This window comes from Muntiacus reevesi, chromosome 20 (genome assembly GCF_963930625.1).
Source record: "Muntiacus reevesi chromosome 20, mMunRee1.1, whole genome shotgun sequence".
Classification (NCBI taxonomy): Eukaryota; Metazoa; Chordata; class Mammalia; order Artiodactyla; family Cervidae; genus Muntiacus; species Muntiacus reevesi.
The window spans coordinates 36,657,122-36,729,210 of NC_089268.1; the positions used below are offsets into that span (position 1 = coordinate 36,657,122).

General features: G+C 38.5%; 1 protein-coding gene and 2 non-coding genes across 3 annotated transcripts; 1 reads left to right on the forward strand and 2 right to left on the reverse strand.

Moving 5' to 3' along the window:
- Positions 1–39,168: 39,168 nt before the first annotated feature.
- Positions 39,169–53,458, forward strand: LOC136151241 (placental prolactin-related protein 4-like). Its single transcript, XM_065912184.1, has 5 exons — positions 39,169–39,343; positions 48,409–48,599; positions 50,608–50,719; positions 52,462–52,634; positions 53,333–53,458. The coding sequence occupies exons 1-5, from the start codon at positions 39,169–39,171 to the stop codon at positions 53,456–53,458; spliced, it is 777 nt and encodes a 258-aa protein (XP_065768256.1).
- On the reverse strand, positions 44,659–44,768 carry LOC136151998 (U6 spliceosomal RNA). The gene has a single exon (XR_010660159.1). It is a non-coding gene; the product is annotated as a U6 spliceosomal RNA (small nuclear RNA).
- Positions 53,459–60,746: 7,288 nt separating the features above from the next.
- Positions 60,747–60,818, reverse strand: TRNAC-ACA (transfer RNA cysteine (anticodon ACA)). Its single transcript has one exon. It is a non-coding gene; the product is annotated as a tRNA-Cys (tRNA).
- Positions 60,819–72,089: the final 11,271 nt, after the last annotated feature.

Genomic DNA, 72,089 nt, shown 5'->3' on the forward strand with positions numbered 1-72,089 from the left:
CCCATCCTATTTCCTTTGCAATGTCTATCCACCTCTTCTGCGCTCGTCATTTCCTTTTACCACTAGACTAGTTCATAGACATCAAGAAAGCAAGTATTTTAATTAGAGAGGCTCAGCTGCTGGGAGTTTAATGCCTAATGCTCGTAGTAGTGAACTAGGGGGCAAAACCCTCCATTGTGAATCCCACTGATTCTAAAGACAACACTGTGTCATTTTCTGCCTGGACACAAGTCAACAAAATAGACTGCTCTGATAGCTGCATGGGGGCTGATGTTGGGATGGATTGAGGAAAGTGTGTTTAGGAATGTCATGACTTCTTCATTGCTGCTTTGTTCTAATATCATAAAACAAGCTACCAATCAAAAATGAACACATTAGTGACTGATTGTATTCATTAACATGAAAGAAACATTGGGTGAAAATAATGAAGACACAAGTGGAATCCGTCTTTCCTGGGTCAGGTACTCCAGGCACACACTGAGTTTCAACAAAATAGATTTCTCTCCCCGCACAAGCAAAGCATTCAAATATAAAAGAACTCACTGAGTAAATGGCAGAATTTCAGAGGGATAAATAAAATTCTTCATGTTAAATTAGAACCCATCAGAAGGATCAGTTATTAAATATGCCAGATTTTTTAATAATTCACGAAGTATAAACAATAGCCTACATTCTATAACTTTGCAACTTTTACCACCTTCAAAAATAATTGCATACACAAATGAACAACCAGGAATTTTTGAGGCCAGCTACTCTGAGCAAAAATCACATATTACCAAACGCACTGAATTATCCTGATTTTAATGAGATTATTTCCTATGGTTGCTTAGCATGAAGTCCTTAAGAGCTTGATACTTGTGTGATAGTGTGCTCCTGGAATGACCCTTTGCATCATCTAGTCAGGGACCTGCGGAGTATGAAATATCTCAGATGCTATCCTATCAAGGGCCAGGGAGAATGTGAAAAAACTGAAAAAACTTGAAGCAGTCATAAAGAGGGCAGTCTGCAAGGTGAGCACCCTGCTGAGGGCTTCCTTGCTTTTCTCCTGAATGAAAGAGGTGAACTCTGTAATGAGGAATGAGCTTTGAAATATCTCACTTTGTCAGAACAAAATTACGGCCTCCTGTATCCTAGACTGCTATTACATGAAGCAAGAGCCTAGTCATTCACACTGATAGATTTTACTGTAAGTGGATCAGAATTCTGCTGCAATTTTTGACATGTGCAGCCTTCCCTGCATTGCACACAATTCCACCAAAAGCTCTTCTCTTCCTGGGCACAGGTGGTTGAAACATTTTCAAGGGTGAGAGAACTACAGAATAGAATTTCCAAGATGAGTGCTTTCTTCAAAGTATATCCCAGTACATTCACTAGTAAAATTCTGCTCATATCCTTTCAGTTCTCCTGAAAACAAAGGATGAGAGTTCAAAGAAAGAAAAGAGAAAGTCAAAACCAAAATGGAGTTATGTTTATAGTTTTTAGATTCCTAACAGATTTCTTTTAGACTGACTCCAAAATCTATATCTAGAGAGCTTTATATTCATGTATGTTCCTCAAATCTTAATTTGATAATTAGAAGGAACAAAGAAGAGCAAATACTAATAAAACTCATAAGAAGTCATTATCTTTTGGGTGTTTAGGTTCATCCTGAAGTCAAGACAAACAAGATCTACCCTGACTTTTGGGGGTCAGGACCCCCAGGCCTGCAGACGGACAATGAAGATATACATCATTCTGCATTCTTATAATCTGTTCCACTGCCTGCGCAGGGATTCACATAAAATTGACATTTATACCAAGTTCCTGGTGTGCCGAGTCTACAACAAAAAGTGCTAAGCCCACATCCATCCCACCCGTTTCTGAGATGGCTCTAGTGATCCATCCCACTGCAAGCTTCATTGAGCTTTATCGCTTTTTAATGCATGCCTGGGTGTAATGGGTCTCATCTTAATAAAAACAAACAGACTTTGTAGCGATGTCAAAATCTAAGAACAATTTGTTAATGTTTCTTATCTCCTTTTAATATAAATTCAAAAGAAACCCCATTCCTACCGTTGAGAGAAAGAAGTTCTTATTAAAATTTGCCACAAGTAGCAGAAGCTGGCATTACAAAGAAGACCATTAACAGCTTACATTAGAATCACAGTCAGTTATTCTGGGTCAAGTTATTAGAATCAAAGAATTAGATAATTATTTTTCATGCTAGTTACACTACCAAGAAGACTGAATTCTCAGGATTCTTTATGAAAGCCAGTCACAAACTATCAGCCAACTATCACAGTGTTATACCAGACAGTATAAATGCTTTCCAACTAGTATACCCAAATAGCATGAAGTTTACTGAACTGTCTAAAGATTGTTAGGATGCTGTCTTAGTCCTTCTGGGCTGCTATAACAAAATATCACAGACTTATAAACAATGGAAATGGATTTCCACAGCGTGGTCAGGCAGGGTCCTTTCTGGTCACACGTTTCTCATTTTATCTTCACATGGGGGGAAGGCTAGGAAGCTCTGTGTGTCTCTTATATATGAAAGCAGTCATCTCATTCAGGTAGCTCCATCATTATAAGTCTATCACCCCCCAAACGCCCCATCTACAGATACCATAACCACAGGAATCAGGATTGCATCATGTGAAATTTCTTGGGGATACAAAGGTTGAGACCAGAGCAGATACAAAGGTGAACTGGCTCCATCCTCCTCCAGTGACTGGCTTCAGCCACGTTCCACTTCATCCTCATCTCCTGCATCATCTTGCAACCATTCCATACGTTCTACCTCTCTGGGTTTAACAAGGCCAGCTCAGTAAGGTATCAACCCCATCTCGTATTCAGCCTAATGTTTTCCTCTCCCCTACTGAGCCCCAGGGAACCTAGCAGGGAAGGCAGATATGTCAATTTCTGCAAGGTTCTTTCCACCTCCCTCTCTGCATCTTCATTCCTCTGGCCATGCTGGAAGCAGCATAGAGGGTGAAAAGACGAAAATGTTCTGACATCACTGACTTACATGGTGCTATTGTAACCTTTTCATGACTAAGAGGGACTTATCTGGAATTCCCCCTGATTGACAAGTGTCTCTCATGTGGGGTACCCTTGAGTTTCCCAGGGATATTCACAAGTTGGGGAGAGTTGACTTCACAGTTCTTTTTAAACCAGGGAATATGTTCTAGCTCCCACAGCTCCCCACCTGCAGTATCCTCCCCAGCCTCTCTGTTTCCCTCACTCTGCAAGCAGCCTACTGGAGAAAATTAATTAAATTAAAATTATTTAGCCTGAAGTCAGTTGCCTACTAGCTGACCCACAGGAAACCCATGTATCATAAACACTACAAACAATTGAATGGCAAAAATATGGGGGTGCATCTGACCCCATCCTGGGTTCTCTGGACAATTCTCCGACTGGCCACCTAGACACAGAGTAGATCAGAAAGTTGGATCCATAAACATTTATCTGAGGAGTGAGATACCATTCTCACCTGTCAGATCTTCTTTACAATAATTATTTGGCTTTGCAAACCACCTCTTCTAGGGCCCTAAATTACAAAACCCTCCAAACAGACTTAGTCTCTATTGTGACTGGAGAGAAGTGACTGGATTAAGGTTGTTCAGCTTGATCAAGTGCCTGCAAACAACCTGGGATGAGGGCAAGCTCTTCCCTGGCTCTCCTGAGAAAGCAGTGATATTGCTGGGTGGTTTTACAGCATCTTCAGGGCTTCAGCAGGAATTCCTAGAAAACAGACAATGGGAAATAAAAAGGTAGAAGAGAAAGGAGGTTGAAAAGGAAGGAAAGAACACAAAAGTGGAAGGAAACAAAAATATAAGAGGGAAAGTGAATTAAAGACTTGGGTTCTGAAGAATAAAATGTTATTAGAACACTGTATCTGGTGAAGACCCAAATATAACCTGAGAGCAAATACCATCTCATATTCTCCTTATACTTCCAATTTCTCTTCTCTCTCTTCCTGAAATTGTCCTTTGTATTAGTATTCTTTTGTTGCTATTAATTGAGTTGACATAGTTCTAGAGATGAACAAAACTTGGCACCTCTTCAGCTCAGAATCCAGGGTAATTTTCTTCTGTCATGCAAAGAAACCTTTCACACTCACAGAGGAACACTGTCCAGCAAAACAAACCTCTTCCTTCATAGCCAGGGTTATTTTTGCCTGAGTCCTGCTCCTGCCCCTCGCTGTGATGACCCAAACCTTTCAGAACATGACAGAATACTCTATCCCAAACCAATCTAACAATCTCCCCTTTGGCTCCCGCATGCATGCAAATTGTCAGCTTTCTCCTATTTTCACCTTCTTTTTTTAAAAGGCAGAAGACCATGGAAAACCTGTATGCACTTTCTTTCCAAATCATTTACTGTTGAAAACATGTAATTCTACTGTGTTACCTGCTTAACTTTCTTTCCTTCAATGTCTAGATATTTCCAGCAGAGAGGATGGTATTTATTAGAGAGGAAATTAGGCAAAAAGAGGGACAATGCAATTGTAGGAAACATACACTCACTATTAGCCCACACTCATCTTCATGTATTTGTCTGTTATACAGTTTATTCCAAACACAAACTTAAAGCTTTAGGTCAAGGACAGAGGTAGTAATATTGAAAGACCTCTTTGTGCTTGACCATAACATACAAACAGAACACTAGAGATTTCTGAAAATATTGAGCTGAGTCACAGGTGTTCTGTAGATTCAGCAAGGAGTAGCTGAAAAGAAGACATTCATGGAACTTTTAACAATCACTCCCTTGCCATCCAGAGTGCATTTATTTTATCCTCTTCCTTAGATTTTCATGTAAGATTACATTTGAAGAAATGGCTCTGCTACAGTAAGAATAGTAACAGTGGTTACCAAATGGAAACAAATGAAAAACCCTTGAAGTTCCCTGACCTCATAGATTAGTAAATCATGTTTCAGAGAAACAATAACATATACTGAGGTTTAAATAAATCTCTATTTTCCAGAAGTTAGTTCTCAATTTTTGGAAAAAAAAGAGGATGACTTAAACACACAAATTACTATATAATAAGGGAGAGCAAAGTAAGGATAAGAGGTGAAGCCGAAGAAGGTGCTATAGTGCATTGAAGCACAGTTAAGAGCCATCTGGATTTAAGAACAAGGATTTTTTGGAGTTACACAACTGCATTGGCTTGCTGATGGAGTTTTGAAAGGCTGATAGGATATTAATATGCAAAAGGAGGAAGACAGCATATCTGTCAATTCATTTAGGATCATCTTATGATGTATGTATAGCCTACATCCTGGACCAAGGGAACTGATATATTAATACAAATAGCATTATAAAATATCAGTGAATATTCAAGTTTGACTAAAACACAAGAAGTGTTCATTTTTCTAATAAACATGTAATACCTCTCATGATTATACTCCCATAATATGCTATATACATTATTATAGGGTTAGAATAGAGAAAATCTTGCACAGATTACTCATGCATTATATCAGGGAGGCTAATTTATGCTAATTTGGAGAGTTTGCATTTATTCTAAAGGCAACAGGGAACCAGGAAATTTTAGTGCAAAAAAGCAGTGTGTCCAGAATTAGGTAAGAGAAATCTTTACTTGGATTTAGGGGTTGTGGGTGTTGGGGCTGGAAGAGAAAAAGAAGCAGCCCAGAAAGAACTGAGAATATTATGACACTAAAAGAAAATCAAAGAGGGCTCTGCCAAGCTAAAAGAAGCAAAGGATGTGAAAGATACAGGAAAAGAATTAGGCCTTGACCACACAGAGGGAATGAGGCAGACATAAGAGTCAAAAAGGCGTCCAAGAACATGGGGCTAGATGAGTAAATGAATGACTAGAAAGTCAGAGAGAAGGGAGGAGATGATTAAAGTTTTGTCCAAAAGCATCTGAACTTTATTTTCCTGTATTTCATTCACTTTGTACCAGAAATCATCAAAAAGTGTCAAGTCACTGCAGCAAATCACAGAAATAAGTCCACTCAAGCCTCTGCTAGACTCTATCGAATACCAGAACCAAAGCACACCTACCCAGCGACGACAAGCAGTAAGTCACTGGTCTCTTTCAGCACTTAAATGAGACGTACGTTGTAAAGCATAGAGGATGAATGGAAATAAAATGGAAACAACCCATTCCTTTACAGAGCCAGCCCGACCGCCAAACCTAAACAAAACATAAGTAATGCTCTCCTTAAACATGTGTCCACTTCCCCCAAGAGTTCCTCATTCCTTTTGCTCGAATCCACCCTTGTTTACTATCCCTGCACTGTCTTCCTCTCGGCAGAAGGTCAGCTAATCACTAATCAAATAAGTAATTAAAAAGTGTTCAGTCCTAAGATAATTTTCATTTTGATGGACTCTTGAAACTGTAAAGCTTTCTAATCCCCTTTAAGTAAAACTCTAATGTTGAAAGGACTCCTCTCGAGCCTCTTTCCAAAATGCCCAGTAGGCAGCAGATGCAGCTCTAGCTACTTAGACATCTTCTGCCGTAATTATAACTTCCTGTAGTGAAGACAGGAAAGCCAAATGAGGCAGTGAAAGATGTTGAGGAAGAAATGCATGGACAAGTGGGGAAAAAAATGTATGTTTCAAACACAGATCTCTGCCTGCACACCATATCAAGTGTGATGGCAGCCAGGTAGAACTAGTCGGGAGTGGATTTTCAAGAAGCTCTATATGAACTGGCACTGAGAAGTCTTCTTCAGCTTTATAGTTTAAACATGATTCTTTGGTTCTAAGATTCAGAGCCACTTGTCCCATTTAACTACACTAAGTCAAAAAAGGAAAATGTTTATTACCTATTTGAACGTTGCTAAGAATCTTAACAGTTCTCATCAGAAGAAAAAAAGATTGTAACTGTATAGTGACAGATGGCAACCAGACTTACTGTGATGATCATTTTACAATGTATACATATATCTAATAATTATGGTGTACACCTGAAACTAATATAATGTTATATATGTATAATGGACATATTATAATTATGTTATATACATATAATTTATACATAAAGCGAAAGTAAAGTTACTCAGTCGTGTCCAACTCTTTGCGACCCCGTGGACTGTAGCCTACCAGGCTCCTCCGTCCATGGGATTCTCTAGGCAAGAATACTGGAGTGGGTTGCCATTTCCTTCTCCAGGGGATCTTCCCGACCCAGGGATCGAACCTGGGTCTCCCGCATTGCAGGCAGACGCTTTAACCTCTGAGCCACCAGGGAAGCCTAGGTTACATATAAACAAATATATACACACACATATACATGGAAAGGTTTTTTTGAAGGAATATACTAATATTTTGAATAAAGAAAGCAAATCAACTAAAAGTTATTGGTTTTATTTTCAAAGTTACTTCTCCTTAGCATATTGGATCTAAATGCATCTTCATGCTTATCTTTACCTCCAAATGTACTTTATGTTTATGCTGATATAAACATGGAAAAACATCCTGACCTTGTAATATTAAGTTCAGAACAGTTTAGTTATAACAGCTAATAAAAACCACTAAATTATGAAACCTATAGGTCAACCCAGTACTTTGCTATTACTGGTCATTAAACAAATATTTACTTAATTCCTCCTTGACTCAGGAACTCTTGTCCTTGGTTACATCAGTAAACAAAGCAGGCAGACACTTGTCCTCATGGAAGTTATATTCTAGGTGGGGGAAGATTCCACAATAAACATAAATCAAATTATATGGTATGTTAACATTACATGGTATGTTAACAGGTGATCTGTACTATGGGAAAAGAAATGGCAAAGCAGAGGAAGGGGTTTAGGAAGTAAAGGTGAAGAAAGGGAGGTGATTTAAAGATCACCTAACTTGTTAGGGCCTTCTGAGAGTGGCAAACGTGATTTCTTGCATTCCAGATCCAAGGTTTATCCTGTTCAGTCAGATTTCTTGCTCTTCTGCCAAACTTCAAAAATGTTTCCATCTCTGAGGCTCTATGCAAACTCATACAAACACGAATATTCTGAACATTCTGCCTCTCTTCGGTTGAACTGATTTCACAAATGATTTGGGACAAATTCCTTCAAATTAAGTAACATTTAATGTAGCAAATTTTGATAATTTTCTGTTTCCTGAAGAAATAATCTCTACATTATTTTCATTTTACAACACACTATCAGTGCCCCAAATTATAATATGTAGAAACATTATATATGCATTGCTATTCTAATATATTATGACATTTAAAAATATACATAAAATATAAGTTAAATGACAGTGAGCTAAAAATAAATAGAAATGCTACCATTTCCTTCCTAAAGGGATAAGGGCACTCATTTTTAAGGCCACTGGAATAATGGATTCTGAATGTACAGACATAGTTATACCACAGTAGCTTATCATAATAAAGTAATTTATTTTACATATCATTTACTTCAAAGCTCTCAGAATACCACAAGGGGCCAGGAATGAAATTATCTGTGAATATTTCTCTTCACATTAGAGTTTGTTGCTCACTTGTGTCCAATTCTTTGTGACTCCATGGACTGTAGCTTGCCAGGCTCCTCTGTCCATGGATTTCTCCAGGCAAGAATACTAGAGTGGGTAGCTATTTTATTCTCCAGAAAATCTTCCTGACTCGGGGATTGAGTCCAGGTGTCCTGCATGGCAGGAAGATTCTTTACCATCTGAGCTACCAAGAAAGTCCATCTCTCTTCATATGCATGTATAAAATTTTGTAAGCTCAAGTAATCATCATGGGTCATTTTATTATTCCATCAATTCATCTATTGCTAAATAATACAAATAGATTTCTTTTTCTCACAGGTTTAAGTCTCAAGACATAACTTGAACAATTGGTCTAGAAGGACAAATAAAATGTAGTATGGGTATATATACCCATTTGTAAGGAAAATTAATGAAAAAATACAGAAGACTTAGAGTTTGCTGAAACAGAAAGTGTACTCAGAATTGAATATATGTATCACCTAGAGTAAATACTTTCTGAGCTTCCCGTGACTTCCAAAGAAAAGGGCGACATGACTTTCATCTCCAGCCTACTGTGGACTCTTTTCCACTTTCCTCCACAACTTCCCTCACTGAAATCTCTTCCCTAGTTTATAAAACAGACCTTGCATTTCTGGTTCAGACAAGATAGACTTGATCTCTCTGTGCCCACTCCTCTGTTTGTTCTGGAAATAACAAGAGGCCACTAAATGAGACCTTCGATAGTAAGAGGAAGGAAAGTTATAACCAAGCTAGATCACATATTAAAAAGCAGAGACATTACTTTGCCAGCAAAGGTCCATCTAGTCAAGGCTATGGTTTTTCCAGTGGTCATGTATGGATGTGAAAGCTGGACTGCGAAGAAAGCTGAGTGCCAAAAAATTGATGCTTTTGAACTGTGGTGTTGAAGACTCTTGAGAGTCCCTTGGACTGCAAGGAGATCCAACCAGCCCATCCTAAAGGAGATCAGTCCTGGGTGTTCATGGAAGGACTGATGCTGAAGCTGAAACTCCAGTACTTTGGTCACCTCATGCGAAGAGTTGACTCATTTGAAAAGACCCTGATGCTGGGAGGGGTTGAGGGCAGGAGGAGAAGGGGACGACAGAGGATGAGATGGCTGGATGGCATCACCGACTCGATGGACATGAGTTTGAGTAAACTCCGGGAGTTGGTGATGGACAGGGAGGCCTGGCATGCTGCGATTCATGAGGTCGCAAAGAGTCGGACACAACTGGGCAACTGAACTGAACTGAACTGAAGAAGAGGGTAAAGTAGTTTATTAGGGCCTAAAGACTGGAAGAGCAACACAGCAGCACCCAACGAAAGAAAGCAACCCAGGCCCTGCATTCTTGACCTCTAACCTAGCATCAGAAGGTAGCCTGAGAAGGGCCCTTCCTCCCCAGGAATGAATGTGAAGGAACACCAGATGAGTTGCGCCAAATCATCAGAAAGATGGATAGGGAGTAGTGTCCTGGGGGAGCCTTCCATGCAAGGCTGCCGTGCAGCACAGCAAGACACACAATACAAATGACTGGGTTTTGGAAGCCTTTTTGTCTGCATTGCCTGTGAGTCCCCTCCAGAGAGCACCTGTAATGTGACCCCATCACAAACAGCAGGCCAGCCTTGGAAGCACTTGTGGTCCCCTGGAGCAGGGAAGATTCAGTTAGAACATGTACGTGGCCAGGGAAGCCTCTGTGAGATTCAAACTCCCTTTTGCACTGGGAATACAAGAGGGGGTGGGTAGAACCAGCAGGAGGGACTCAACCACACAGGCAGAGCGCCTGGAAAATCTTTGTTTCCAAGAGCCTGAAACTTCCTGCCTCTGTCCAGAAACATTGAGCAACTGGGAGGCACTAGGAGGGGAGATCCTGCTCCAAGTCTTGCCCAAGAAGCCCCCTTTCCCCCTAAAGAACCTGAACTGCCTTCTTTCATCTAGAGACACCCAATGGCCTAGACTGGGGAAACACTTTTTGCTTACTCAGACACAGCCAAGCAGCATTAGATTGGCTAAACAGATCAAAATAACATGGCAAAGGCTTTAAAATTAAACTGTTAATAGAAACAGAGCCCACAAACTAAGCCTGGAAAGCCACAATAAACCTAAACAGGATGACTTTCTGGTAAAACAAGATTTAAATAGGACCCCAGAGTCTTCTAACATAGGACAGAATATCAAATCAAAAACTGAAAATGACTTGTCATATCAAGAATCAAGAAACTGAAAACTGAACTGAGAAAAGACAACCAACCAATGTCAATGCTGAAATTAATCAGATGTAATTATCTGATAAAAGCCTTAAAGCAGTTATCATAAATACACACATGATAAATAACAAATTCTCTTCAAATAACTGAGAAGAAAATCTTATCCAAGAAACAGAAGTTATAAAAAAGAATCAAATGAAAATTACATACACAAAAGTTACAATAAAACAATAATTTGCAGAATGGGGATGACAAAAGGTAAGAATCACTGAATTTCAGGATAGATTAATAGAATTCATATAATCTGAATAATAAGTAGAATACAGATTGAAAAAGAAAAAAAGACAAGAACAGAACCCTAGTGACCTGTCAGTTCAGTTCAGTCACTCAGTCGTGTCTGACTCTTTGCAAGCCCATGGACTGCAGCATGCCAGGCCTCCCTGTCCATCACCGGCTCCAGGAGTGCTCAAACTCATGTGCATTGAGTTGGTGATGCCATCCAACCATTTCATCCTCTGTCGTCCCCTTCTCCTCCCGCCTTCAATCTTTCCCAGCATCAGGGTCTTTTCCAATGAGTCAGTTCTTTGCATGATGTGGCCAAAGTATTGGAGTTTCAGCTTCAGCATCAGTCCTTCCAATAAATATATAGGACTGATTTCCTTTAGGATGGACTGGTTGGATCTCCTTGCAGTCCAAGGGACTCTCAAGAGTCTTCTCCAACATCACAGTTCAAAAGCTTCAATTCTTCGGGGCTCAGTTTTCATTATAGTCTAACTCTCATATCCATACATGACTACTGGAAAAACTACAGCCTTGACTAGACTGACCTTTGTTGACAAAGTAACATCTCTGCGTTTTACTATGCTGTTTAGGTTGGTCATAACTTTTCTTCCAAGGAGTAAGCATCTTTAATTAGTGACCTGTCAGATAACAATAAAAAATCCAACACTCATCTCATCACATTCCCAGAAAAAGAAAATTTGAAAGAAAACAGGTCTCAAGATTACACAAAGAAATAATGGCTGAAAACTTTCTTAATGTGGAAGAGATACAAACATGCAGATTTAAAAAGCACAGCAACTCAAAATAGGATAAACCCAAAGGAACCCACACCAAGTCACATCCTAATTATATTTCAGAAAATGAAAGACAAAGAAAAAATCTTGAAAGAAGCCAGGGAAAAATGATGTGTTACCTGTAGGGAAACATCAACTCTTATATCAGTGAATTTCTCTTATGAACTCTGGATGCCTTTTTAAGTCCTGAAAGAAAATAACTATTACAAGTTCTTTACATGGCTAAATTATCCATTAGGAATAAAGGAGAGATAAAAGCATTTTCAAATAATGAAAAAAATCAAAAAGAATTTGTCACTAGCATATCTACCCTTAAAAGTGGCTAAAGAAAGTCTTCACAGAGAAAGGGAAAAGCAAAAGAAAGGCTCTCAGAACACTGGGAGAAGAGAACAATGGAAAGAACTGAGTATATACAATAGATTGTCCTTTTCCTCATAACATTTGTTAATCATACATAATGACTGCAACAAAAATTATATCATTTGTAACTCATAGGAATGATATTTAAAAGTAAGGAAGGCCCTAAATGGAAAGAAGTCTCCACTCCTCATCAAGAAATGTAAAATACTGATACCAACAGGCTGTGATAAATCATAGATATGATTGAAAGATCAACAAACAAATAGACACATAAAATAGAGAGACACTCAAAAGCACAGAAATAAATTAAAATCTTAAAAAGGGTTCAAGTAACACAAAAATTGAATAAAATAGAAACAGAGAAACAAGAACCAGAAGAACAAACAAAACCAAATAATAAAATGTCAGACTTAGGCAATAACATATCATTAATCACCTAACATATAAATGGTCTAAATACACTGATCAAAAGACAGAGTTGGCGGAGTGAATAAAAGAACATGAGGCACTACATACTGTTTCAAAGAAACTCACTAATGACATGGATATGCTGAAAATAAAAGGATAAAAAGGATAGATTAATATCAGATAAAGTAGACTTCAAAGCAAAGACAATTCCTGGAGACAAAGAGGAACACAAGGGAATTATATAAGGATAAAAGAATCAACCCAACAGGCACACATAATAATCCTATGTATGCATCAAACAACACAGTCTTAAAATAAATGAAGCTAATATGGCTAGAACTCAAAGGAGAAATAAGTAAATCTGTCATTATAGTTCAGAACATCAACACTCCTCTCAGAAACTAAGAGAACTAGAGAACTACCAAACAGAAAATCAGCAAGGATACTGAAGATCTGAAGGTCACAAGGAAACAGGACCTAAATGACACATACACATATATATAAACATGAACACACACACATATATATAATGCTCTCACCAACATTGGCAAAATACATGTTTTTATCCAAGAAACATTCACCAAGATAGACCATATTCTTAGCCACAAAACAAAGCTCAACAGATTTGAAAGTGTTGAAATAAAACAATGTATTCTAAGTATGATAGGAGAAAAAAATCAATAACATAAGGACAATAAGAAAATCTCTAAACGTGTAAATTAAACAACAGATTTCTAAAAATCCACTGGTCAAAAAGGAAACATCAATAGAATTCAGGAATACACAGAGCTTAATGAAAACAAAAACACAACATATCAACATATATGAAATGTAGCTAAAGCAGCACTGAGAAATTTTTTAGCACTACATGTCCATAAGAAATCATGGTTTGAAATCAATAATAAAATTTCATACCTCAAGAAACTAAAAAAAGAAGAGTTAAATAAACCCAACACAATCAGAAAGAAGGAAATAACAAAAAGTAAAAATTAATGAAACTGAAAATAGGAAAACAACAAAAAAGTCAATAAAACAAAAAGCTGCTTCTTTGAAAAAACGAAATTCATAAAATTCTAGCACAACTGACTAAAAGAAAGACTACACAAACAACTAATATTAGGAATGAAGTAGGGGATATCGTACAGATCTTAGAGTTATTAAGAATTTTAGCAAGAGAATATTATAAATAATTTTGTATTCATGGGGGTGACAACTTAAAAGACATGAACAGTTTCTCAAAATTCATAAATTATCACAAACCACCCAAGTAGATCATCTGAATAGTCCTATAACCTTTAATGACATGGAAACTGTAATATAAAACTTTTCAAAAAAAGAAATCTTTAATCCAAGATGGTTTTACTGGAGAATTCTAACAAGCATTTTAAAAATTAAGACCAAGTTTATATAATCTGTTCAAGAAAACAAAAAGGAGGAAACCCTCCTAAAATAATTCCATGGGGCCAGTATTGCCCTACACCAAAACAAGACAAACGCAACACAAAAAAAGAAAATTACCGAGTAGTAACTCATAAATTTGGACTTAAAAGTCCTCACTCTCACACATATAAATTAGCCAAATGAATCCAACAGTGTAAAGAAACATATCTTGATAGCTTCTGGTCCCTTCCTAAGTCAGGTGACACTATCTATTTTTTCAAAGGGTTTAAGTAAATCAGCAATACAGTCAGTTGGGGTCCCAGTAACAGCATTATGTTAATAGCACGATAGTGGCAAATGCCCAAATCTAGGTCAGAACAGAAACTGACTTTTCCCCTTAAAGTTAATAATGCCAAGAGTCATTCTAAATGTCTATGAAGAACAACTACAACTACATTTACAGGATAAAGAAAACATTTATACCATGTAGAAATGATGGGTGTGTTGGATATTCCTTATATGCCCTTCTAGAACCACCCTTGATCCTTTTCTTTCATGTTATGAACTTTTGGAGATTGACCAGACCCGACTGCATTCCTCTGGCTTTCCTGGGCTCTGACTTCTCTTTGAGTTTGGCCAATGGGAGTCACTAGCAAGAGACTGGAGAGTCAGTGGAGAAAGAGATTAGTTATTTGATTCTTTCCTCTGACTCCTTTTCGGTTGGGAGATGACCAAGTTTCTTCACCAAAGCCCAGAGCTCTGGTCAGAGGCTCTTGCCTTCAACTGCAGCTATAAACAAGTCTCTCTAGAGATTGCAAGGTCCACTCTCTTCCTTTGTCCTGTGGGCATAAATGTGTTCATCACTCCCTGTCTCCAAGAGTTTTGCTTTTCCTTTTCAGTTATCCTTAACTCTGATACAACTTCCAATAACCGCTTAAGTTCACTAAGCTCTCTCTTTATTTTCCTTACCTGTATAAATCATCTTATTTTCACACAATGATACAACTGGTTATGGAGCTGCTAGATAAAGATGGTTCCTCAAGGACCTATCACTAAAGTGTTTACAACAGGAAGGGGATATCTTTTTTCCTGAATTCAAAACCATAAACACGAGAATATGTCTCAGATCACATAAAAATAAATGCTAAAAAATCAATGAGAAAGGAAAGAATTTAGTAAAAGAGTACAAACTTTAACCTCCAAGATGAATAAGGTCTGAGGATCTAGTGTATAACATAGTGACTATGGTTTGTGATGTATTATTGACGTTTGTTAAGACAGTAAAGGGCTCTCCAGGTTGTGCTATGGGTAAAGAACCCGTTTGCCAGTGCAGGAGACATAAGAGACATGAGTTCAGTCCTTGAGTTTGGAAGATACCCTGGAGGAGGGAATGGCAATCCACTCTAGTATTCTTGCCTGGAGAACTTCCATGGACAGAGGTGACTGGCAGGCTACAGTCCATGGGGTCATAAAGAGTCAGACAACACTGAAGTGACTTAGCAGGCATGCAAGAGAGTAAAACCTTAATGTTCTCACCAAGAAAGATCTCAAAAAGGTAAATATGTGAGGTGATATTAATAGATGTGTAATTAACCTGATGGGGGAATTCTTTAACAATATACACATGTTTAAATCATCATGTATACTTTAAATATCTTGCAGGTTTGTTAATTATATTTCAATAAAACTGAAAAAAGAAAAAATCAATGATTTCAATACTTTCTTTATAATTTTTTTTTTTTTTTTTTTTAGCTACATCAGTCATTACTCTTGGCAGGTAAAAGAGGCTTTTATTCCAGATAATTACCCAGTGGGATTAACTGGATATTCAGAAAAGGAAAACACCTTGGAAATCAACTAGACAATCCACCCATTTTAGAGATATATAAATAATTTCAAGAATGATTAAGTCACTTTTCTAAACTCATAAAACTCAATGGCAAAAGCAGAAACCAAGTTGCCTAAGTTTAACTGAATCTCTACCGAATTCCCAGGCAAATGGAAATATCTCCTATGCTCTGAAAAATTTCATTCTTATCTCTTTCATAGCACTGACCATATTCCACCTTGTATTCGTTGTCTAGTTATCGTAAGTTTTATCAAGTAGACTAAATTCCTTGAAGGTTCAATCTTCATGTGTCTTCTCACTCCATATTCTCACATATGGCTAAAGCTCTTTATAAATGCCCTTTCCTCTACTTGGAAGATCCTCTGTCTTTGACCTGATTACTTCCCCGATATCTTTCAGATTTCAGTAAAAACCACTTCCACAAAGCAGCCTTTCCTTTCCTGACTCCGACACAGCTCAGGTCTCCTTGTTATGGGAACATATGGCATTCTGTGTTTCTCCCCTCAACATTTGTCCCAATTGTGGTGCAACATTTAACTTTGAAATGTATCTCAGGTCTGCTTTTCTATTAAAATTTAAGTCCTGAGTTACAACATCCACATGCGTTCTCTTCACTGCTGTCCATTCTTTGCATTCAGCAGACCTTCATTAGATACTTGTTGAATGAATCCATTTTATTCCTTCGGAGTAAAATTTCCATGAATTTTTAGATGCTGCCTCCCACATCTTACAGTGAACTAAAATCATGAGGTTTTTTTCCCACCCAATCATTATATCTGATTATTTGGACATAATTGCAGAACTGTGGATGCACTTGTTTTTTTAATTGTCACCTTATTAGATGGAAACCATTGGATTTGCAGTCTCTTATTCCACATACCTAGTGGCTCTGACGGCAAAGGATCTGCCTGCATGAAGGAGACCTAGGATCAATGCCTGGGACAGGAAGATTCCCTGGAAAAGGGAATGGCTTCTCACTCCGGTATTCTTGCCTGGAGAATCCCATGGACAGAGGAACCTGGCAGGCTACAGTACATGGGGTCGCAAAGAGTCGGCCATGACTGAGCAACTAACATTTTCACTTTCACATTCCACATACACTAGCCTTCCCACTTTCATATCCTAAGATAATGTGATAATCAAGTCACTGTCAAAAAGGCTGAATAGGACAGAATAGAGACAGTGTTCTGAACCTGCCACTTAAGTCTACTTTTTACCATAGGATACTTATACTTCACCACAGGAGTTTAATTTCTTAGCTGTACTCTCAGATCATGACTGATAAAAATACTTTAAGGAGAGTCTACAAATCAAATATTCCTACACTGCACACAAACACCTAACCTCTCTTCCATGGTCCAAAAGAAATTCACCTCCTTGATGAATTGTTACCTACTTTTCCTAGATGAAAGTACCATCCCTCCTTATGGCTTCCTAACTTCATTCTCACCATTTTTATCTCACTGACCACATTCTGGCTTATGTTACAGTTAATGATCTGAACACCACCTATTTCCACTACTTTAGTTCAGTTCCCTTAGGGTTACAAAGGCCACACCAGCTGCACTGAAGTTACTATTTACTGAGTATCTCAACCATGCCAGAAACTGACATTTTTCACAGACCAGCTTATTTAGTTCTTTTTGAAGTAAGTATTATAACTAAAAGCATTTCAGAGATGAGGAATCTGAATCTCAAATAAGTCATAATTCTGTATATTCCTCTGTACCATGAGTATTTGAATGGAGCATGTATCAAATGAATGATTGCCAAACTGATGTTAGGGACAATTTATGTGGGAATTTCACCTTCCAAGGGATGATGGTCCCACACTGAGATTTATATTTTGGATTAGATGACAACTGGACAAAATCTTAACTGCTATTGCAGATAAAAGTTCCCTTTTTTGTCAATTTTCCCTTTCAAAAAGAGAATGTATTCTATATAACTTCAGGCAAATAAGAAAAGGACAATACAAGCAACTCCTGCAGCTCAATTCCAGAAAACTAAATGACCCAATCAAAAAATGGGCCAAAGATCTAAACAGACATTTCCCCAAAGAATACCTGCAGATAGATGGCTAACCAACACATGAAAAGATGCTCAACATCACTCATTATCAGAGAAATGCAAATTAAAACCACAATGAGGTACCATTACACACCAGTCAGGATGGCTGCTATCCAAAAGTCTACAAGCAATAAATGCTGGAGAGGGTGTGGAGAAAAGGGAACCCTCTTACACTGTTGGTGGGAATGCAAACTAGTACAGCCACTATGGAGAAGAGTGTGGAGATTTCTTTAAAAACTGGAAATAGAACTGCCAGATGACCCAGCAATCCCACTGCTGGGCATACACACCGAGGAAACCAGATCTGAAAGAGACACGTGCACCCCAATGTTCATCGCAGCACTGTTTATAATAGCCAGGACATGGAAGCAACCTAGATGCCCATCAGCAGACAAATGAATAAGGAAGCTGTGGTACATATACACAACGGAATATTACTCGGCCATTAAAAAGAATTCATTTGAATCAGTTCTAATGAGATGGATGAAGCTGGAGCCCATTATACAGAGTGAAGTAAGCCAGAAAGATAAAGACCAATACAGTATACTAACGCATATATATGGAATTTAAAAAGATGGTAACGATAACCCTATATGCAAGACAGAAAAAGAGACACAGATGTACAGAACAGACTTTGGGACTCTGTGGGAGAAGGCGAGGGTAGGATGATCTGAGAGAACAGCACTGAAACAACTACACTATCGAGCGTGAAACAGATCACCAGCCCAGGTTGGATGCATGAGACAAGTGCTCAGGGCTGGTGCACTGGGAAGACCCAGAGGGATGGGGTGGGGAGGGAGGCGGGAGGGGGATTGGGATGGGGAACACATGTAAATCCATGGCTGATTCATGTCAATGTATGGCAAAAACCACTACAATATGGTAAAGTAATTAGCCTCCAACTAATAAAAAATAAATGAAGAAAAAAAGGACACATACGTTATTTGGGGGAAAAAACACTATTGCAGGAAACAAAACTATGCAAATCCTCCCTCTTCTGTATACACCAAGACCCATTTTTAAACTAGTAAACTTCTTCAGGTTGACATGTTGACATTTTCAACCGATTTCTCTCACTAGAGTGAATTAATTGCAACTCATGCTTTTCAGTGGAAGACCAAAGAGATAAAAATAGTATTCCATAACAGTCAAGTTATTATTTCTATCAAGGAATTTTCCTAAAGCTAAGCAAGAGAAATACACTGTGAGATAGAGCACATTATAAGGAGTATAAGAGTTCTTAACAGGGAAGCTGCACAAGAAATAATTCTCTTTTCGAGAGAGGCACAAATAAATCTTTGGCTTGGGATCATGTTTTATACAGAGATTTGCATAATCTTTGGAAATGTAAAGGATTTTCGAATCGAATTTCCTGTGTAGTTGAGAAAACTTAGGCCTAGAGAAGTAAAAATAAGTTTTTAAAATCAGGAGCAGTTATGTTAGGACTTAGATGAGAGCCCAGTGGCAGGCCTTAGTGTCTAGTTGCTCCATCTCTGTGGACTAGGCTGTAGATTTGGGTACCAGTTAATGGTACAGTCTTGAGGCTGAGTTGCTTTTATTTTGGGAAACCTCAATCTTTGTTCTTAAGGCCCACAACTGATTGCATAAAGCCCACCCACCTTATAGAAGGTGATTTGTTTTATTCACAATCTTTTGGTTCAAATATCAATTACATCTAAGAAAATGCCTTCCCAGGGGAGCATGTCACAAGACTACAAAAGGAAATTTACAGTTCTATGGAGTATGTTATCATGTGCCACTTTATCTGGAATTGAATATCTGTTCTACCTGTTCCACTTTCACGCCTATGGAAGAGAAAACAAGCTTGACAAACTTTTTTTCCCCCATTTAATCTTGTCTTATGTCTTAGTCCATTTTGGCTGCTATTACAACATACCAAAGGCTGGGGGGTTATAAGCAATGTCATTTATCACAGTTCTGGAGGCTAGAAGTCCAAGATCAGGGTGCCAGCAGGGTTAAGTGAGAGCCTCTTCCAGGACACAGACATTTCTTCTACCCCTGGATAGAAGGGATGAGTGAGTATTTCAGGCCTCTTCCAAAAGAACACTAATCTCATTCATGGGGGCTCTGCCCATATGTGGGGTCTACCCTCATAACCTAATCATTTTCCAATGATTCCACCTCCTAAAACCATCACCTTGGGCATCAGGTTTTCAACATAAGTATTTTCAGAGAACAAAAGAACTTAACCCATTGCACCCAATAAGGAAACTAATTCATTTAAGGTAACCCAAAGCCTCATCCATACTGAATACTAACTAATTACAACCTAAATAATAACTGTTAGTCTAGTCGTGACTTTTCTTGTCTCCCGCCCAATAATTGTGGATCTTCTGTTTCAAATGGTGGTAGTAAGCAATAGAGTTGTCACATATGTGGTAGCATGAAAATCCCTCATTTCTATATCCATGGGAAAGTATGCTGAGAAAACCTGTCTACAGTGGCTGTCATAAAACAAACAATAAATGAATAACTTCATTGCTCCAGTTATCCATCCGTTTCCTGATCAATTCATACAACTGCTTTGTTCTGTCTCTTCATTGTCAGATTTCCACAAAGTGTATATTTGCTTCAAAAACAAAGTTGTCTATTACAGGGAGCACTCATCTGACTATCCCTATGAGTAAAATCATTTGGTCCACCGAACAAATTAATACTAAAAATGCCAATGCAGTAGAAACACAGTGGGAGTTTGTACCAGGCAATTGGAACTCACAACTTAGAATTTTCACCTTTCCCCCACCCCCCAAAAAAATACAGAGAGATTTCACATTTTTGAGAACTGATTTGTGAAACATACTAAAAGTCTTTGTAAAGAGTATCCCATCCAACATCTTTACTTATTTGAAAATAAACTAATTCTTCACTGCTTAGTGAAATTGACACTTCCAGTGGGTTTTCCCCTCTGAAGAATATTCCTCCTAGATTTAAAACTGAAAAAGACATGAATTAATGAGAGAAATTGCAGAATCTCATTGAGTATCTCAAAGGTTTAAAATTCCACTGCTGATACGCAAAACCAAGTTCATCTTTCACGTGAACTACAACAGAAAATGTTCTTCTACATTCATGAGTCATTTGAAACATTGCAGCGTTTCTCAAATGTCTGGTTCTGCAGTCTTTACCTAAGAAATTCTTTCTTAGGACTTAGAGAGAGATTGAAGAAAGGTCTAAGCTCACTCGTGGTTACAAATGCAATCATAACTGGTCAGTTTTATAAGCAAAGAGCAGTAGCACTGGGATGAATTTTTTCACTATCAAAAATCAAACAAACCTGCAAAGACTGTTACTGCTACTGTTGCACAATAAACACCACAAATTCTACATCGAGGATGACCAAATTAGTTTGGAAATCATACAGTGTCCAATGGAAAGTTACAAAATGTATGCAGGTAACAAGAAAAAAATTCCACCAATATTCCAGTTGTATTCGAAAGAAGATCTCCACAGCTACGCTTTTTCACACTTTCACTGATGAAAAAGCTAGGTTCATGGGATTTCAAAAAGACGCTCTGTCCCCAAACCTCCCTCCAGAGTAGAACTGGCACCAAACAGAAGCAGGTAAGCGCCAGGCAGCACATATGAAAAATCAATGACTCCTGAAAATTTAAAGCAAACAAATACCTACTCTCTCACCATGAGCCAGCCATAGATGTTTGCTTCTATGTCTTCAGGAAATTCTCATCTTATTAGAGATGCCTGAAAAAATAAAGTCTGGAGGAGAAATGAAGGGATGTGTGCACATCCCTCACATTCTTTGGTTTCAAGAAATCTGTAATCTTTGTAAATTGCTAACAACTTTATCTTCCCTCATAGCTCAGTTGATAAAGAATCTGCCTGCAATGCAGGAGACCCCAGTTTGATTCCCGGGTCTGGAAGATCCGCTGGAGAAGGGATAGGCTACCCATTCCAGTATTCTGACCTGGAGAATTCCATGGACCATATAGTCCATGGGGTTACAAAGAGTCAGACACAACTGAGCAACTTTCACTTTCAAAGAGGTATTTATAAATACCAGCAGAAACAAGCTAAATAAAACCAGAGCCAAGGTTTGCACTGCTATTATTCACCATTGTTTGGACTGGGAATTAATACATTTCACAGATTAACTAACCATTCACAATCAGGAACCAGACTCACCTGCCACATGCCAACAGCTTGTCAACAAATGAATTTCTCCCCTCATCAACAAAAACAAATACTGTTATATGGCAGCAATTTACCTCTCTCCTCTTCGTATTCCACACACAAAAGGAAATACCCAAGTAACACTGTGATTTATAAGCAATCTTTCAGGGAAAACCGTACGTAAGAAAGGTTGTGCTGTGCTGTGTTGAGTCGCTCAGTCGTGTCTGAGTCTGCGACCCCGCGGACTGTAGCCCACCAGGCTCCTCTGTCCATCAGGATTCTCCAGGCAAGGATACTAGAGTGGGTTGCCATGCCCTCCTGCAGGAGAGCTTCCCAACCCAGGGACTGAACTCAGGTCTCCTTCATTGCAGGTGGATTCTTTAACATCTGAGCCACCAAGAAAGCCCATAGAAGATGACTAAAAAAAAAAACAACTTACTTTAAATTTTAACATAAAATTCAAGATGAAAATTAAAAGTAGTTAATGATAGATTTCACAAAAAGGTTCTAGATTATATAACTTTCTAAAACATGTAGAAATATCACTAAGCAGGCACCTATAATTTTCAAAATATTATTTTAAAGTATTCTATTATCACAAAGATCTTAGAACCTTTCATTATATAAAACTGGATTCAAAATACTGTTTCAAGGGCAGAAAACAGGAAACAGTATAAATGAACCTTTCCAGTCACACCAGCCCTTCCCCAAGGTAGCAGTCAAATGGACGGAAAGCTGGACTTTCTTGCTAAACACACATGGGTTCTAATTCAGGTGTGGCCAGAGGTATAACTTGTATAACTCAGGGCAGGTGATTCAACCTCTCCAGTTTTCTGTTTTCTTGAAAAATCTTTATGTATTTGACAACTGTTTACTGAATGCTTCCCCAGCACTAGATTCTACATTACAGAAAGAAAATACTTTGATAAATGTGACAGGTGAGGTCACTGATTTCATTAAGATTAAATTCTAGCGGAAATGACAGGTATCTGAACAAGTAATCACAAACATGAAGAGATGTGGAAACAGGAAGGATTCACACTGTGGGAGCAGAGAGAAGGGAACTCGGCTCCTAATCAAAAGGGTTAGGAGTCACTGTCCAAGGAACTGACGCAGAAGATAAAAATCTAAAAGATACAATGTATGACAAAAACCACTACAATATTGTAAAGTAATTAGCCTCTAACTAATAAAAATAAATGAAAAAAAAAGTAAAAAATAAAAAAATAAAACTCAACATTCAGAAAACTAAAAAAAAATAAAAAATAAAAGATACGTGGGAGGAAGCTGAACAAACTATAGTAAAAAACTTTCTAGGCAAAGCAAAGCAAGGCAAGGAAGATGGTGCAGGATCATGGTATGTTCAGGGAACTGATCAGGTCTGGTGTAGCTGGCCTGGAGAGAGGAGAGGACAGGGCAGGAGTGAAGCTGAAGCCCAGGCAAGGGCCAGATCTAGGAGAGACCCAGGACAGTGGGAAGAAAAGTGGGCTTTCTTCTAGGGAAAAGGGGGAGCCATCCAAGGGTTTAGGGAGCAGAGACACAATTTTACTTGTAATTTTAAAGCAAAGTCCAGCTGAAGAACACAGCCAGTATTACAGGGAGCAAAAGGGAATTCCAGGGATATTAATTCGGTGACTGGGGATCACCCAGGAGATTGATGGAGCAGTTTGTGGTAGAAGGTCTGAAAAGAAAAGGAAGAAATCTTTAAAAAGATTTAAGAAAAAGAATGCTTAGAACTTACAACAAAGTCTAATATGTAGGAGGGATAAGGAAAGCAAGAGAGAAACAAGTTCTCTAGCTATAAAATAACTAGAGAATCATCCCTGCCATGTATGATCGTGTGAATAAAAATATGTGACAATGTAGACTACATAAGCATCTCTTATACTGCCTCGTGCATAGAAGAAACTAAAAAAAAAAAAAAAAGAAAATGGCTACCTTTAGTGTGAAATAACAATTCACACTCGTTACAAGTGATGTGAGGTTGAATTTTTTTCTGGGTCAAATCCCTTATCTTTGCACTCTACCATTGGGTGCAAAGACTGCAGTTCACCAATGCAAATGGAAAGGAATGTGGCAGGAGGCTGTCTGTATGTGGAAAGAGTCTACACTGTGACCTCCAGATTATGAATGCTCCATCTTTACATGCTGGCAGCCAATAAAAACATTATTTGAAAATATATATCAAGCAGTTTGGTGAGATTTTTCTCTTAAATTTATGAAGACGATCAAGACCATGATCTTGATTATGGTTTGCGTTCTTTTCCTGGAAGTCTGTTTTTACTCCTATGGATTATACCTTTCTGAAGAAACCCTTTGGGACTGAATAAAATCTTGTGACTCTGCAGTTTGCACCTCCAGTGCCCAAGACAAAGCTCTTGGCAGGGGTGCTATAGAACTGCGGTTGGCCCACACACAAGGTACACATAGATGGAGATGGCCACACACAGACCTCTCTGGTGGGCAGGGCACAGGAGAGCCATCCCACAGCAGAAGAAGCCTGTGTTACTTCCCTAACTATAGACACAGACCATCACTATCACCAAGGGGGAGGGTGGTGTTTCTGTATTATAGGTTAATATGCATACATTTAGACTTCGGATCTACAAGGATGCAGTTCTAAGAATGGGAGTTGAAAGGGCTTTATTCTAAATTTGTAAGACCTCCATATCTTTATAATGAATTATTCTCTCTGAATATTCAGAAAAACAGGGAAGTCTGCGTGCTACAGTCTGTAGGGTCGCAAAGAGTTGGCACGATTTAGGACTGAACAACACCACCTCTAAATATTCTATTGTGCCACTACAATGGAGCTCTATCTTACTCGGGAAATAAATAAGTGAGGGAAAATCTGTATGGAGAAAAACTTACTCGAACATTCTTTAAATCACCCACAAAGAATGGTATATGTGGTTTTATACTTACTTTGTGGTCTTGCAATAAGCCTAACATTGTCAGCTTTTCTCAAGCATTTAGACAAATTCCTACCTCTTTAGTGGAGAAACCAGATGAAACACTAGGCCTCTGTTTAGTGGTGATTTTTTAAAAATAAATTTGTCTGTCTTCTGCTTTTTTAAAAAAAATATATACAATGTTTAAAGGTTGCTTTCTATTTATATTCACTACAAACTGTGGGCTATATTACCCATGTTGTACAAAACATCCTTCAGCCTATTTATATCCAATAGTTTGTACCCCTCCATCCCTAAAAATCCCCTCATCCACTACTAACCACTAGTTTGTTCTCCACATCTGTGAGCCTACTTTTTCTGATTTTTTTTCAAGCACATGTTAGGTGAGTAAGTTAAAGATATACAACTCTACTACATACAAAAGAAAAAAGTACTTCTCTAAATCTATTTTCAAAACCAACAAAGTCCTATTCTAATTTTGAAAATCAACTTTCAAGAAAAATTTGAATTAATTTATTGTCTAATTTAACTAAAAAATTACCTAGCTCTTTTGCCATGCCATTTGAAACAGTAAAACATCATTGGCCTAATTAGTCATGCTTTTAATGAACCGGGATATTAAATGTGCAGGAAAAAAGGGGGGGATGTAAGATTTCCCTCCTCTTTTCTCACTCATATGTATACATGAATCCAAATGAATTCCAATGTCATGTCATTCTAGACTTATATTCATTCTCATTTAATTTTAGAATTGAAAGACAAGTCCAATATTATCTGCCATGCCAGATACCTTCTCTTTGCCCTTCTGGATATACTTTCTTCCTTCTCCACCATGTTTATGGCTTCTGTGGGATGGCCTAGGGACCACATCAATAGGCCCCCTAACTTTCTGTCTTCCTGTTGGGATCAACAATGGGAAGCCCTGGCAGGAGATGGATGGAAGGAAACAGAATGAGATCAGTGAACTTATTCCCCTGGCTCCCTCCTCTTAAACTTTCCCAGATACAATCACAGTGTCTTCAAGGTGTCCTCCTCTGCAAGACTCTGTTTAAGTTCCACAGATGACCCCTTCTCCCATTTCTTTGGATCGAGGCTGATAGCAACTCATTTAATATCACCCATCTCCCATAACTTGATAACTCTTCTGAACTATTGTCATTTCTGTATACTGTTTGTTTGATTTCTAAATGCTACAATTTAAATTTACACATGAAAACACTGAACGTGAAGAAACACGACTGTCAAGTTCAAGGTAACACAACCACTAGCCAGCCAGTGAATGGCGGTGGGAAGAAACCAGAACATTTCATTGCCAGGAACAGAAACTTCTGTGAAGCAAATTAAACAGACAAAAACATGGAGATGTTCTTTGGACCACAGAGCAGGGAAGTTCAGAGGGACTGAGTTGGAGAATGGGAGGAGGCAGAGTCCAACCTTTCTTATCAGGAATGTGTTTCTTTTCTCCATCCCTCTCCTTAGTTCCAGGTTGATAGGCAGGCTGTCCCCACAGAACAGAAAATGCGACTACTAGAAGCTGTATCCTGACTCATCCCAAAAGTTCTAGCAAAGTCCCAGAGGCACGTATAGTTAAGTTAGCACTACTCACAAGCCCACCATGAACAAATTAAGCAAATCCCGAGTGCTCAGATCAAGACAGCTGGCCATCCCTGGACTGAGGAATTAGGACTCACTCCCAAAACATAGACTCAGGTGGGGAATAGATGATTTCTTTGAAAAAGAGGCAGACAGAAAGCAGAAGAAAGGAACTTTCCCCAGAAACAGGGGCAGAAGGAGTGTAGAATCAATAGACAACTGGTATACCAAAGCAAGCACAGAATCAGTTATCTGAACCTAATTCAATTTATGTTTCACTATGACACATACAGGAACCAAATAATCTGACCTAAACCAAGTCTTATTCCATGGAACCTAAAGAAAATAATCAAACTGTACATACCAATGATCAACATCAGTCTGGTAGTTACAAGTCACAGAGAATTATCACATACATTATCTCATTTAATTCAGTTATTCCAGATTCCGAATTTCATATACTTTGCCTATGGCCTTTTTCAAGGTCAGACAAATGTTTGTGAACTTTGAGAATCCAAAGATTATTTATAAATGCTTCAATGGTGTTCACATGTGGTTAAGAAACTACAGTGTAAACATTTCAGAAAAACTCATGCTTGTCAGTTTTATTGTGCTAAGAATCACGTGGAAATTCAGTCAGAGACCCATTAGGATATATTTCTGGGTCAAAGGCCAAAGTTCTTGGAATGGTCATGTCTTCTTTTCTGCAATCTGCATTTTACCCAGGCCCCAGGGGTCACTCTAATACTAAAAATATAGCCTCCACACTCCCTGTGAAAACCACTGACCAAGGCTTTTACCATAATATTGCAGAAAAGCATGGATCTGTGTGCCTACATACCCAGAAATGCGTCGTTAGTATAAAAATCTCAAACAAATGATCAAGAGGCCAAGGCTGGCAGACTCTCATGATGGTTTTGAAGCAAACTGTGGGTTTGCTCTGATGAAATTTAGAGGTCAGAAAACACATGAAGATGACCCTATGATGAAGTATTTGATAAGCTTGGAGAGAATAACAAAGTTGGTCTGGATACCACGCAATTGAGAGTGAAAACTAGAACTTGATTCAGAAGGTTAAGAGAAAAGACCAAACACAATAACATGAAAGACTGAATTTCTTTTGCCCTTTCTTGATAAAGGTAAAAGGTATTTAATGCAAATAACCTTTGCAATTTATATATTTATATATATATATATAATATATTATATATATATATGCATCAGTTCAGTTCAGTTGCTCAGTCGTGTTCGACTCTTTGCGACCCCATGGACTGTAGCACACCAGACCTCCCTGTCCATCACCAGCTCCCAGAGTTTACTCAAACTCATGTCCACTGAGTTGGTGATGCCATCCAAACATCTCATCCTCTGTCATCATCCCCTTCTCCTCCTGCCCCCAATCCTCCCCAGCATCAGGGTCTTTTCCAATGAGTCAACTCTTTGCATGAGGTGGTCAAAGTATTGGAGTTTCAGCTTCAGCATCAGTCCTTCCAAAGAACACCCAGGACTGATCTCCTTTAGGATGGACTGGTTGGGTCTCCTTGCAGTCCAAGGGACTCTCAAGAGTCTTCTCCAACACCACAGTTCAAAAGCATCAATTCTTCAGCACTCAGCTTTTTTTATAGTCCAACTCTCACATCCATACATGTTTAAGGTTACATATATATAAATTATATCCATATGTAAAACAGCATATAAAATTGCATATATATAGTTTCAGATATTTTCTAAATTTCTCAGTTATCACAACAGATGGATTCTGAAGATTCCCAAAACTTTGCAATTGAAACTCACATCATGTGATAATATTGAAATGTACTTTTCTAAATGGTGATGGCAACCATGGATCAACCCCAGTTGGCAGACATGAGGTTAGTAATCTCCAGGTCAGAATTTATTTGGTGCTGCTAGTTAGAAAAACTGAAGTTGATAGATATATCTGTCAAAGCTCAAAACTATTTTTAGTGCATTTCACGTCAGAGGTAGGTGGAAAGACCCATTCTCTGGAGGAATCATCTGAGAAAACTGGTGACAGATGTGATATGAGGACAGGAAAGGAGAAGTGAGTAAGCAAAAGGTGACTCTAAAATCTTGAGCCTCTAGCTGTGCATTCACTCAACTATGCTTACAGAGCCCTTTTCTTTTCTACTGACTACAACACAGTAGGAAAGAAAACAGCCCAAGTCAGCCTGCTTTCTTACACCAATCAGTCACTGAGCAATACAAGAAGTAGCCATTTTAGGGGATGCAATTTCATTCTGCAAAGTGTTGGGAGGTTCCCCTTAATCTAAAAACTGTGTCTAAGGGGATTAACTAAAAGTAAATTCAAAAGAACCTGATCAAAATCTTTGAAGCACTTTTGGAGTTTAAGTGGAAATTAACTGCAGGTCTGGTAACCAAGATTCAGTCACAGATGAGTCAGATTCAGAACCATTTTAGACAAATATCTGTGTATCATATCTGCTCAATCTGAAGTCTCCCCATTTTCCAAACAAATGACTGTGTAGTATCATTTAAGATCCACAATTCAGTTTTCATCTCAGTCTGGATATGAACTTTGACATGTTAACACTATGTTGAAAAGAGGATGCAAACAAGTAGATGTATCAGAGGTTAAGAAGCAAAATAAGAGTTACTGTTGTGGAAGGAAAAATATTGCCTTGCCTAACTGCTGACCTAACGTCTAAAGGCTTAAGGCAAAGTTAAGGAACAGATCAGACCTCAAGATTCAATCTCTGAGTCTCATGTTTTGAGCTTTACACTCTGAACATAGACTTCCACAATATTATAGTTCACCATCATTTAAGGAAAGAATATGAGGAAAGAAAGAGTTGTCAGGAGAGTTCATTTTCATCACAATATGGTTAATATTTAGTTTCTAGCAAATTAGATAATGTATGCAAGAAACATACATCAAGTAAGTACTAATACAATAAATCATTTGTATGCATAGATGCACACATAAGACTTATTCTAATGTTATCATAAAGCATGTTGAACAGACAAAGAAAAAAAAAAAAGTCCTATCCCTAAAATGTTGTGCTATCTAAAGATACAATTATACTGTACCTAGGAGAATGACAGACACCCATAAAATGGGTACTCATCAAATACTATACAACAACAGAAAACAGTCCTATGAATACAACTAATTTTCTGGGACTAAAGGTATTTAAAGGGCTAATCCACATTATCTCAGTTTCTCATTTTATATTCTTCCCTAAAATGCTATTCCTTTAATAAAGTGTAACTAATTTGCATTCCAAAGGTGTGAGGTGGATGAAAGTTGGTCACCCTTGTAATCTAAGTGTAGAAGATTATCACAGGTACAGGCAATTAATAAGCAGATTGCCCTACACCCAGAGTCCTTGGGGACCCATCACTAGCACTAAAGGTTTAGTTGAGATTTCATCTCAGTTACAAACAGAATTAGGCAGAGAAAACTTATACACCCTGTTCTCATGTTCTCCATTTTCTTTTGAAATTGAGAACACACTTGAGTCACTTTGAAGTGATATTACTGACTTGCAAAACATTTTTTTTCGCTCTGCAATGTGAATGTGCATTTTTCAAATATCAAGCCTTTGATCTGACTTGCTCCACCAGAACACTCTATAGAGGCTGGAAACCATTTCTATCTAAGGGTTTGCAATGCTGAAAGGAAGACTGCTCTAGCTTGGAAGAGGTTCGAAATATCCCATCTGAAAGCTCTTTTCAGGCCTCCTCAACCTAAACACTTTACTGAGAGGGGTCAAAGGTCACCAACTGCCAAAACAAAACCCAAATTACGCAGTGCTCCCACAAGGAAGCTAAGCTAAGTGGAAACTCAGAGGTCACCAACTGGACTCCTTAATGCAGCAAGGGACAAACAGTAAAAATGCCCTTAAAAAGTAACAGGTACATTCTCTTAAATCCTACTGATTTTTACAAGTTGTCCAGTAAGTTTAAAAGACTAGCTTCTTAGGTATCAATGTAGAAACTAAATTGAACTATTCAAGAAGAAGAAGGGAGTGGTGGCAGTAATGGTGTGGTCAGTCCAAACTTTGAACTCTCAAAGCAACCAGCCTGAAAACTACAAAGCACCAGATGGTTTTATAAACCCGAAGGTCCATAAATCTTCCCTTAAAGTTTCCAATTTTGAACAAAAAAAAAAAAAGTTGTTTTCTTTGTGGGATTGGGGAAAACTTTTACCATTGGGTATCTGACCACCCCAAACCCTAATAGCTTTTTAAGTTTTCTTGCTCTGCATGCAGGAGACAAGCAGGACAGATGCCAAGAGAACAAGCTCAGAGCACAGCGTCATCTGGCAGCTGTCTTGCTGGGGAGAGAAGGCTGAGCTTCTATTTCTCAACCTTGACTGTCTCACTGTAGTCATCACGACTTAATGAAGTTCTAAGATTTTAAACATTCATGGACTGAGTTTAGAGATTCCTCCTTCAATTGGAAAATTAACATATATTTCTGATTTTCAATTACAACTCCAAATCTCCAGTTTTTAAATCATATTCAGCAGTGGTCAGAAGGAGGAAATGATGGGGGAAAGATTTCCCTGATTTTGTTATTTAGTCACTAATTTGTGCCTGATTCTTTTTGCAACCCCATGGACCGTAACCAACCAGGCTCCTCTGTCCGTGGGATTTCCCTGGCATGAATACTGGAATGAGTTGCCATTTCCTTGTCCAGGGGATCTTCACCACTCAGGAAATCGAACCTGGGTCTCCTGCATTGGCAGCTGGGTTCTTTTTGCTGAACCAGCAGTGTAACTTTAACTTGTAACGGAGTCAACTTTAACCCTTCTATTTTTAATGTGTGTGTTTGAGCTACCCATTTCCCACATCTTACCCAGTAGAACATGCAAGAAGAGGACAGAAAATTGGAGGGAACAAGGGGCAGACCAAAGAGCGATTGGTAGCCACAATGCAAACTGGCTCATTTCACTTGTCAAGGTCTGTGTACACATCTGTGTGCGGAGCATCTGTGTGCCAAGTTTGTCAGGATGGGATTCAATCAGGCAAGAGTCTGCAAAAAATATGAGGCTTTGATTTTGCTACAAAAATTAGTGAATCAGAAAAGGGCAACTGTTCTTTGAAGACCCATCTATCTTACATAGTTTGGCTACTGAAATATGTAAGCATCCCATTATTTCATGTTCTTACATCCATTTCCTGCTCTATTCAACCCTTCATTACACATCACCTTAATTTCCTTTCTTCCTTCCCAGATTTCTTTCTTCCCTAAGTGCATGAAACCCTTGTCTCCTTGTTTATCAGAATGAGACTAAGACCAGCATGTATATAAAAATTTCTCTGTAAATTAAGAAGTTTTGAAATAATTTCAATCATGATTATTTATTCATATGCCAAAATATACAAAAGACAGAGTGAAAAGGAAGACATGAGACATGCTAAATGCTTAAGATGGCTTACCTTTAAAAAGTTATGTTCAAGATCATTTAATAATCACATTAAAGTGTATTAGGAATTATTAGACTAAAGAGGTTTCAAATTCCACGGAAAATGGAAAAAAAACATGGAATGACTTCAAGCTTCAAGGTATGTATAATAAGAAATTTCAACAATCTGGGTTGTTGAGTCCTGGGGTGGATGAATCATTAAACGAGACTGTGGACTGACTTCCCAGGAATTGTTTAAGGAGCAGAATGGTCACCGTCTGATGTGGTTCACACTCTGTAACCAAGCAAAAGGAATGAGAGAAATCAGGTCACCCCAATCCTATTTTCCAGTTCCAAAATTTGATCAAAGCATTAATTTTTAAAAACTCATGCAAAGTCCCTATAACTTTAATACAAACACCCACAATTTAAAATGTAAAATTTCCTACAGAATGGAAAGGTAGTCGAAAATTCCAGCTATTATGGTAACAAATAATAAAAATATTTTCTTAAATAGAACATGCAGTATATAACACATGGACATTTTAACAGCAGCTGTTTCAGCTGAGACTTCTGTTTATAGACACCCCCAGAGGTTCAAAAATCAGAGGTGGTGATAGCAACACAAGAGCAAGTTTCTCGGGTTTTGCGTGTAGCCCCACAAAGTCTTCATTATCTGAAGTGTCCAGAAAAAAAAATATATTTCAGCGACATGAAAAATGTCAAAACTTTCAGTGACTGGTCATTGTGAACATTGTCACACACCTACCACACAAAAGTTAATGACATCCCTGTTAGAAGATCCTTCAGCTACCCTTTATGTATATCTGTATAAATATATTTATGTCTATGTATTTTATATTTATTTGAATATTTTTAAGAAAATGAAGGAGGAAAGTTAAAATTCTCTTCTGATTTAAAGGTTTTGTGTGGGATTTTCACTTTTTTCATTCACATTTTACTCTGAAAAGAAGAAAATTAGGGCAACGAGAGAAGTCTAAATTTTTTATCTTCAGTCACTGGAAAATGGGAACCTGACTTTCCTTTCATGCCGGTCATTTATTATGTGGGGTGTGTGTGTGTGTGTGTGTGTGTGTGATGGGCATATGCAAGCATAAGACAGCCACAGCTGCTCAAGCAGCCTGAAAAATTTCATATACCACTGATCCAGTCGCGACAAGAGGAGTCCAGCTTGGAAAACAAAATCTCTCCTCAGTGCTACTGTAACCTTTTGGATCTCCTTAAAAACACAAATAATACGGGAGGGGGCGGGGGTGGCTTTTATTTCACACAAGCTGTTTCAAGTGATAAGGGACTTTGTCACCTCTGGGGACTAAGCATCCAGTTATAACATTTGTATGGAAGCTGACTTGTTAAATTTGCCCTCAAAGATAAGGAACCTACCAAAGCACTAGAAAGAGGAGAAGCAGGGTCCAGTTAAAAGAGAGGCCAGAGGCTGAGGGGCTACTCATCCACTGATAACTACTTAATTATTAATCCTTTTGCTTAAGTGGTATTTAAGCAATAAAAAAATCTCCATTTTGCCTTTCTCAGTAGATACTGCAAAGTTTTATTTTTTCCTATGTAGACATCAACATATATAAATCATATGTCATGAATAGGGACTAGCAAGCAGAATAAGAGTATTGTTTGAGACAGAATTGGCAAATAAAACTGTAAGATATTTAAAGTATATAACATGATAATTTGATATATGTATATATTATTTTTTAAATTTACTTTTAATTGGAGTGTAATTTCTTTCCAATGTGTTGGTTTCTGCTGTACAACGATGTGAGTCAGCCATAAGTGTACATATATCCCCTCCCTCTTGAGTCCCCCCACCACGCACCCCATCCCGCTTCTCTAGGTGGTCACAGAGCACGGGGTAAGCTTCCTGTGTCATATAGCAACTTCACACTCAGTTCAGTTCAGTCGCTCAGTCTTGTCCGACTCTGTGACCCCATGAATCGCAGCACACCAGGCCTCCCTGTCCATCACCAACTCCCAGAGTTTATTCAAACTCATGTCCATCGAGTCGGTGATGCCATCCAGCCATCTCATCCCCTGTCGTCCCCTTCTCCTCCTGCCCCCAATCCCTCCCCGCATCAGGGTCTTTTCCAATGAGTCAACTCTTTGCATGAGGTGACCAAAGTACTGGAGTTTCAGCCAGCTATCTGTTAATATTTTACAGATGGTAATGTACTGTGTTTCAATGCTACTCTCCCAAGTCAACTCGCCCTCTCCTCCCTCCGTTGTATCCACAAAACTGTTCCCTGTGTCTCTCTTCCTGCCCTGAAAATAGGTTCACCAGTGCCATTTTTATAGATTCCATATATATGCGTTAATATACAACATTTGGTTTTCTCTTTTTGACTTACTTCACTCTGTATAACAGGCTGTACGTTCATCCACCTCAGCTCAAGTGACCCAAATTCGCTCCTTTTATGGTTAATTAAAATTCCATTGTATAGATGTACCACAACTTCTTTATCCATTCCTCTCTCAATGCACATCTAGATTGCTTCCACGTCCTGACTATTGTAAACAGTGTTGCAATGAACTTTGGGGTACACATGTTTTTTTGAATTATGGTTTTCTCAGGGTATATGCCCAATAATAGAATTTCTAGGTTATATGGGAGTTTTGTTAGGACTTCCCTGATGGTTCATTAGGTAAAGAATCTGCCTGCAATGCAGGAGATGGTTCAATCCCTGGGTCAGGAAGCTTCTCTGGAGGAGGAAATAGCAACCCAGTCAGGTATACTTGCCATTTCCACCTACACCTCCGCCACAGTGCTGACCCTCATTTACGTATGTATTAGAAAAGAATTTACCTTTCTATTAACTTAAGTAACATAGTTATCTGACATGTTTATCTTTTATTTTTTGAAGAGAACACAGGTAAGTTCCGCTCTCTTAGACAGCATCAATTATACAACACAATTTTATCAGTTGTAGTCACCATGCTATACATTAGATCCTCAGACCTTATAATTTTCATATATTAAAATGTATAACCTTTTACAAACCCCTGTTTTCCCCATCCTCCAGCTCTTGGCAATCACTTTCCTACTCTGTTTCCAAGTACCACATTTTTCTTTTTAGATTCCTCACAACTGATATCATACAGTATCTGTCTTTCTCTAACTTATTTCACTTAGCATAAGGCTCTCCAGTTTCATCCATGCTGCCACAAATGGAAGAATTTGTTTCTTTTTTAATGGCTAAATAAAATTCATATATATATTTGTATATATATATATATATATATATATATATATATATATATATCACATCACATTGTTTTAATCTCTTCACCTATTGACAGATACTTAGATTGTTCCTATAACAGGTTGTTCCTAGGCTACTGTGAATATTGCTACAATGAACATGGGAGTACAGATTTCCCTTTGAGATAATTATTTCATTTCCTTTGAGTATATATTCAGAAGTGAATATATATCCAGAAATGAATATACATCCAGAAGTGGGATTAATGGCCACATAACAGTTCTTTTTTAAATTTCATGAGAAACTTCCAGAAGGTATTCCATGGGAGTTGCACCAATATACATTCCTACCAACAGATCATAAGAGCTCCATTTTCTACACATCCTCAACAACACTTATTTCTTACTTTTTGGTAAAAGCCATTTAAACAGGAATTAGTTGGTATGTGTTGTACTTTTGATTTGCACTTCCCTGATAGTGATGTTGAGCATCTTGTCATATACTTCTTAGTCATCTGTATATCTTATTGGGGGAAAAATTTTCTATTCTGTAAAAAAATAGCATGCATCTTGTATACTGTATTTGAATATATAAAACTCGGTTACCTATCCATACACCAACAATAAATTATAGAAACAATCCCATTTACAATTGCATCAAAAAATTAAAATAGTTAGAAATAAGTTTAAGCAAGGCGTTGAAAGATCTATGCATGAAAACATTCAAGACACTCATGAAAGAAATTTTTAAAAGACACAAAAGGAAACGTATTTCATATTTACTGACTGGAAGAATTAATATTGTTAATATATCCATACTACTCAAAGCTATCTACATATTTACTGTAGTCTCTTTCAAAATTCCAAGGCACTTTTCACAAAACAGAAAAAAAAATTCTACAACTTGTATAAAACTGTTGTTGTTGTTTAGTTGCCAGGTGATGGCTGACTCTTTGTGACTCCATAGACTGCAGCACGCCAGACTTCCCTGTCCCTTACCATCTCCTAGAATTTGCCCAAGTTCATGCCCATTGAATTGGTGATGCCATCCAACCATCTCACCCTCTGTCACTCTCTTCTTCTTCTGCCTTCAATGTTTCCCAACATCAGGGTCTTTTCCAATGAGTCAGTTATTCACTTTAGGTGGCCAAAGTATTAGAGCTTCAGCTTCAGCATCAGTCCTTCCGAAGAGTATTCAGGGTTGATTTCCTTTAAGATTGACTGGTTTGATCTCCTTGCTGTCCAGGGGACTCTCAAGAGTCTTCTACAGCACCACAATTCGAAAACATCAATTCTTCAGTACTCTGCCTTCTTCATTGTCTGTCCAGCTCTTACATGCATACATGACTACTGGAAAGAGCATAGCCTTGACTATACAGACCTCTGTCGACAAACTGATGTTTTTGCCTTTAACAAACTGTCCAGGTTTGTCATAGCTTTCCTGCCAAGAAGCAATTGTCTTCTAATTTCATGGCTGCAGTCACCATTCACAGTGGTTTTGGACCCCAAGAAGAGGAAATCTGTCACTGCTTCCACCTTTCCCCCTTCTATTTGCCATGTAAGTGATGAGACCATATGCCATGATATTAGCTTTTTTGATATTGAGTTTTAAGCCGGCTTTTTCACTTTCCTCTTTCACCCTCATCAAGAGGCTCTTTAGTCCCTCTTCACTTTCTGTCATTAGAGTGGTATCATTCACATATCTGAGGTTGTTGATATTTCTCCCAGCAATCTTGATTCCAGCTTTTAGGACTCATCCAGTCCAGCATTTCACATGACAAGCTCTACATATAAGTTAAATCAGCAGGGTGACAATATACAGCCTTGACGTACTCCTTCACCAATTCTGAACCACTTTATTGTTCCCTGTCCACTTCTAACTGTTGCTCTTGGAACTGTGTACAGGTTTCTCTGAAGACAAGTAAGGTTGGTCTCATATTCCCATCTCTAAGAATTTTCCACTTTGTTGTGATCCACACAGTTTGGTGAGGTCAATGAAGCAGATGCTTTCTGGAATTCCCTTGCTTTCTCTATGTTCCAGCAGATGTTGGCAATTTGATCTCTGGTTCCTCTGCCTTTTCTAAACCCAGCTTGAACATCTGGAAGTTCTGGGTTCACATAATGCTGAAGCCTAGCCTGGAGGAATTTAGCATAACCTTACAAGCATGGGAGATGAGTGCAACTGTTCAGTGGCTTGAACATTCTTTAGTACTGCCCTTCTTGGGAACTGAGATAAGGACTGACCTCTTCCAGTTCTCTGGCCACTGTTGGCTTTTCCAAATTTTCTGACATATTGAGTGGAGCACTTTAATAGCATCATCTTTTAGTATTTTAAATAGCTCTGCTAGAATTCTATCACCTCCACTAGCTTTATGGGCAGCAGGGCTTCCTAAGGCCCACTTGACTTCACATTCTAGAATGTCTGGCTCTGAATGAGAAACTACACTATTGTGATTATCTGGGTCATTAAGATATTTTTTTGTATAGTTCTTCTGTGTACTTTCTCCATCTCTTCTTGGTCTGTTCTGCTGTATTAAATCACAAAATACCAAAGAGTCAAAGTGATCTTAAGAAAGAAGAACACAGTTCGAGACTAGGGTTGCTGATTTCACATTGTATTAGAAAGCTATAGTAATCAAAACAGAATGATTTGCTTCTGGCATGAAAGCAGACACATAGATCAACAGAGCAGAACAGAGAAGCAAGAAAGAAACACGCACCCATATATTGTTGGTTAGCTTATGAGAAAGGAGCCAAGAATATCCAGTGGGGAAAGGACAAGCTTTTCAAACATGGCACTGGGAAAACTGGACAGTCCTATGAAAAAATGAAACCGTACCCCTGTCTTTTACCATACACAGAAATCAACTAAACAGGGATTAAACATTTGAACATAAGACTTTAAGCAATTAAACTCCCTAGAAGACATTGAGGTAATCTTCCTTCGTGACAACGGTCTTTGCAATGAGTTTTTGGGTTTCACACCAAAAGCAATGGCAACAACTGCAAAAATATACAAGTGGGACCACATCAAACCCCAAACAAAGGAACATCAACAAAATCAAATGGCAACCTATGGATTGCGAGAAAATATTTCCAAATCACATATCTGATAATGGTTTAATATTCAAAAATACATGATACTCATACAACTCAAGGGCAAACATAAACAATCCAAATTTTTAATGGAGTATAAGAAAAGTAAGAGTTTCGATAAATCTGAAGATTAGACTGTAGATGAGAGACACAGCAAGGTTCTCCTTCCAGAACAACAACAGCCTGTGCCTTTTCATCTCGACTCACTTGTTTGAGAATTACAGTTCACAGACATTCTTCAGTCAATAGCAAACACCCCACAGTGAGCTATAATATGTACTAATAGTCCCACTGGGGGAAAAAACTAATATTTGCATACTTACTAATTAGGCATATAAAAAGGAAGGTAAGTTTCAGAGTTTACCACTCTATTGTTTTCTATATTTCATTTCAAAATTGAACCACCTAGTAAGAAAAAATGAGTTAAGAGACCTCAATAATATACACATAGAAAATCATTTTTAAATGGGAGCATTAATGGATTATAATTTGGGGGTAATTTATTATTACTATTGTAACTGTATTCCTTTTGATTCTCTGCTGCATCAGGTTAATAATTTATTATAAATATTAATACCAACATAGGGACATATACTACTAAAGTTATCATGACTAGAGAAAGACATAGAATATATTAGGCAAGATATGAAAGTATGGGAAGTCAGCAGTGGTAGTAAAGGGCAGGACTGCATTGAGAAGGAAGGAAGGTTCTCAAAGTTTCTTGAAACCCCAAGAACAAGTCAGATGTGAGGAATTAGCTTAATTTGTAAACCAGAAACTCTACCGGAAGAAATTTAAGTTCATAAAAATATTATGATGCTAAAACCCACAATTTAGACAGAATAGGGTAGGGTAGGTATATAGACATTCAAAACTCTCCATTGCTCAGTGCATCAGGCACTCAAGGACCACCCTCACCGAAGTCTTTCTCTATTGCTCAGCCTACAGGTACCACCATGGAGAAAGAGATATCTCCACCCCACAGGCAGTTGAACCCTACTTTTATGGCCTCGTGGCTTTCCTTAAGAAGCATTCGATGCAGCAGATTTCCTCCACCCCATCCCATCTGGCTGATTCCCCACGGTCAACAGGAGTCCTCACCGTGGGATCATTCCGCAATCCCCATGGCTCCAGCCCCCAGCTTCCGTGGACATCAGTGGACTTACAACCCTGTCCGAGGTGTGAAAGGCTGCAGCATGGCTTGTCTATGTGGTTCTCACTCCTTTCAGACGGTCACAGGTTAGTTAGTTCACTCCCCAACAGCTTCAAATGACTCCCCCATTCCAGTGGACGGCCATGGATGCGGGGATCTCTCCCCTGCGCATCAGCTCCCTCAGCCCAAAGTGCAGGCTTGTCCCACGTGCTCTCCTCCTTCTTTCCCCTTCGTCCTCGTCCCTTCTTTCCTTTGTCCTACCGAGTTCTGTGTGGATCCAGATATTCCTTCTCAGTAGTCAGGGAGTCCTGCCAGTATTCACCTGGTCTTCTGTGAGAACTGTTGCATCTTTAGACGTTCTTGATGCATCGGTGGAGAGAGGTGTACCCCACTCTCACCGACCCCTCCATCATCTTGTCCACCCCCATTTGTGGATGGATTAGAAATGAGTTTCCCTTTCCATTAAGTAACACTGCCATCACCACACGTTTAACTTTTGCTTCTTGAGGAGAACACAGCTAAGTTCCACTCTCTTCAGTTCAGCCGCTCGGTCATGTCCAGCTCTTTGCGACCCCATGGACTGCAGCACATCAGGCTTCCCTGTCCATCACTGATTCCCAGAGCTTACTCAAACTCATGCCTATCCAGTCGGTGAGGCCACTTGATGATGTCCACTCTCTTAGACAATTTCAAAAATACAACACAATCTTATTAGTTACAGTAACCATGCTATAGATTAGATCCTCAGTTCAGTTCAGTTGCTCAGTCATGTCCAACTCTTTGTGACCCCACGGACTGCAGCAAGACAGGCTTCCTGTCCATCACCAACTTCCAAAGCTTGCTCAAACTCATGATTAGATCTCACGGTTAGATCATGAGGCTCAAACATTAGATCCTCAGACCTTATTAATTTTTAATACATGAAAATGTGTAACCTTTAAAAATCTCTCATTTCCCCCACCCTCCAGGCTTTGACAATCATTTTTCTACTCTGAGTTACTTTTTTTTTTTTTTTAGATTCCTTATAATTGAGATCATATGGTATTTGCCTTTCTCTGACTTAGTTCACTTAGCATAATGCCCTCCAGTTTCATCCATGTTGCCACAAATGGAAGGATTTCTTTCTTTTTCAGATGGCTAAATAATATTTACCTATATGTGTCACATCACATTGTTTTAATCCATTCAACGGTTGACAGATACTCAGGTTGTTCCTATAACAAGGCTACTGTGAATAATGCTACAATGAACATGGGAATACAGATATCTCTTTGAGACAAAGATTTCATTTCCTTTGAATATATATCCCGAAGTGGGATAATGGATCACATAACCGTTCTCTTTTATATTTCTTGAGGAACCTCCACAGTATTTTTCCATGGGAGTTGCACCAATATACATCCCTACCAACAGTGCATAAGCACCCCTTTTTCTCTACATCCTCATTAACATTTGTCATTTCTTACATTTTTGGTACTAGTCATTCAAACAGTTATGAGGTGATATCTCTTGTGCTTTTGATCTGCATTTCCTTAATTACTAGTGATGTTGAGCATGTTTTCATATGCCTCTTGATTATCTATAGGTCTTATTTGTGGAAAAATGTCTATTCATTAAAGATGTAGCATACATTTTCTTTACTATATTCCAATATATGAAACTCAGTTGCGTACCTATGTATCATCAACGAACTATCAGAAAGTGGAATAAAGAAAACAATCCCATTTACTATTGCATCACAAAAAGATAAAATGCTTAGAAATAAACTTAAGCAAGGTGTTGAAAGATTTTATACAAAACCTTTAAGACACTGATAAATTTTAAAAAAGATAAATATATGTAAAGTTAGGTTGTCTATTCAATGTGTTTCTTGTTTCTTGAAGTAGGATTTGTATTGCTATAAACTTCCCTCTTAGAACTGCTTTTGTTGCATCCTATAGGTTTTAGATCATCATGTTTTCATTGTACTTTGTTTCTAGGAATTCTTTTATTTCCCTTAGTTCTTCAGTAATCTGTTCATTATTTAGAAATGTGTTGTTTAATCTCCATGTGTTTGTGTTCTTTAAAGTTGTTTTTTTCTCCTGTAATTGATATCTAGTCTCACAGTGTTGTGGTCAGAGAAAATGCTTGATATAATTTCAATTTTCTTAAATTTACTGAGGTTTGATTTGTGACCCAAGATGAGGAAAATGTTCCATGTGCACTTGAGAAGAAAGTGTATTCATCTGCATTTGGATGAAATGTGCTGAAGATATCAATTAGGTCCATTTGGTCTAGTATTTCCTTTTAGGCTTATGTTTCTTTATTAATTTTCTGTTTTGATGATTTGTTCATTGGTATAGGTGAGGTGTTAACTTTTCCTACTGTTATTGTGTTACTGTCAATTTCCCCTTTTATGTCAGTTAGTGCTTGCCTTATATATTGAGGTGTCCCTATGTTGGGTACATAAATACAATTGCTATGTCTTTTTCTTGAACTGATCCGTTGATCATTTGGTAGTGTCCTTCTTTACCTCTTATAATAATTTTTATTTTAAGGTATACTTTGTCTGATATGCGAACTGCCAATCTGGCTTTCTTTTGATTTCCATTTGCATGTAATATCTTCTTCCATCCTCTCACTTTCAGTCTGTACGTGTCTCTAGGACTAAAGTGGGTCTCTTGTAGACAGCATATATATGGGTCTTGTCTTTGTATCCATCCAGCTAGTCTGTGTCTTTTGATAAAAATGGAAGATAAGAGCAAATAAAACAACTGATAAAGGATTGCTTTCCAAAATATACAAGCAGCTCATACAACCCAATCATCAAAAGCAAAGGCAAGAGCTGCAAAAATAAACTAGTGGGACCACATCAAACTCAAAAGCTTCTGCATAGTAAAAGAAGCCATCAATAAAATCAAATGACAATCTACGGAATGAAAAAAATATTTGCAAATCACATATTTGGTAAGGGCTTCATATTCATGTATATATAAGAGACTCATGTAACTCAGTAGGAAAAAAAATCAAATAACCCAAATTATTAAATGAGCAAAGGAAGAGTAAGTGTTTTGAAAAATCTGAAGATTAGACTGCGTAGATGACAGACACTGTAAGTTTCTCCTTCCAGAACAAAAGCCTGTGTCTTTCTGGCAGTGCTTTCTTTATTTCCAATCACCTGTTTGGTGATTGCAGTTCATAGTATACATCCTTCACTCAATATCAATCACCCTATACTGAGCTACATTTGCTAAGAAAAGCCCTACTAACTATAAAAAGCTAATAATTACATACTTAATCTTGAGGTATCTAAAATCCAAGGTGATTTTCAGAATTTTCCACTCCATTGTTTTCTACACTCTATGTCAAAATTGAAACATCTAGTAAGGAAAAATGAGTTAGGGGACCTCAATAACACATGGATAGAAAGTCATTTAAAACTGGGAGCATTACTGGATCATAATTCAGGGGAATGTATTATTACTAATAGTACTGTAATTTTATTCCTTTTAATTCTCTACTATACTAGGTTGATATTTATTTAAAATATTAATACCAACATAGAGACACATAGTACTCATGTTACAGAGATTGAGAAAGACAAAGCTTATGAGGCAGGAAGTGAAATCACAGAAAATTAGCAGGAGTATCAAAACAAGGGGCAGTAGTGCCTAGAAAGAAAGCAGAGTTCTCTAAATTTTTGGAGACAACACGAACAAGCCAGATGTGAGCCAACCAGCTTAAGTTGTACAAAAGAAACTGCACCAGAAGGAAAACGAAGTTCATAAAAATATGCTGATGCTAAAAGCCAAAATCCAGACAGTAAGAGAATAGGGAAGGGTGTATGTAGATGCCGAAAACTACTCAGAGAGGTAGATATGGAAGCAAATATACTAATGAGCATCAGAAGTCAAAGCACAAAAGGGTCTGAAAAATAAATCATAAAGAGACTTGGTACTCTGATCAAAAGAATAATAGAATCAAATTAGAAAACCAAAATATAAAGACTTGTGCACATGATAGAACCAGAGAATGCTCAGGAAAGAAAATTTCAGGCTTAGTGGACCACGAACAGAAGCCTCCAGCACTGGGAACAAAAACCCTGGGCAGAACTCGTGACTGTGCGCCTCTGGGAACAGCCACGGTTTCAAATTTTGGGCACTATACCACCTAAAAGCAAATGCAGACAAGGATTATAGCTTGCTATGACACTGAATCACAGACAGTAATGTGTGTTAGTTTATTTTTCTCATTCAACTATAAAGTTAATGAATCACTAACCAATGATAATTGACACCATCAGTTTCCAGTCCTGGATCCTTCCAGGATCCAGTCCAGATCCTCTTTAGTCATACAATGGATATCTGAACCTGTTATATGATCCCAAAAACATTTTTAATAATTAAATTTATTGATGTTTAATTGAAGGGTAATTGCCAGGAGAAATGTCAATAACCTCAGATATGCACATGACACCACCCTTATGGCAGAAAGCGAAGAACTAAAGAGCCTCTTGATGAAAGTGAAAGAGGACAGTGAAAAAGTTGGCTTAAAGCTCAACATTCAGAAAACTAAGATCATGGCATCTGGTCCCATCACTTCATGGCAAATAGATGGGGAAACAATGGAAACAGTGGCTGACTTTATTTTTCTGGGCTCCAAAATCACTGCAGATGATGATTGCAGCCATGAAATTAAAAGACGCTTACCCCTTGGAAGGAAAGTTATGACCAACCTAGACAGCATATTAAAAAGCAGAGACATTACTTTGCCAACAAAGGTCCATATAGTCAAGGCTATGGTTTTTCCAGTGGTCATATATGAGAGTTGGGTGGTGAAGGAAGCTGAATGCCAAAGAATTGATGCTTTTGAACTGTGGGGTTGGAGAAGACTCTTGAGAGTCGCATGGACTACAAGGAGATCCAATCAGTCCATCCTAAAGGAGATCAGTCCTGGGTGTTCATTGGAAGGACTGATATTGAAGCTGAAACTCCAATACTTTGACCACCTGATGTGAAGAGCTGACTCATTTGAAAAGACCCTGATGCTGGGAAAGATTGAGGACAGGAGGAGAAGGGGACGACAGAGGATGAGATGGTTGGATGGCATCACCAACTCAATGGATGTGGGTTTGGATGGACAGGAGTTTGTGATGGACAGGGAGGCCTGGCGTGCTGCAGTTCATGGGGTCGCAAAGAGTTGGACACGACTGAGCGACTGAACTGAACTGAAATTGCTTTACAATATTGTACTGCTTTTGGCCAAAGATCAACATGAATCAGCCACAGGTATACCTATGTCCCCTTGCTCTTGAAGCTCCTTCCCACCTTCCTTCCCATCCCACCCCTCGAAGTTGTTACAGAAAAATATGGAAGGCTTCACAAATTTGTGTGCCCCCTTGGGCAGGGGCCATGCTAACCTTCTCTGTATTATTTCAATTTTTTAATATATATGCTACCAAAGCGAACAAATAACATTTCAACAGAAAAAAAAAATCATATAATTAGTCATCTACCAATAAGTGATCGATTACATTAGGAATTTGGGTATTCTGCTATATTTACTGCCTCTTATAAAATCAAATTTTGATAAGGTCCAAAGTTCCATGTAGGAATTAAGCATATATCTATGCATAACACATGTATACATGCACACAAATATGTCTATGTTATACAAGCTATTACTCTCCTTGCCTGTCACAATAAGTTCTCTAGTTGATGAGAGAGATAGTCCCAATTTTCTCCAACTTATATGTCTTTTTTATGAGAACCACTTCTTTTATTTTCATCACCTAATTTTATTTTTTTTTCATTTATTTTTATTAGTTGGAGGCTAATTACTTTACAATATTGTAGTGGTTTTTGCCATACATTGACATGAATCAGCCATGGATTTACATGTGTTCCCCATCTTGAACCCCCCTCCCACCTCTCTCCCCATTTCATCCCTCTGGGTCACCCCAGTGCACCAGCCCCGAGCACTTGTCTCATGCATCCAACCTGAACTGGCGATCTGTTTCACACTTGATAATATACACGTTTCAATGCTGTTCTCTCAGAACATCCCAACCTCGCCTTCTCCCACAGAGTCCCAAAGTCTGTTCTATACAACTGTATCTCTTTTTCTGTCTTGCATATAGGGTTATCATTACCATCTTTCTAAATTCCATATATATGCGTTAGTATTGGTCTTTATCTTTCTGGCTTACTTCACTCTGTATAATGGGCTCCAGTTTCATCCATCTCATTAGAACTGACTCAAATGTATTCTTTTTAATGGCTGAGTAATATTCCTTTGTGTATATGTACCACAGCTTCTTTCTTATCCATTTGTCCGCTGATGGGCATCTAGGTTGCTTCCATGTCATGGCTATTATAAACAGTGCTGCGATGAACATTGGGGTGCACGTGTCTCTTTCAGATCTGGTTTCCTCGGTGTGTATGCCCAGCAGTGGGATTGCTGGGTCATATGGTGGTTCTATTTCCAGTTTTTTAAGGAATCTCCACACTGTTCTCCATAGCGGCTGTACTAGTTTGCATTCCCACCAACAGTGTAAGAGGGTTCCTTTTTCTCCACACCCTCTCCAGCATTTATTGCTTGTGGACTTTTGGAGAGCAGCCATCCTGACTGGCGTGTAATGGTACCTCATTGTGGTTTTGATTTGCATTTCTCTGATAATGAGTGATGTTGAGCATCTTTTCATGTGTTTGTTAGCCATCTATCTGCATGTCTTCTTTGGAGAAATGTCTGTTTAGATCTTTGGCCCATTTTTTGATTGGGTCATTTATTTTTCTGGAATTGAGCTGCAGGAGTTGCTTGTATATTTTTGAGATTAATGCTTTGTCTATTTCTTCGTTTGCTATTATTTTCTCCCAATCTGAAGGCTTTCTTTTCACCTTGTTTATTGTTTCCTTTGTTGTGCAAAAGCTTTTAAGTTTCATTAGGTCCCATTTGTTTATCCTTGCTTTTATTTCCAATATTCTGGGAGGTGGGTCATAGAGGATCCTGCTGTGATTTATGTCGGAGAGTGTTTTGCCTATGTTCTCCTCTAGCAGTTTTATAGTTTCTGGTCTTACATTTAGATCTTTAATCCATTTTGAGTTTATTTTTGTGTGTGGTGTTAGAAAGTGTTGCAGTTTCATTCTTTTACAAGTGGTTGACCAGTTTTCCCAGCACCACTTGTTAAAGAGGTTGTCTTTTTTCCATTGCATATTCTTGCCTCCTTTGTCGAAGATAAGGTGTCCATAGGTACGTGGATTTATCTCTGGGGTTTCTATTTTGTTCCATTGATCTATATTTCTGTCTTTGTGCCAGTACCATACTGTCTTGATGACTGTGGTTTTGTAGTAGAGCCTGAAGTCAGGCAAGTTGATTCCTCCAGTTCCATTCTTCTTTCTCAAGATTGCTTTGGCTATTCAAGGTTTTTTGTATTTCCGTACAAATTGTGAAATCATCACCTAACTTTAAATAACCATTTTCTTCTTAGATACCATGCCCCCTTTAAACTAAAAGCAGAGAAATCCTAGTAAATGCTGATATCTTATCCTTCATTAAATTACAACTCTTCCAGTAAACTGGAAAAAGAATCATGTTCAGATCTCATTCAGGAGGATAAAATCTGTATTTTATCAGTTCTCTTGTCCAAACTCAATTCTTGCTCACCTCAGTCTTAAATTCTGCTTACTTACAACGGACGGACAGGAAAAGAAATATTAAAATCACTCTTGCAAGAGTCTATGATTTTATGCTTCTGTTGGTCAAAGGTAGGGCCAGGAATAATTTCTGAAATATTACAATACATCATGGAAGCCTGAAGGTCTAGTTCTACTGTCAAAGAGGGGATGTTTGGAGATGGTTCAAAAACTGAGCCCCATGGTTGTCAGGATGTGCTCCCGACCAGACAGATGGATTTTCTCCCTGAAACGTCACAGTCAGGAAAGGCCAGGCGTGTCCACAGAGCCAGTGACGGGGTCCTCGGTGCTGAGCAGGTAAGATTCTTGGATGATCATCTGGAGATTTACCTGCCACTGTCTTGAAGAAACAAACATAATGAGAAGATTAAAGATGTGTAAAAGTAGAAGAGCTGTCAAGGTGCCTAGAAGCAAGGCTAGCCAAGAGAACCAGGCCCCCACACTGATAATTGTCAAAGAATTTAACAGTGAGTATTTTATAGACAGAGCAGAACAAGTGGATAGAACAAATGTTCTAGGGTCACTGCTGTTTTGCAGTCAAAGACAAAATATTTTTCGCATTAAACAGAGTCATCACAGCTCCTGATATGGTCCTGGTTACACATATGCATACTGAGAGCCCACAGGCATGTGTGATGTGACATCAGGAAGTGAACAGATGACTGTATTGGTGCCCAGTCACCTCCATCTGCTAATAACGGGACCAGGGAAAATTACTTGCCCTCTCCAAGTCATTGCATCTTCATTAACATAACTTGATGAACACAGTGAAGATGAACGCTATCTCACAGGGTTACTGTGAAACACAACTTTTAAGATGTTTTAAAGCTTTTGGGAAAGTATCAAAGACATGCATGGGATTACGAAGGTGAGTTAGCAGATCCAAGGTACAGTATCCTTTTTCTCTTAGCATTCTCTTTGTACTCAATAGTAGCAATCAGTCAGTCATGTGTTTACTCTTACCCCAGCATGATGGTAAACCACACAGATCAACTGTACGCTTCTTGTCATTTCCGTGTCTAAAATTCAAGCCCTAGTCAGTGTAGAGTGAAAAAATTACAAACTCCTAGAGGGCCTCTCTGGTCAGGGTCTGCAGAGTCCCCACATTAAACTGTCTTAAAAGAATGGCCTACACACTCTGGCTCAGAATTAAGTTCCAAATGTTTGCAGAGCACAGAAGCATTTCTGGGAGCAATACAAAAATGCAGGTAGTAACCTACTTCCCCAAATATCTATCTGTGCAAATATCATCATCCATCTAAATTCACACAGAAGGCGCTCCTTCTTCCCCACCCCAGCTACTACAGCACCAACTCCTGCTCAGAGCAACAGGGAAAGAGAAGGCTTCCCTCCACAGGATGGATTTGATAACTGCAGGTGACTAGATCATCTCAGAACGGCTCATATTTTTATTTAAGCAGGGTCCCATCTGCTCCTGCTGCTGGTCATGTCAAATGTGCTCTTGTGCCAAGGCAACTTCTGCACATCCCTCTGTCCTTCCGGGAATGACCTCTGCCTGAACTCCCTTAAAGATCTGTTTACCCATGCCACCAACCTGTCCCACGACATCTATAACCTCTCCTCGAAAATGTTCAATGAGTTTTTAAGCACTGTGGTGGTGGTGGTTTAGTTGCTAAGTCGTGTCTGACTCTTGCAACCCCATGGACTGTAGCCTGCCCAGCTCCCAGAAGGAACCTTTGCAGAAGTGGCTGGAATATACTATCCTTTAGACAAGAAGGCTACATCCGCCAAACTTCAAATAACACACTCTCTAGGTCAAAGAAGCCGTCAGCTCATAAGATGTGGAAATCGAAGAAAGGATCAGTTTTATGAAATCTCAAAGACTCCTAAGGAGTGCAATAACTTTTTCAATTTCCTTTCATTCATTTTCTTTCTTAAATTTCCAAAATAAATGATTTTGTATTTGTCAGCTAGGAATGCCATGCAATAATACAATAGACTCACTGGAATAAACAACAGAAATTAAGATTTGCAGGGAATAGGTTTAGAGCTACAATAGAAGGAGGGTTTACAACTGGAAACAATTATTCTCTTTTTGATGAAGATATTTGAAAATTGTATGTTAATTTTTTTAGGTCAATCAAGGAGCACACAGTAGAGCAGACAACTAATAAAAAAATGGTGCTAAAGGCTTCTATTACATTCATGTCATTCTTTTTCAGTTCAGCTCAGTCGCTCATTCGTGTCCAACTCTTTGTGACCCCATGAACTGCAGCACACCAGGGCTCCCTGTCCATCACCAACTCCCGGAGTTTACACAAACCCATGTGCATTGAGTCAGTGATGCCATCCGACCATCTCATCCTCTGTCATCCCCTTTTCCTTCTGCCCTCAATCTTTCCCAGCATCAGGGTCTTTTCCAATGAGTCAGCTCTTCACATCAGGTAGCCAAAGTACTGGCATTTCAGCTTCAACATGAGTCCTTCCAATGAACACCCAGGACTGATCTCCTTTAGGATAGACTGGTGGGATCTCCTTGCAGTTCATGGGATTCTCAAGAGTCTTCTCCAACACCACAGTTCAAAAGCATCAATTCTTCGGTGTTCAGCTTTGTTTATATTCCAACTCTCACATCCATACATGACTACTGGAAAAACCATAGCCTTGTCTAGACAGACCTCTGTTGACAAAGTAATGTCTCTGCTTTTTAAAATGCTATCTAGGTTGGTCATAACTTTCCTTCCAAGGAATAAATGTCTTTTAATTTCATGGTTGCTTCACTCACTAGTTTTTCTTTCATCCTCTATTTTTGACTCTCTATGTTTTTTCCAACTCTTCCAAGTAATAATTTTAAATGTTCATAACTTTCACTAAAGATTAGTTTTTCTCTGTCAATGCATTATCTAGATTTTTCTATTCTTATTATTCTCAGTTCATTGTTTAGTATTTCCTATAACCTTATGCCATGTTTTTCTGACGTACCATTTTGTCACCATAAGCAACATTGTATTCTGCACCTGGGATGAGCACTAAGCTTTTTGGTGTGTGGATTCAGAGATAAGTCAAAGTCATAACTGTATAATTCCTTATAAGGGAATATATTGGCTCCAACCCACAGTAAACAAGAGATTAAATGGTCAAATATAGGTGCGTGCATGCATTCTAAGTCACTTCAGTTGTGTCCGATTCTTTGCAACCCTACTGACTGTAGCCCAACAGGCTCCTCTGTCCATAGGATTCGCCAGGCAAGAGTACTTGAGTATACTTCTGTACCCTCTTGCAAGGGATGCTCCACTCCTAGGGATCAAACCTGAGTCTTCTTTTATCTCCTGCATTGGCAGAAATGTTCTTTACCACTACCGTCATGTGGGAAGCACCAAATATTGGTACATATGTAGTACAGTTGGTTCAAATACTAAATTTAAAAAAAGATAATAATAAAACAGAGAAGGGAAAAGGTTGAACTTATAAAAGTTAGATGAAAAATCATTTTCTATTGAGACAATGTAGAGAAAAAGTAGGAAGAGAATGACTTTCAGATTTTGTGATCCCCCCCCCATTAAAAAAAATTACACATCTATCAAACATGTTATCATTCTGGTAATGGGTTCATCAGCTAAATGCCCCCAAACCCTAACTAACTGCCTGATCACTTTCAGGATGAACAGTATGCCCAGGGCAGAAAATACTGTATCACCACCACCAACAGCTGCCTTACCACTTCCCTCCACGCCCCTGAGGAAAAAGAACAAGTCCAACACATGCACATGAGTCTTTCACCCGGGTTTTTCACCAGATCAAATGAGACAGTATATTGGTGTTACCAAGAATCAGATTATTAGAAGTAATGGTAACTGTACATGCAGAGAAAGGTGGAGGAACCATAAGCAATTGAAGAGAAGTTATATTATGCAGTTGATGAAGCATTAGTGAAATCAAGGGATGACTAAAGATCTGTAGTAGCAAAAAAATAACAGATCTATAAATTGTCCATGCAGATAACTTTAGTTCAACCAATGCATTAGACACAGGATTGCAGCTATTACACGGTATGAAAACATGAAATGAACGGAACTTCCATGTGTAAAATATAAGATTGCAAAATTCATGAATATGTAAGAAACACACCCCAGTCTTGAGTACTCCCTGTTACTAGTGACTCCTACATGGAGTCCTATTCTGCACCACTCAAGCCAGCGCGTCTGCCTTTCTAGGTTCTCCTGATTCTGCTTCTACATCTCTGACACCTCCTTCATTCGTCATTCTCAATGACTCTTCTGTCACCTTTTATTCTTAATTTGTAAGTCTCCCCCACAATGGCCTATATACCATTGCTTTGCTTCTCATGGCTGCAACAATTGCCTCTGTTCTGAGGACAACACAGTTTATATATCAAGCCTCAATCATTTATGGCAGCCAAATTTTCACCATTATAATCTCTCCTTTTTGATTTCCTGCATTACCCTTTGTCCTAACATTATTTAAAATATTTTCACATGCATCCCCCCTTAAAATATTATCTTTTCTCTCTACAACTTTCTTAATGATACCAGCATTCTTTTCCTCTGTTAAGCTCATTAATAATGAGGATGATCAAGTAAAGGAAAAAGGTCAAAGAGGAGGAGGAGGGATTTTTCAATAAGCTTAAATTTAAAGTTTATTGAGAGTTACTATATGGCCATACATTTTACTAAGCACTTTATGTGCATTACTATATTTAATCCTATTCAGTTCTCTGTTCTTTACCACTAAAACAGTTCATGGATGTAAAGAAATCAAGCATATTAACTAGAGATCTTCAGCCCCCAGGATTTTCATGCTCAATTCTGCTAGTAGTAGTGAACTTGGGGGGAAAACCCTCCATTGTGAATCCCACTGATGCTGTTACTAAAGACAACGCTGTACCATTTTCTGCCCGGACACATGTCAACAAGACAGACTCTTCTGATACCAGCATGGGGGCTGGTGTTGGGATCAACTGAGGAAAGAAAGCCTGTTTAGGAATGTCATGTCTTCTTCATTGTCTCTTTGTTGCAATATCATAAAACAAATACCAATCGAAAATCAATACGAATGACTCATCTGATTCATTAATATGAAAGAATCACCGGGTGACAATGATGTGGGCACAGGTAGAATGCCTCTTTCCTGGGTCAGGTACTGCAGGCACATACTGACTTGTCATAAAACACTTAGATTTCTCTCACGCAAATATACAAACATAAAAGAATTCACTGAGTAGGTGGTAGAATTTCAGAGGAAAAAAGAAAATTCTTCATGTTATAAATTAGAACTCATCAGAAGAATTAGTTACTAAATTCAGCAAAGTATGAACTAATAGCTTACGCTTTATACTTTGGCAACTTTTACTACCTTCAAAAATCTCTGCATACACATAGGAATAACCAAGAGTTCTTTAGGTCAGCTGCTCTGAGCAAAGATCACATGTTACCAAAAGCACTGAATTATGATTATTTTAATGTGACTGTTTCTTATGGTTGCTTAGAACAAAGGCCTTATTAGGTGGATACTCATGTTACTGTACTCCTGGGGAAAACCTCTGTATGAGCTAGTCAAGGACCTGCAGAGTATGAAAGAAGTCTCGGATGCTATCCTATCAAGTGCCAGAGAGAATGTGAAAAAAGTACAAGAACTTCAAGCACTCATAGACAGGCCGTCCAGCCAGGTAAGCATCCTACAGAGGGCTTTCTTGCTTTGTTCATGAATGAAAGAGGTGACCTCTGTAATGCGGAAGGAGTTTTGAAATATCTCATTTTGTAAAAAAAAGATTCATGACTTCTATATGCTAGACTGCTACTACATAAAGCAGGAGCCTAGTCATTCATAGTGATAGAGTCTACTGTAAAGGAATCAGAATTTCACTGCAACTTTTGATATGTGCAGCCTTCCCTGCATTGCACACAATTCCACCAAAAGCTTGCCTCTTCCTGGGTACAAGTGGTTGAAATATTTTCAAGAGTAAAAGAACTAGAGAAAAGAATTTCCAAGATCAGCATTTTCTTCAAAGTATCCCAGGATATCTGCTATTGAAGTTCCACGTGTCTTCTTTCTCTGTTCTTCTCAAATCAAAGGATGAGAGTGGGAAGGAAGAAAAGAGAAAGTTAAAGCTAAACTTGAGTTATGTTTCTACTTTTTAGAGTCCTAATAGGTTTCTTATAGGCTGGCTCCAAAATCCATATCTAGAGAGTTTTATATTCGTGTGTCTTCCCCAAATCTTAATTTGACAATTAGAAGGAACAAAGATAAGCAAATACTAATAAAACACATAAGAAGTCATTATCTTTTGGGTATTCAGGTTATTCTTACAGTCAAAAGGAAGATGGCCTAAGCTAACACTTCTAGTAACGACGCCCATCCCTGTAGATGGGCAATGAAGATATGCGTCATTCTTCATTTTATAACCTGTTCCAGTGCCTGCACAGAGATTCATGTAAAACTGACATTTACACCAAACTCCTGGTGTGCCAACTCCTCTATGACAAGTGCTAAATCCACATCCATCCCATCCAACTCTGAGATGGTTGTAATGATCTATCCCATAGCAAGCTTCTTTGAAATATACAGCTTTTTAATGCATGCTTTGTGAAATGGGTCTCCTCTTAGAAAAATAAACACAGACTCTGTAGAGATGTCAAAATCTAACAAGGCAATTTGTCAACATTTCTTATCTTCATTTAATAGAAAAATCAAAAGAAAATCCACTCCTACAATTGAGAAAATGAAGTTCCTATTAAAATTAGTCACAAATAGCAGAAGCTGGTGTTACAAAGAAGGCCATTAGCAGATTACATAAGAATCACAGTCAACTATTCTGAGTCAAGTTATTAGAATCAAAGAATTAGACAATTGTTCATCATTCTGGTCATGCTACCAAGAAGACTGAATTCTCAGGATTCTTTATGAAAGCCAGCCGCAAACTGTCAGCCAACTATCACAGTGTTACACCAGACAGTATAAGTGGTTCATACCTTTGTACAAATAGCATGAGGTTTACTGAACTGTCTAAAGATTATTAGGATGCTGTCTTAGTCTTTCTGGGTTGCTATAACAAAATATCACAGACTTAAAAACAATGGAAATGGATTTCCACAGCGTGGTCATGCAGGGCCCTTTCTGGTCACACACTTCTTATTGTATCCTGAAATGGGGGGAAGGGCTCGGGCTCTGTGTGTCTCTTATATATAAAAGCACTCATCTCATTGAGGAGGCTCCATCCTTATAACCATCACCTCACAAAGGCCCCACCTCTGGATACCATAACCACGGGAATCAGGATTTCATCATATGAAATTTCTGGGGGACACAAAGGTTGAGACAATAGCAGATACAAACGTGAACTGGCTCCACCCTCCTCCAGTGGCTGTCTTCACCCACACTCCACTGCATCCTCATTTCCTGCATCACCTTGCAACCATTCCATACATTCTATCACTCTGGGTTTCACAAGGCCAGGTCAGTCAAGTGTCAACTCCATCTCATATTCAGCCTATTCAATGTTTCCCTCTCCCCTGCTGAGGCCCAGGGGACCTACCAGGAAGCATTGATGTGTCCATTTCTGCAGGGTTCCTTCTCTCTCCCTCTCTGGATCTTTATTCCTCAGGCCATGTTGGAACAGGGTAGATGGTAACGAGATGGGAAAGTTCTGACATCACTGACTTACATGGTGCTGTTGCAGCCCCTTGGTGGTCAAGAGGGACTGACCTGGAATTCCCCCTGACTGACAAATGTCTCTCTTATGGGGCACCCTTGTGACTTTCCAGCACATTCACAAGTTGGAGACATCTGACTTCATACTTTCGTTTTTAATCAGGGGAAATGTTCTGGCCCCCACAGCTCACCACCTGCAGTATTCTCCACAGCCTCTGATTCCCCCGCTCTGCAAGCACCTTCTGGAGAAAATTAACTAACCTGAAGTCAGCTACCCACTAGCTGACCCACAGGAAACCCATGTATCAAAAACACTCCAAACAATCAAGTGGCAGAAATGCTGGTGTGCATCTGATCCCCTTGCTGAGGTCTCTGGACAATTCTCTGTCTGGTCACATAGACATAGAGTAGATCAGAAAGTTGGATCCATAAAGATACATTTTTCTGAGGAGTGAGATATCAGTCTTTCCTCCTTTTATAGTAACTATCTTTGTAAATAATTATTTGGCCTTACAAACATCCCCTATAGGTCCCTGAATTACAAAACCTTCCAAACATACTAAGCCTCTATAGAGACTACAAAGATGTGACTGAATTAGGGTTGCTCGCCTTACTCAACTGCCTCCAGACAAACTGTGATGAGGGCCAATCTCTCGGAGAGCTCTCCTGAGAAGTCCGTAGGGTTGCTGGGCTGGTTTTGCAGTATCTTTATGGCTTTAGCAGGAATTTCTAGTAAACAAGACAATGGGAAATAAAAAGGTAGAAGGGAAAGGGGAATGAAAAAGAAGGAAAGAGAAAGACAGGATGGAAAAACAGAAGAGGGACAGTGAATAAAAGATTTGGGTTTTGAAGGGTGAAATGCTATTAGTATTAGAATACCGTATTTGGTAAAGACCCATATACATATGATTTAACTTTAATACCCTAAGAGCAAATATCATCTCCTGTTACCTCCACTTTCTTTCTTCTCCTCTTTTTCTGAAACTGTCCTTTGTATTAGGAGTATTCTTTTGTTGCTACTAATTGAGTTGACGTAGTTCTAGAGACAAAACCTATTACCTCTTCAGCACAGAGTCCAGGGAAATTTTCTAGTGTCATAAATAGACACCCTTCACACACATACAGGAACACTGTCCAGCAAAACCAATCTCTTCCCTCAAAGCCAGGGTTATCTTTGCCTGAGTCCTGCCCCTACCTCTAGCTGTGATGACCCAAACCTTTCAGAAGATGACAGAATACTCTGCCTCAAACTCATCTATTAATCTCTCCTTTTGCTCCTGCATGCATGCAAAATGCCATCTTTCTTGCAGAAGATCATGGTAAAGACCTGTATGCACTTTCTTTCCAATTCATTTATTGCTGAAAATATCTAATTTCACTTTATGACCCTCTTAACTTTCTTTCCTTCAGTGTCTAGGTATTTCTAGCAAAGAAGATGGTATTTATTAGAGGAGAAATTTGGCAATAAAGGGGGACAAAGCAATTGTAGGAAACATACACTCACTAATAGCCCACACATCTTCATGTATTTGTCTCTTATAAAGCTTATTCCAAGTATAAATTTATGACTCTGGATCAACAATACAGATGGTGATATTGAAAGGTGTCTCCCTGCTTGACCATGACATATAAACAGAATACTAGAGATTTCAGACAATACTGACCCAAGTCATAGGTGTTCTGTAGAGACAGCAAGGAGTAGTTGAAAAGAGGATATTCAGGGTAGATTTAAGCCAATCATTCACCTGCTATCCAGAGTACATTGATTTTTCCCTCTTTTACAGATTTCAAGTAAGACTGCACTTGAAGAAACCATCCTGCTATAGCAAGAACAGTAGCAGTGGTTATTGAATGGAAACAAACAAATGAAAAAGCCTAAAGTTCAGTGACCAATTAGATTAGTAAATCACATGTCATGGAGACAACAAGGACTTAACTGAATCTCTATTGTCCAGAAGATGGTTCTCAAGTTGTGCAGAAAGAAAGAATGACATAAACACAAAAATTACTATGTTATATGGCAGACCACAGGACTAGAAAAGGTCAGTTTTCATTCCAATCCCAAAGAAGGGCAGTGCCAAAGAATGCTCAAACTACCGCACAATTGCTCTCATCTCACACACTAGCAAAGTAACGCTCAAAATTCTCCAAGACAGGCTTCAACAGTACAAGAACCAAGAACTTCCAGATACTCAAGGTAGATTTAGAAAAGGCAGAGAAACCCAGAGATCAAATTGCCAACATCCACTAGATCATGGAAAAAGCAAGAAAATTCCAGAAAAACATTAATTCTGCTTCATTGACTCTGCTAAAGCCTTTGACTGTGTGGATCACAACAAACTGTGGGGAATTCTTAAAGAGATGGGAATACCTGACCACCTTACCTCCCTCCTGAGAAATATGTATGCAGGCCAAGAAGCAACAGTTAGAACCAAACATGGAACAAAGGACTGGTTCCAAATTGGGAAAGGAGTATGTCAAGGTTTTGTATTGTCACCTTGCTTATTTAACTAATATGCAGAGTACATCATACAAAATGGTGGACTGGATGAAGCACAAGGTGGACTCAAGATTGCCAAGAGAAATATCAATAACCTCAGATATGCAGATGGCACCACCCTTATGGCAGAAAGTGAAGAAGAAGTAAAGAGACTCTTGATGAAAGTGAAAGAGGAGAGTGAAAAAACTAGCTTAAAACTCAACATTCAAAAAATGAAGACCATGGCATCTGTTCCCATCACTTCATGGCAAATAGCTGGAAACAGTGGCAGAATTTATTTTGGGGGGCTCCAAAATCACTGCAGATGGTGACTGCAGCCATGAAATTAAAAGGTGCTTGCTCCTTGGAAGAGAAGGTATGAGCAACCTAGATAGCATATTAAAAAGCAGAGACATTACTTTGTCAACAAAGGTCCATCTAGTCAAAGCTATGGCTTTTCCAGTAGTCATGTATGGATGTGAGAGTTGGACTATAAAGAAAGCTGACTGCCAAAGAATTGCTGTTTCTGAACTATGTGTGTTAGAGGTGACTTTTGAGAGTCTCTTGGACTGTAAGGAAATCAAACCAGTCAATCCTAAAGAAAATCAGTCCTGAATATTCATTGGAAGGACTGATACTGAAGCTGAAACTCCATTACTTTGGCCACCTGATGTGAAAAACTGACTCACTAGAAAAGACCCTGATGCCAGGAAAGATTGAAGACAGGAAGAGAAGGGGTTGGCAGAGGACAGGATGGTTGGATGGCATCACCGACTCAATGGACATGAGTGTGAGCAAGCTCCATGTGTTGGTGATGGACAGGGAGGCCTGGCGTGCTGCAGTCCAGGGGGTCACAAAGAGTCAGACACAACTGAGAGACTGAACTGAACTGATGGCAGAGCAAAGTAAGGATAAGAAGTGATGTCAAACAACGTGCTATAGTGGGTTGAAGTACAGTTAGGAGCCATCTGGATGTGAGAACAAGGAGTTTTTGTAGTAACACCACTGTGATGGCTGTATTATGGAGTTTTGAAAGACTGATGGGATACTAATGTGCAAAAATAGGAAGATAGAATATCTGTCAATTCATTTAGGATCATCTTATGATGTACATATCTACTATATCAGGGACTAAAGGAGCTGAGATATTAATATATATAGCAATATAAGGTATCAGTGAATAATCAAGTCTGACAAAAATACAAGAAATATTCATTTGTTTTAACACACATACATCTCTCATGATTATGCTGCCATGATGTACAACATACATTATTGCAGGGTTACAATGGAGAGAATTCCATAAGGATTGTTTATGCATTAGGGAGGATCATTTATGCCAAATTAGAGAGTTTATAATGATTTTGCAAGGCAACAGGAAATTTTAGTGCAAGAGAGCAGTATGTCCAGAATTGGCAAAAAGAAATATTAACCTGTACTGACAGGCTGTGGGTGTTGAGACTGATATAGAAAAAGCAGCAGCCCAGAAACAGCTATGATTATTATGACACTAAAGGAAAATCAAAGAGCGCTCTGCCAAGCTAAAAGAAGCAAAGGATAGGAAAGACACAGGAAAAGAAATAGGCCTTAACCACACACACAGAATGAGGCAGATATTAAGAGTCAAAAGGCATCCAAGAACATGGGACTAGATGAGTAAATAAATGGCTGGAAAGTCAGAGAGAAGGGAGAAGATAAACTAAGGCTTTGTCCAAAAGCATCTGAACTTTATTTTCCTGTATTTCATTCACTTTGTACCAGAAATCATCAAAAAATGTTAAGTCACTGCAGTAAATCACAAAATAAGTACACTCAATAGTCTCTGCTAGACTCTATCAAATACCAGAACCAAAACCAAAGCACGACTACCCAGCGATAACAAGCAGTAAGTCACTGGTCACTTTCAACACTTAAATAAGGCGTACATTGTAAAGCATAGAGGATGAATGGAAATAAAATGAAAACAACCCATTCCTTTACAGAGCCAGCCTAACCCAAATCCTAAACAAAACGTAAATAATGCTCTCCTTAAACATGTGTCTACTTCCTCCAAGAGTTTCTCATTCCTTTCACCTGAATCCACACTTGTTTACTATCCCTTCATTGCCTTACTCTCAGCAGAAGGTCAGCTAATAACTAATCAAATAATCAAAAATGTTCAGTCCTAAGATAATATTCATATTGATGGACTCTTGAAACTGAAAATCTTAATAATCTCCTGAAAGTAAAACTCTAATATTGGAAGAACTCCTTCTGAGCCTCTTTCCAAAATCCAGGAGATGAAACTCTAGCTACTTAGACGTCTTCTGCCATAATTATAACCTATTTTGATAATAAATACAAGGAAGACAGATGAGGCAATGAAAGATGTTGAGGAAGAAATGCATGGACAAGTGGAAAAGAAACATATGCTTTAAAGACAGATCTCTGCCTGCACACCATACCAAGTGTGATGGCAGCCAGGTGGGCCTAATCAGGGGTGGATTTTTCAAGAAAGCTCTTTATGAATTGGAACTGAGAAATCTTATTCAGTTCTACTGTTTAAACATGATTCTTTGATGCTAAGACTCGGAATGACTTGTCCCACTTAATTGCACTAAATTGAAAAATGAATATACTTATTGCATGTTTGAATGTTGCTAAGAGATCTTAAAATTCTCATCATAAGAAAAAATCTTGTAACTATATCATGACAGATGTTAACCAGACTTACTGTGGTGATCATTTTGCAATATATACATGTATCAAATAATTACACTGTACACCTAAAACTAATATAACATTATACATGTTATAGATGTATGATGATCATACAATCACTATGTTTTATATGTCAAACATATATTGGTTTACATACATATATGTACAAACAAATGTACACACACCTATATACGGACTCCTTTCTTAAAGGAATATACTTATTTTTGGATAAAGAAAGCAACTAACATTATTTGGTTTTTTTTTTTCAAAGATACATTCTAGCTAGCATATTGTGTCTAAAACCTTATCTCCAAATGTACTTTATGTTTATGCTGATAAAGAGAACAGAAAAGCGCCTTAACCTTGCATCATTAACTGCAGAACAGTTTAGTTACAATAGCTAATAAAAACCACTAAACTCTGAAACTATATTGTTGTCCAGCCACTAAAGTACCCTGCTATGCTACATGTACTTAGTCACTCAGTCATGTCCAGCTCTTTGCAACCCCATGGACTGTAGCTCTCCAGGTTCCTCTGTTCCTGGGGACTCTCCAGGCAAGAATACTGGAGTGGTTGTCATGGTCTCCTCCAGGGGAACTTCCCAACCCAAGGATCGAACCCAGGTCTCCCGCATTGTAGGTGATTCTTTACCGTCTGAGTCACCAGAGAAGCCCAAAGTACTCTGCCATTGGTCATGTAACAAATATTTTCTTAATTCCCGCTTGACTCAAGCACACTTATAGGTGCTTGGTTTACATCAGTAAACAAGACAGGGAGACACTTGTCCTCATGGAACTTATATTCTAGCTGGGGAAGACAGAAGTGAAGTGAAGTCGCTCAGTCGTGTCCGATTCTTTGCAACCTCATGGACTGTAGCCTAACCAGCTCCTCCATCCACGGGATTCTCCAGGCAAGAATACTGGAGTGGGTTGCCACTTCCTTCTCCAGGTCTTCCCAACCCAGGGATTGAACCCGGGTCTCCTGCATTGTAGGCAGACGCTTTACCATCTGAGCCACCAGGGAAGACAGAAAATCCACAAAAAACATGGGTCCAAGTACACTGTAGAGTATGTTAACAGGTGACCTATATCTGTACTACGGGAAAAGAAATACTAAAGCAGAGGAGGTGATTTAGGGAGTAAAGGTGAAGAAAAGGAGGTGATTTAAAGAAACAAGTAGGAACCCCCTGAGGGCAGTAAACGTGCTCTCTTATGTTCCAGATTCAAGGTTTATTTACCCTGTACAATCAGGTCTCTTGCTCTTCTGCCCAACTTCAAAAATATTTCCATCCCTGAGGCTTTATGCAAACTCATGCAAACATGATTATTTTGAACATTTTCCCTCTCTTCAGTTGAAATGATTTCATAAATAATTTGGGGGTAAATTGGGCTTCACTGGTGGGTCACATGATACAGAATCTGCCTGCAACACAGGAGACCCGGGTTTGATCCCTGGGTTGGGGAGATCCCCTGGAGAAGGGAATGGCTACCCACTCCTGTATTCTTGCCTGAAGAATTCCATGGACAGAGGAGCCTGGCGGGCTACAGTCCATGGGATAGCAAAGAGTCAGACATGACTGAGCAACTAACAAACTACTTTCTAAACTACACTACTCCCAAATTAAGTAACATTTTATGTAGCAAATTTTGATAATTTTCTGTTCCCAAAAGAACTAATTTCCAAATTATTTTCATTTTTCAACACATTGTCAGTGACTCAAATTGTATAATGCAAAAATATTATATATGCATTGCTATTCTAATATAGTGTGATATTTTAAAAATATACACAAAATATAAATTAAATGAGTGAGATAAACAGTCACAGAAATGCTATTATTCTCTTCTCAAAGGGATGAGGACATGCAATTTTACGGCCCTTGGACTAATGGATTCAGCATGCCCACACTTAATTATAACAACCACAGTTGTTTAACTGTCATAATAAAATAATTTCTTTTACATATAATTTAAACCAAAGCTCTCAGAATACCATAAGAGGCCAAGAATAAAATTATATGTGAATATCTCTCTTCATATGCATATATAAAATTTTGTAATTTCAAATAAGTAATCATCATTAGTCATTTTATTATTCCATCAATTCAGATACTGCAATATAATCCAAACTCTACAATAGATTTCTTTTTTCCAAGGGTTTAAATCTCAGGTCCTAACAAAAATAGAGCAATGGCCTATAAGAATAAGTAAAATATAATATGGGTATCATTATATACATCTATTTGTAAAGAGAAAGAATGAAGAGATACAAGATTTACAGTTTGTTGAAACAGAAAGTATACTCATTCAGAACGAAATGTGCATATCACTTGAACTGAATCCAACAATATTATAATAACACATCATGATATGTTTCTAGTCCCTTCCTTCTTAAGTCTGGTCGCATACCTATCTCTTCAAAGGGTGTAAGTAAATCAGCGATACAGTCAGTTGGGATCCCAGTAATAATATTGTCACAACAGCAATATAGTGACAAATACCCAAGTCAAAGCCAAATCAGAAACTGACCTTTCCCATTAAAGTTAATCATTCTAAAGGTCTATCAAAATCAAGTATAACTACATTTACAGGATAAAGCATTTCTATCACATAGAAACAATGGGTTATCTGATATTCTTTTTTTGTGCCTCTAGAACCACTCTTGATCATTTTCTTTGATGTTATGAACCTCTGGAGAGTGACGAGACCAGATTGCATCCCTCTGGCTTTCCTGGCTTCTGACTTCTACTAGAGTTTGGCCAATGGGAGACACTAGCAAGAGACTGGAGTCAGTGCGGAAAGAGATTAGGGGATTTGATTCTTTTCTCTGACTCCTCTTCTGCTGGGAAGTGGCCAAGTTTCTTCACTGAAGACCAGAGCCCTGGTCAGAGGCTCTCGCCTTCAACTGCAGCTATATACAAGTCTCTCTAGAGATTGCAAGGTCCACTCTCTTCCTTTGTCCTGTGGACCTAAATGTGTTCATCGCTCCCTGTTCTTGCCTGTCTCCAACAGGTTTTGCTATTCCTGTTCAGTTATCCTTTACTTTAGTACAACTTCCAATAACCGCTTAAGTTCATTAAGCTCTCTTTATTTTCCTTACCTGTGTAAATCATCTTGTTTTTGGACAATGATACAGGTGGTTATGGAGCTGCTAAATAAAGATGGTTCCTCAAGGACCTATCGCTAAAGTGTTTACGACAGGAGGGGGACATCTTTTTTCCTGAATTCAAAACCATAAATATAAGAATATGTCTCAGATCGCATAAAAATAAATGCTAAAAAATCAATGACAAAAGAAAGAATTTAGTAAAAGAGTACAAACTTTAACCTCTAAGATGAATAAGGTCTGAGGATCGAAAGTATAACATAGTGATGATGGTTTGTAATGTATTATTGACATTTGTCAAGAGTATAAAACAAATGTTCTCAGCAAAAAAGATTTTTAAGTGGTAAATAGGTGAGGTGATAAATGTGTTAACTAACTTGATAGGAGAAATCCTTTCATAATGTATAGCTATTTAAATCATCATGTACTTTTTAAATATCTTGCAATTTTATTTGCTAATTATATTTCCATAAAGCTGAAAAAAAGAAAAAGATCATTGATTTAGATACTTTTTATATAATTTCAAAGATATTTCAGCCACTACTCTTACCATGGAAAATGGGTTTTTTTATTCCAGGTTTTTTAATCCCAGTGAGATTCATTTGATAGTCAGAAAAGGAAGAAACCTTGGAAATCAACCAGACTCTCCTTCCATTTTCAGTTTAGTTCAGTTGCTCAGTTATATCTGACTCTTTGTGACCCCATGGACTGTAGCATACCAGGCCTCCCTGTCCATCACCAACTCCCAGAGCTTACTCAAATTCATGTCCATTGAGTTGGTAATGCCACCCAACCATCTCATCCTCTGTTGTCCCCTTCCCCTCCCACCTTCAATCATTCCCAGCATCAGGGTCTTTTCCAATGAGTCAGTACTTCATATCAGGCGGCCAAAATATCAGCGTTTCAGCTTTAGCATCAGTCCCTCCAATGAATATTCAGGGCTGATTTCCTTTAGGATAGACTGGTTGGATCTCCTTGCAGTCCAAGGGACTCTCAAGAGTCTTCTCCAATACCATAGTTCAAAAGCATCAATTCTTCAGTGCTCAGCTTTCTTTATAGTTCAACTTTGACATCCATACATGACCAATGGAAAAACCAAAGCTTTGACAGACATTTGCTGGCAAAGTAATGTCTCTGCTTTTTAATATTTTGGATATATACATATATATTTTTAGAGATATATATATGCAATATTTTAGAGATATATAAATAAATCCAAGAATGATTATGTCACTTATCTAAACTCATAAAACTCCATGGCAAAAGTAGAAACCAAGTTTCCTAAGTTTAACTAAATGTACATTCCAATAAACTATACTATCTCTTTGAAACTGTACTTCTCAAGCACATACAGGTTTGAGCATGAACTGTTGCAATCCTTGCTTTCTCTCATAAATCTATTAGTCGTGTAACTTTAAATACGCTATAAGCATATATGACTTGTGCTTTAGAGGCAAAACTGCGATGGACAAATAAGTGCTGTACCCTAAAGAGCCTGGAAGGCAGAATTCAACAGCAGATATTGACAAAGGGCACATTTTTGCTGTGGTTCCTGAAGACCTAGAAAATAGCATGTTTTAGAAGTTGCAAAAACATAAACTGAATAGTTCAGCTATTTCTAAAAAGTCTCATTAATTTTATTTCTATTCTGTATAAGCTACACTCCTTCAATCACCAAATAAATTCTCCTACATGACCATTAAGTTTCCACAGATCCTTGAATGCCTGTGTTTCTGACAATCAGTCTCTTCCTAGGTTATACAATTACCAGCAAAGCTCCTTCAGGCAGGCCCATATATCATCCATGAACTCAGCCAAATATCACATACCATATGTCAATATTTCTGCTTAGATGTCCTAAATGTATTTTCAAACAATTTTTATTTGGAAGCTAAAGTGACTCTCAGACAACATTTCGAAAATATCTCCTTTCCTCTGGGCTCTATGCCTGTGTTTATAGATGTCCCTCCATAATTGAACATAGAGGGGAAAATGTACTTTTTATGGGGGCAATTTTTTCTCTTTCCTCCCGATTTATTCATCTGGGAAGAGGAAATGAAAAAATATGAGTCATGGAGTTGAACATACTATAAACTACATCTATTTTTGGCGGGCAACAGACCTATGCACTGTCTTTAGAGTCGAGTGGGAAACACTCACCACTTCCATTTGGTTTCTGCTGCAGCTAGGATTCCATGTAGTCTATTTCTCTAAATTGACAGCAAGGGCACAAAGACAATACAGCAAACAAAGCAGATGCCAACAGCAGGGCGGACCCAAACTAATCGAATAATACTGCTATAATTTTTCAGCCTTTCCTTATAAGACTAAGCTTGCCTTCAGAGAAATCTCTTAAATTTTCAAATCCTATACACCATCTCATGGCTTCCCCGGTGGCTCAGCGGTAAAGAATCCACCTGCAATGTAGGAGATGCAAGTTCAATCCCCTGGGTCAGGAGGATCCACAAGAAAATGGCAACCCACTCCAATATTCTTGCTAGGAAATTCCATGGATGTAGGAGCCTGGCAGGCCACAGTCCACGGCGTTGCAAGTGCTAGTCAGACACAACCTAGCGACTAAGCAACAACAAATACACCATCTCAAAGCAAGAAACAAGGATGTTCTGTGAACATCTGAGGACGAGTGAACCGCGGCTGTAACTGAATGGTGAGTGTTGTTAGGGAGCAAAGGGAGGTGACCTTGAGAATATAAGTTCTTGGCTCCTAAAAACAGGTATCTGAACAAACGTTAAAAGAAATCATTTCAACAGTGTGAAATATATGCTTGGTATTTTGAAAATCAAATATTCATTTTGTGTACCCAATTATCAATTCTGTATTACTCCAAATGAAATGGAAAACAGAGTAAGGAACACGTATGCTTACTGGGAAAAATCCTTTTAATTTTATAAGAGCCTAAGGAGAAGGGTGCCATAGGAGGCAGGAGTGCAGAAGGGAAGTGAGTAAAGTGCAAAGGAGAGAGCTTCTCAGCTTCAAGGGATGGACTAGGTCTAGTTCCGAGCTCCGAGAAGGAGAAAAGTATGCCTCTCCCCTGTTTATTTCCAAACCAAACTGGGTCAGAACTCACGGAAGCATCATAACTATAACCACTCAGCTTCAAAAATGGGGAATAAACTTCTGTGAACTGGCATTCGAAACTAACCAACATGTTAAGCCTGCTTCTATAACAAATGAGTTCTAAATGGTTTACAAATGAACTTTCAGAACAAAACCTTTCCCAGGTAATGGATCTCCTATAAAAAAGGCAAACAAAGGGGGAAAAATGTCCCCCAAACGAATTTTCCTATGCCTAGGAAAACTTATAAGGTTGTAAAAAAAAACAAGTTAAAATTTAAAATTATTCCAAGCCACCAAATCATACATTTTGGGTAAAATAAATGTAGCCCTATAAATTGATGCTTTAACAAAGACTATGCTACATCTTCGGAGAAGGCAATGGCACCCCACTCCAGTACTCTTGCCTGGAAAATCCCATGGACAGAGGAGCCTGGTGGGCTTTAGTCCATGGGGTTGCTAAGAGTCGGACACAACTGAGCAACTTCACTTTCACTTTTCACTTTCATGCACTGGAGAAGGAAATGGCAACACACTCCAGTGTTCTTGCCTGGAGAATCCCAGGGACGGGGGAGCCTGGTGGGCTGCCGTCTATGGGGTTGCACAGAGTCGGACACGACTGAAGCGACTTAGCAGCAGCAGCAGCAGCATGCTACATGTTAATTTAAATGCCACTGTTCAATAACACCATGTACATAACTGTGTTTGAATTTACATAAACATTAATGTGTTTACTGGTAAGCAGTGCTCAAAAAATTTTTTACGTGGGTTTAAATTGTGATTAGATTTTCCCATTTTAGTGACAACATTCTTATCTATCATAATAACAAATCACTGACTACTTGATTTCCTCATTTTAAATTATCTTGGGGACTTCTCTGAAATTGCCTTTTTAGTCATGTGTTAGTTTATTCATGTGTTTATTATTTGCTTCTATAAGTACAGATTCCATGAGGGCAGGCACTTTCTATTGGGTACAGGCACAGAGGAGATGCTGAGATGAATGAATGAAATGCAACTATTTTCCTAGATCCATCTTACTCAAAAAAGTATAAATGCTAAAGCTACAAATGGGATATTTAAATCTGCAACTAATTTGCTAGAATCATTTGAAATTTGAATTATTTCCAAATATCTTTCAATTATCAGTAAGTCATTAACTTATAAATTCACTAACAACATGGCAACTATCTTGATCTCTATACAAAGAAAGTCAGGTTCAACTATACATTTTTAAATATAATCCTATAAGGCAAATACTAAGAAAAACAATTCTATGCTTTTAGGTTGATAACTAAAGGGCAACACAATCTAACAGAGAAAGCTTTTGGCTTGAGAGTCAAGAGACAAAGATTCTCATCTAAACATTTACTCACTAGTTGTGGGAGTTTGCGTGGCCATTTGACCTCTTTGAGCTAAAGTATCATCTGTAAAACATCAAGACTGGATATGATTACTAAGACCTATACTTGCTTTAAAAGTCTATCAGGACAATAAATTGTTAGCTAGAAGAAAACTGTACCACACATATATTCATAGACAACACATATGGTTCTTACCAAGTGCCAGGCATTCTCCTGAGCATTTACCAGTGATTAACATGCAAAATCTTCACAAACAAGCCTTTGAAGGAGCTTTCATCCTCCCCATTTACTTCTGGAAACTGAGACAGGACAACTAGACATGAATAGTTAACAACCCCAAAGGATCCACTCCCTGCCTGCCCCTCATCCTCCTGGTCTACCACATTCAGCTCAAAGCACGCCGGCCTCCTCCCTGGACCCAGAGCATGCAACCCTTTTCTCATCTCAGATACTTTCCACTAGCTGTTCTCTTTGCTTGGAGGATTCTTTCCCTGATCTATGTGTGACTGATTCCCTCTCAATGTTTGGGTTTCCTATCAAAGGTCATTATCCTGTCCTGATTCCTCTAAATAAAGTCATCACCACACTTAGCCCACTTCTTTCTCTTCATAGCATCCAAAACCATCTGAGATTATCTCATTTGGTTGTTTATTCATTTATTACTGTGTTTATTATCTGTCTCCCCTAGCTATTAACAGAATATAAGTTCCACAAGGGCAGGGATTTTTAACTTTCTTCACTGTATCTTCAATACTGAGAATAGTGTAGGGTATAGAGTAGTTACTGATAACAGGAATAAGTGGACGGGTGAATGAATGATAACCTAATCAAAATGATTTTCCTACATTCCTCTTAGTTATTCAAAAAATGTGAATGGTAGAGTGAATCACAGGATATACTGAATGTCTGCTGTGCCATTTAGGAAGCATTTTCAGACAAAGGAGGAATGAGTTTACTGACAATATTTACTAGCATTTCTCAGAATTTCTGCTTTACCGTCAACTCTAATCAAGATAATTATGTAAACATTTCTTTTTTTAATTGAGCGTGTTCATTTCAGAGAAGAGTTCAGATCTTTTATTAAATCACCCAAGAAACTGAATGACAATATGAGTCATCAAAAACATTGAGCTCACCAAATTCAATACTTCCAAGAAGCATTAAACTTTATATGAAAATGTATATGCTTAAAGAACATTGCACAAGTGACATGCCACACCAACCATGTTTCATGTCCTCCCTGGGGAAGGTGGTATAATATCATTTTATCAATAGAGAAAAACCCTGTAGAGGGAACAGTGAGCAAATCTGGAGTGCAGTATGACTACACAGGGGGTCAGCTTAAAGAACACAGGAATCGCTGGACGCAAAGGACACAGAAGAATGAAAGGGTAAGGCCTTAACTGTTCTGCAAACTCTCACCCTCACTTCCATAAATTTAAGGAAGCTTTCAAAATCTATATATTAAGAAAACATAAAATCTCAACTAAGAGGATAAAGAAATGAAACCAAGAGAAAACAATACTAGAAGAAATCAGTTGATATCAGGACTGAAATGAATACATAAGCTTCCTGTGGATCTGGACCTTCACTAGAAGAAGGCCATATGTTGACCCTAGCTTTTCTAGAATCCAGTGCCAGGGCAGGTCTTGGGGGACAGAGCCAGGAAGTTCAGGATTCAGAAGTGGTCCCATCAAGTACCTTATTAACAACATGGATGAGGAGGACATATGTGGCTCAGGGCAGGCATTCCTAGTTTTGAAATCCAAGAAACTCTTCTCCCACGGGTCCTCATAAAGATGGTACTGGGTAACGAAACAAACCCAACATTCTTACACTAGATCTAGCATTATGTTTCATAAGACTGTTTCCTTATAAAATTACTCACTGTTGGCTGGGGCATTGCACCAAAGGCATTAGGCATTTAGGCATTGCACTAAAGAAGTAATTCAAATAAAAGCAATTATATGAGGGGACAAGAGCAATAAAGAAGTCAATTAATGCAGTTCTCAGCTGGACCACATACTCTTACAGTGATGTGTGTGTGTTTACAAATATACTTTTGTTCAAGTGAGTTTTTCATAAAATTGGTGCAGCAGGAAACTTAAGGTGGTATTCCTTAACATGGACCTGAGGCACAACTGTTACATGCTTTGTCTTAGCTTGGAATCTAATGTCTAAACTGGGATGGATTTTTAGACGAGTCGGGCTTCCCTGATAGCTCAGTTGGTAAAGAATCCACCTGCAATGCAGGAGACCCTGGTTCGATTTCTGGATCGTGAAGATCCACTGGAGAAGGCAAAGGCTACCCACTCCAGTTATCTGGCCTAGAGAATTCCATGGACTGTATAGTCCATGGGGTCACAAAGAGTCGAACACAACTGAGCAACTTTCACTTTCACTTTAGAAGAGTTGTGTGCCTGCCCAACAGTATGGAGGGTACACAGAAAGGCTCTCTCTTCCTCTGAGAAGATGTAAGACATTCCTAGAGATGTAATTTTGCATATGCAGATGAAGGGACCAAAAGTTCCCCAAAGTTCTGCAGCAGAGGGTTATGCATGTATGCTCAGTAGTGTCCAACTCTTTGCAACCCCATGGACTATAGCCTCCCAGGCCCCTCTGTCCATGGGATTACCCGGACAAGAATGAAAGAGTAGATGGCTGCAAAAAGAGTTAGCCTGAAAATGAAGGTTGTTGTTGTTCAGTCACTAAGTCGTGTCTGACTCTTTGCAACCTCAAGGACTGCAGCATGCCAGGCATCCCTGTCCCTCAATATCTCCTGGAGTTTGCCGAAGATCACGTCCTTTGAATCAGTGATGCCATCCAACCATCTCATCCTCTGTCACCCTCTTCTCCTGCCTTCAATCTTTCCCAGCATCACACCTACTCCTTGGTCCTTTTTTTTTTTTTTTTTTTTTAAGTATCAGGAAAGTACCCTTAGAGTAGTTAATCTTGAGTAGCAGGCTGTTCTGGAGAGCACTGATTGCAAAATACATACCTGGAGAACTAAATGAGCTAACTCACCACATAAGATCATAAATTATAAAGCAGTTGGATGGATAACTTGGGCTTCCCAGGTGGCTCAGCAGTAAAGAATCCGCCTGCCAATGCAGGAGCCACAGGAGATGTGGGTTCCATCCCTGGGCCACAAAGATCCACTGCAGGAAGAACTGGCAACCCATTTCAGTATTCTTGCCTGGAAAATTTCATGGACAGAGGAGCCTGGTGGGCTGCAGTCCATGGGATCACAAAGCATTGAACACTACTGAATGACTGAGCATGTATGCATGCATGTGGATAACTTGCCAAGTTGTTGACTTTTGTTTTGGAGTGGTGCATCTAAACCCTCTGCCTGGCAACAAACAGCATGGCTAGGTGTCTACTAAGGCTACTGCTGGTTCATGGCACTTACACCACGCACTTTTATAGAAATTAAAGCTATCTCTCTGCTTTGTTATAATACTCTAAGAAAATATTAATATATTTAATATATTTACATAGTTGATTATATTTATATATTAACAGATTAATTAAATATATTATAATAAATATTCAATATTTAGTATATAATTCTTAAAAAAATAAAGCTTCTGAACTCTTCTCTAGGAATCTCATGGAGGAAGTTACTTACATTATTCTCTTAATGAGAAATCTTGCAAGAAATTTCTTTCCAGGATTAGTATACAAAATAATTGCACCTCTTAAACAATTGGCCTATTTTTAAATGCATGAACTCTGTGAACTATGGAAATTTCCAGGTTACAATTTTTTAGTCAATTGTTGAAAAGTTGAGTGCTGATTTTTGGTCGATTAATACTTCAGGCAGTGTAGAGATTTCTATAACACTCATTTAAAAACCTTATCATTGTTTGTCTTTAACTTTTAAAGTTTAAACTATTTTTAATTTGTTCTGAGTGTTATGCTTTATTTTCTTATTGTGTTTAAAGTTTCCTTTAAATCTACAGTAGTATAATGGACTTGTCGAAACATGTTTTCTCTTCAGGAAAAAGATGGGATTGAATACCTGTTTTATTGACAAAAAGAAAAGAAAACAAAGCTGGTGTACATTTTTAATCAGATGACTAGACCATAGTTAACCATATAATCAGTCTAACATTTGGAGGAGGAGAAAATAAATAAACCATGTCCTTAGTTGCTCAGTCGTGTCTGACTGTTTGTAATCCCATGAACTGCAGCCTGTCAGGCTTCTCTATCCATGGGGATTCTCCAGGCACTACTGAAGTGGGTTGCCATGCCCTCCCCCAGGGAATCTTCCCAAACCAAGGATCAAACCCAGGTGTCCCACATTGCAGGGAGATTATTCACTGTCTGAGCCACCAGGGAAGCCCAAGAATACTGGAGTGGGGAGCCTATCATTTCTCAAGGGATCTTCCCAACCCAGGAATCAAACTGGGGTCTTCTGCATTGCAGGTGGATTCATTACCAGCTGAACTATCAGAGAAGCCCCCAAATGGACTTATGAATTATCAGTTAATCTCTTCAAGAAAATTAGAGATACCAAGGGAACATTTCATGCCAAGATGGGCTCAATAAAGGACAGAAATGGTAGGGACTTAACAGAAGCAGAAGATATTAAGCGGTGGCAAGAATACACAGAAGAACTGTACAAAAAAGATCTTCACACCTAGAGTCAGACATCCTGGAATGTGAAGTCAAGTGGGCCTTAGGAAGCATCCTACGAACAAAGCTAGTGGATGTGATGGAATTCCAGTTGTGCTATTTCAAATCC

Bases quoted from the DNA above. Each gene is read 5' to 3' on its own strand.
- LOC136151241 (XM_065912184.1), top strand. From the start codon at position 39,169: ATGGCCTCGTGGCTTTCCTTAAGAAGCATTCGATGCAGCAGATTTCCT. The intron at 39,344-48,408 runs GTGTGAAAGGCT...TTATTTAAGCAG, and splicing joins GACTTACAACCCTGTCCGAG to GGTCCCATCTGCTCCTGCTG. The intron at 48,600-50,607 runs GTGGTGGTGGTG...GATCACTTTCAG, and splicing joins TCAATGAGTTTTTAAGCACT to GATGAACAGTATGCCCAGGG.